Consider the following 67017-nt stretch of genomic DNA (forward strand, 5'->3'; position numbering starts at 1 on the left):
TGCCAGCCTCTGCCCCTGGGGTTCGGGCAAGACACTAAACAGAAAGTGTAGAGGTGGCTGGTAAGGGATCTGAGGGTGAATGAATCAGCTCCTTCACATATTCTTCTCATGTCTCTCTATTCTTCAAAAGTCTCCCTGATCTCCTGAGGTTCCAGGTTATATAACCACACAGATACAATTAGCTATCTCTCGCAATATGCCAGACCACCAAGCATGCACTTTTCAGGGCACCTTTTGTCTTACGCTGTGTCTCAGAAGAGAGTGTGGCAAGAAGTACCTGGCACTTCTGAAAAGGTAAATAGAGGAAAGGTTATGTGGTGAAAAATCTCGAGCCTACCATTTCCAGCCTCTAGGCCAAGCTGTAGCTTTGTTCCCACTAATCCCTAGTGAAGAGTTTCTTTCTCTGGGGCCTTTTCGAGAATACAAATTACCCAGTATATATTCTATAAATCAAGATTATACACTAAATGAAACTCATCCTCCTGACTTCCACAGATATATATACCCAGTAGATCAGGAATGTAAATATGAGACCCCATACTGTACAGGCTAGAGAGAATGCAGTTAGCGCATTTAAAATTACAAGCAGAAGTAACAGATATTCTGGTGTCTATTTCTTGCAAACCTTGCAAGCCAAGTTTCTCTCCATCAAGTTAACTTAGATGGGTTGACACCTAGAATATTAGGATTTCTACTTCTATAATAAGCGATAAGGGCTCTCAGCAGCATATACTGCTATGCTTGGCTTTTTAAAGACAAGGAATTTGTTGTGTTCATGCTATTACCAATCCAAAACTGATGTCTTACCTAAAACCCTGGATGTTGAGGATTACAGGTTGACCGCATGCCAAGCTTCTTACCTATTTATATTTTTTTTTCTTTTACATTTATGTGTATTTATGTATTTTATGGGTGTGTCTGTGGGTGTTGGTATAGAGGTCAGAAGATAGTTTTGCAGGGAATTCGTGAACTATAGGTTCAGGGGTTGAATTCAGGCTGCCAGGTGTGGCAGTAAATGGACTTTCCTCGCTGAACCATATAGCTCAATAGTTCCTCGAGTAAAAGTTAATTTCCCAAAATTATCATAAAAGTTAATAAAAAATTTTTTTTTAGTAATTTCCTCGGGGTTGGGGATGTCAAGAACCAAGTCCGATAGCCATACCATATTCAGACTTAGACATTCATCTTCAAACTTTCCTTAGTAGGCCAACCTTATCCTTTACAACTATTTTGACCAGGCCAGTATAACAAATTACATCTATATGTCCTTTGCTCAAATTTTTTTTTTCCTAAGACAGGGTTTCTTTTGTAGCCTGGAACACATTCACTAGACCAGGCTGGCCTTGAACTCCCAAAGCAGGGAGTGCTGGAACTAAAGGCATGTGCCCCTACCACCTGGCTTTTGTTTGTTTTGTTTTCTAGTTCGAGTTGTTATTCTGTAGTTGAGGTTGGCTTGGAACTCACTATAAAGCCCAGGCTGGCCTCAGACTTGGGAGTCATCCTCCTGCTTCCTCATATCTGCATCTCAGCTGCTGGGATTACAGTTGTAAAAGCCACCATGCATACTCGTTTTAAAGGGTTTTCCCCTTCCCCCACTCCCCTGGAAAAGCGGAGGCAAGAGGATTGTAAATTCAAGGCCTTCCTGGGCTACATAGTGAGACTTGTGTCTCCAATCCTTGTCTCAAAAAAGACAGAAGACATTTTTGCTGTGGAGGAGACTTGCTTTCTTTTCCTTTGCAATTCTGGGGTTGAATTCAGGGTCCTGTGCAAACTAGGCTAGCATTGTTCCTTTTTACTCAATTTTATGACATACACTTGAAATTGTGTTGACTTCCCTAGAGAACTATAGCAGTGAAAAATATATTGAAGGTTAGGGCAACCAGTCTTGTGAGAAATGACCTGGACTATGAAAGTGATAGTGGGGATGGATTTGAAACAGATTTTATAGGTGTGTTGGGGCTCAATGATGGTTAAAGCAGGCGAGTATAGGAAGAATTAAGAATGATGGGTTTTAGGGGTGGTTTGTGGTGCTGCATGCTCTTAGAGGTTTTCTAAAAGGAGGCAGAGGCAAGGGATAGCAAGTTCCAAGGCCAGTCTGGTCAGTGAGTGGTACTCCCCTTTTAATCCCAGCATTTGGGAGGTAGAGGCAGTCATTTCTCTGTAATTATAAGGTCAGCCCTGGTCTATAATTTGAGTTCCAGAACATGCAGGTCTGTGAAGGGAGACCTTATGGGGAAAAAAAAAAAGTTAAAGGGGAAAGTAAGTTTTTCATAAAAATGAGGTCTATGGATCAGGTTTACAGAAATGCTTGAAAATGCCCCATATTTGCTCTATGGTCTATTTTAGTGGGTGGACTCTAGTATGGGATTTGGTGAAATTGGGCATTATTTGGGGGGGGATTAGACTTTACTAAATTCCATGCTCAAATGTTTGTTTACCAACCTAAATACCACAAACTATAAATATTCAATTACTTTAGAAGTCAAGGTCATAAAGGTATCGGAGTGGTACATACTTGTAGCCTCGCTGGGAAGTTTGTACAGCCTGTTCTACACGAGAGTCCACCTCAAAAAAAAAAAAAGGGAGAATGTTGACCTGGGCACTGGTGGTACAGCACTCCAGGAGACAGAGGCAGGTGATCTCTGTGAGTTCAAGGCCAGCCTGGTCTACAGAGCTAGTTCAGGACAAGCAGCAAAGCAATACAGAGAAACCCTGTCTTGAAAAATAGTCTTAAAACTACATAAGATGTGAGACTTTGATATATTAAGAGTCATTGTAAACAAAACTGGAAGGAAATGTTTGCAGTTATCATGAGTGAGTTAGTACCTTTTTTTCCCTCTTAATGTTTTTAGTTAATTTGAAAAATTATTAGTTTCATTATGGAATTTGATTGACTTAATACATTTTATATGTAGGATGATGGCTTTTCTAAGATGTCTATGTCTTGTTTTGAGACAGGGTCTCACTATATAGCTTTAGCTGGCCTGGGTCTCATAGGTCTGTTTGCCACTACCTTTGGATTGCTTAGAGTAAATTTGTATGCCACACCATCATACCTGGCAAGGTGTCTACATCCCTTAATCTATGTAACCTGTGGATGTGTTATTGTACATACAAAGGAGAATTAAGGATGAAAAGAGGAGTAAAGTCATCATTCATCATCAGATTTTTTTTTTTATTGTTTGTTTTCAAGACAGGGTTTCTCTGTGTAGCCCTGGCTGCCTGGGATTTATAAAGATCTGTCTGCCCTGTCTCCCTGCATGCTGGGGTTAGGTGTGTGCCACCATGCCTGGCTCCTTCATTTGAATTTTAAGACAAATGCGAAGCCTGGGCCTATAACTTAAGAGTGCTAAAGCCCTGGATTTGGTAAACCAGGCAATGTCTAGGATTGTTCAGACGGGTTCACATAGTTACAAGGATCCTTAAAAAGTGGGAAAAGATGGGCTAGGGATATAGCTAGGTGGTAAAGCATTTTCCTTGAATGTTCAAGACCCTGCCTGGGTTCAATCCCCGGTTCCCCCTCCCCCACAAAGGGAAGAAAACAAGAGGCTAGGAAGATACATAATGTGAGAGACCTGTCTTGCCTTTGATAGCTTTGAGTGTGAAAAGGAGTTAGCTAGGTTCATAACCATTCCCAGAAGCTAGAAAAGACAAGGCAGGAAAGAGTTGCATCTCTGTCAGTCCCTCAATTTTAGCTGTGAGATGTGTTGGACTTTGGGCAAATGTATTTTGTCTGAATTATTGTATCCATTCAGCTAGTGCCATACCACTAGGAGTGCTTCTGGAAAATGGGTAAAAGCTATAAATGGGCAATTACTAAGCGTGAAAATGGGTTGGGGATTTAGCCCAAGAGGTAGGGCACTTGCTGACACGCAAGGCCCTAGATTTAGTCTCTAGTAAAGAAAAAAACAAAAGACAAATCGGAAATCTCACATCTCCCAAATGTTTTGTGACCTTGGGGCAAATAAGCTAATTCAGGAAGGAGAAGAGCAGGGGTTGAGAGAGAGAAAAGAGCAGAGTTGAGTGTAAAGCTGAGAAGAAATGATTAGAAATACAGAAGCTAAACCTAGTGGCATACACCTGGAGTTCTTGAACTTGGGAGGTTGAGGGAGAGATAATAAATTGGAGACCAGTCCAGGCTATACAAGACCCTGTCTCAAAACAACAACAGAATCTATATGGAGTCAAGTAAATGAGAGAAGGACTATGTGAAATATAAACAACAGTTGTTTATATCATTGGTACTTAGGTGAATAGGTGCATTGGTGCTTAGGTGAATGGTATGAAGTGTTTGTCTCTCAGAAACAGCACCGGGATGTGTTCCTCTGACCCTGCAGCTTTATCATGATTTCCATAATTGCTACTGTGGGAATAATTTTCCGATAGTCTTAGGCAATGCGTGTCAAGGGCTGCTCAAACCCTCAGTTTGAGAACCCCTGCTCTAGAACCTAATCAATATGGGATATGGCTCTAGAAGAATAGGGAACTGGTATCTTTAGTAACCTATACATTAAAGAAGGCGTAAATAGGTTGTCTAATTGAACTACTTTATTACGGTTCTCTATTTGTCTTTATTTCTGTACCCACACCTGGTTTGGTTCAGGTTGTGAGATACTGGGTGCCAGTACTATCATACTTTTCTGACTGGTTTAGTTGGCAGGCGTCTACGGACACCTGAAATTTAGCTAACAACCTTTGAAAACCTCTGTTAGGGGGCCTGGGTGTGGAGGATGGGAGCTGCTTCTCCTTGGGGGCCCAAGCACAGTGCTTACAATAGTGAGGCTTCTGTGTATCACCAGCTACCCAGCCTGCCCTTTGTTGATCCTGGGGACCAACAGCATTTGAGAGAAACTGCTGAGCAAGAACAGCGTGTGGATAGCAGCTGAGCTCTATCCTGAGACTTTTAGGAAATCTGTGTATAGGGATCTCTGTTGGTCTACTTGCCTGGGGCGGGTTATTTTTCCCTGTGGCAGTGGATGATCCCAGCTCTTTTAGTCCTTCCTTCACATTTCTCTGCTTTGGATTTTCTAGGACTCCCTTTCTTTTGGGCTGGTAGTGCTAAAGTCTTGTCTCGACGTCTCTTGCTGAGACCCAGAGCCCCTGTATTTGAGGGCTTTCCCATTCCTAAGCAGTTTTTCATTAGCCTTTGCATGAACATTCCTGGGGATAGTGTCTGGACTACTACCCCTTTAATCCCCTTGTTTTTTTGAGACTTTTGTTCTGCTTTGCTAGAGGGTGAGGGTGGTGAGGGGTCTGGACAAACTGAGGTTCTGTCCTTTGAACTTTTGAGGGATCACCACTTGGAGAGCGGAGTGCATGCTGAGAAGATGAGTCTGATGTGGGAAACAGGAGTCCCAAGATTCTGCAGTTGGGGAGTTAAGGGCTGGGGGCTGCAAAGTGAGTGTTGTGGGCCCGGGGATTTGAGGTGGGGCTCTGCTTTAGTTTCTTTAGTCTGATCTTTAATTCTCTACTCCATTGCCAGGCATGGCTCACAGGGGTGGTCACACACCCCTGAGACGGTTCCCACCCTGGGAAGATGGAGCCTTTGCCTTGGCTTCTGAGAGCATCTCTTCCTTCTGTAGACCACACTGGTTGGGTTCAGACTCCAGGGCTTTAGCTAGATGGGAGGCCAGGATGGTAGTTGCAGAGGATTCATTACCAGAGGACCGGGGTCTGGGAGGCCTCTGTTTTTTGTACATTTCTACATATAAATTCAATGTCAGGGTGTGGCTCTTGTGATGGAGCAGAGAGAAAGCTGGAGGCTGGTAGCTTAGTGGCCCAGAGGTCCTTTCTCTGCCTCTGGCCCTGACTCCATAGGCTTACAGTTGCGCGGGTTTCCATTAGGCTCACTTATGTGAGACTTTGAAATAAGTTTGGAGGTGAGCTGGATTCCCAAACTGAGGATACCAAAAAACACAACGGTTTTCATTCTGCTTCATGTACCCTCCAGCTGGGTTGAGAGGACTCCCGAGGAGCTGGCTCCAAATAGATGTTAGGATAAGTTTTTTGCACGGGACGCTCAGAGGCCAAGAAGTTATTTTTTCTTTGAATGTTCTCACACCAAACTTTAGATGTAAATGGGTTCTCCCATGGGGCTAACTCTGAGGGGTGGCTGTACAAGAGCTGGGATGGGTTGAGGTTCAGAAATGGAGACTCAGAAGACAAACATTTTCTTGTATGCTCAGTATCCTTCCATGTAGCTTCTGATCTAGGGGAGTCATCCACAGTATTGATTCTGTGTGGTTCTAAAGGGGGCTATAGGTGGTACATGGTCAGGACATGGGGAATCACACCCTGCTTCTTTCTCTGCCCCTTGGTCTCCCATAAAGCTTTAGACTCTAAAAGACTCTTTGGGGGCCCAACATTGCAAAGTCTGGCAGACAGACAGAGGGAAGGCTAGGAGCTGAAACTAGGTCTGCATAGACACGAAGATTTTCTGTGCTAGGTTTACCTTTCAATGGAGTCTCAGATCCCAATGGGACACATGCAGGAATGGTTTCATTAGAACCCATGTTGAAGTCCAAGGTTGGAGTTTCAGAGCTCGTGTCCAGACAGGTCCTTTAGGGGTTCTCTCTCTGGTGTTCTGACAGGGTATCTAGAAGGGCAGGGGGCTGACACTGGAGACTTAGAAATAGGCGGTTTCTCTTTATGTCCCATGTTTCCCCAGAAGTCCTTCAGTGCAGAAAGTCCTCCTTTGGGGTTAACATTTCTTACTTCTGACAGAGAACCTGGTGGTTGACAGGAGGCTGGCATTGGGGGATCAAAAGCTTGGGGGTTATCTTTATGTTGTATGATTCTCCACTGAATTTCATATCAGGGGAGTTCCTGGAGGGTCAGTTTCTTGAGGTTCTATCATGGGAACTGTGAATTGGCAGAGGTTGATTGGAAGTGCATAGATCTGGGGTTCTCATTTTGCACTGTGGTTTCCCAGAGAGCTTTCAATCCAGACAGTTCTCTCATAGGTTGGCTTTTCTGGTATTCTGTCAGGGAAGCTGGGTGTGGGCTTGCAGTTGGCATTGCAGATTCAGAGGCTTTTGGGTGCTTGTGTTGTTTCATGGTTGTCCTGTAGGACCTCAGACCTAGTTAGGACTTCATGAGGATTGGAAGTATACAGTAGAGAGGCAGAAGGTGAGTCTGGATTGTGTTGCTGGAGGCTGGGGTCCCCTGGCGTCTCCCTCCAGGCCTCAGATGAATACAAGAATGTGGAAGGTCTGATTTTTTGGAGCTCAGGCTGTGAGTGTAGGGCTTGATTCTCAGAGACACAAGGGAACCCTTTCTGCTGTGTAAGCTTGCTGTGTGTGTGTGTCGGTGTCAGATATGATTCCCTTACAATCTATAAGCAAAGGCTTAGTTGGAGGGTCCTAATGGGATAAGAGGGAAGGTGGAGATTGAACTGTTGAGAACCAGGTACTATTCCTTCTAGATTTCTCATAGTATGGGCTTTAGGAGTAGGATAGTAGGTTGGAAAGTGATAATAGGGAAGCAACAAGTTGTACACAGGCAGGAAGGGAACCTTGTTGAAAGCAGAAGGACCAATAGACAACTTTAGTGGAGAAGGGCCTTCTGAGCTCAGAAAAATAGTCTCCAGGGACTCACTGTGTAGCGATGGAAGACCCCAGAAGAGGCTGGCTTTTCTCTGCTGGGAACTCCCTGAAGTTATCTTGTTCCTCACAGGTAGGTTGGTCAGGATCTGGAAGGTAGGAAGGATCTGGAAGGGCTTGAGGTTGTGTGAATACTTGTTCTTGTATCCCTGTGGCCTTGGGGAGGCCCCAGAACTACAGGATGGCTGGTGTGGGTCTGCAGTGAATTGATTTCCAGTGGAAGCATCTTTGGAAGGAGAATATGGTTTTAGTGGGCTCAGAGATAATATTCCCTCTTCCTTCTCTTCCCCATATTCTTCTTCCCTCCTCTGACTCTTGCTTGCACAGAGAATCAAGGAGGCAAAATGGTGCAGAATTGTAGTCCCTAGGGAATAAGCATAATACTATTAGGGTATGATGGCTTCTTAGAGATGTGTGATGTGTCATACATTCATTAGTTTCTGTTCTACATTGCAGGTTCACCTGCCCCACAGCTCTGATGAGTGGTCACTAACCTGCTCTTCATGCATTGTTTATGTCAAAACCCAGTTCTTATTTAGAGATCACCATTTCCGAATGTACCCTAGGGTCTAGTGATTAGTCACTTGCTTTCAAATCATGTCACTGAGCACTCACCCAGTCAGTAATCTGTGCCTTAAAAATCACTTATCAGGGACCACATCCATAAATAACAATGGCCCTTCATTTGACCTACATGTCATTTCAATAGTTGTCTGGATCCACATCCAAGTCATTGGTCACCTACCTTGCCTTGTCTCATCATGTCTCCAGAGCACCAGAGCTGAAGCTGTTGCCATTTCCCAATTTGCCACCATCTTTGGATCTGCCAAACCATGAACAAGAATAATATCACCAGATTCCCTGGACTTTGGAGGCAGATGCTGCTGCTACGTGTCTGCAGGCCAGAACATGTGTTAGCTGACCTTGGAGAAGCCCAATATCTCCTTAGCTCTAAGCAGGTCTTCTAGCAGCCATTCCATTTCTTCAGCTTAGTGGCAGTTTCTTGAGGTCATCACTACATCATAGAACACAGAACCCCCAACCCCCCATGGATCCTAGAGGCCTTCTCCTGGAGCTTAGGGCCAAAATGTTACCTCTATTAGACAAGCGCATCTTATGCAGTGAAATCTCAGTGCTCCCTCATCTCGATTGTCAGAGTCAGGCTATGCTGCTTTTGGGCATACATTTTCGTTAAACTATACCATCAAACCTAATTCTGTTTCCTGTCTATGAAATCTCAGTCAAACAACTTAATACCTCAGGGGTTTTATTTGTTCTCTTTTGCTTATTTATTTGTTTGTTTATTTTTGTTTTGAGACAGGGTCTCTCTTCATAGCCCAACACTGAATTCACTAGGTAGACCAGGCTGGCCTCAAACTCAGAGATCCACCTACTTCTTCCCACCAAGTGCTGAGAGACAGAGTCTCTTTTAATAGTCCCTGACTGTCCTGGAACTCACTTTGTAAACCAAACTGGCTTTAAACTCATCGAGATCTGCCTACCTCTGCTTTCTGAATGCTGGGATTAAAGGTGTGTTTCACTACACCAGAACCCTATTACCTCCAGGTTTAGGTTAAATAAATATATGTATTTAGAACAATAACTGGTATATAGTTTGCTCATATATATTTATGTGTGTGTATATATATATGTTGTATGTATGTATGTAAATATATATATGTATATATTGTATTTTGAGACATGGTGACCCTGGAACTTATTTTGTAACGATCAGGCTGGTCTCAAACTCACAGTGATCTGCCTGCCTCTGCCTCCCGAGTGCTGGGATCAAAGGTGTGCACTACCACTTCTGTGTGTTTTTACTCCTAGTACACAATTGGTTTTCTTATGGCATTTTCATAATACTTAGTTTTGGTTGTTTTTTTCACCCCAACCCCTTCCTCTTTGCCGTCTCCTTGTACTCCTGCACTTTTGTTCCATATATCCTTTTCCACTTTCATATTACATGTTCTGTTACCTTTCTACTGTTCTTTGTTGGGGTCTCTCTTTCCTCTCATTGGCCCCTTTCTAGTTTCCTGATCTTCTACACTCACCCATACACCCTTACATAAATATACATCTAAGAAAGTTAAAGCTAGGATCTGCATAGCAAGAGAACATGTGATATTTACCATTCTAAGCCCGAGTCTTAGTTATGATTTTTTTTTTTTTTTTTTTTGGTTTGGTTGGTTTCTGAGGCAGGGTTTCTCTCTGTATCCTGGCTGACCTGAAATTCACTCTGTAGACCAGGCTGGCCTCAAACTCACAGAGACCACCTGCCTCTGCCTCCCAAGTGCTGAGACTAAAGATATGCCCACTACTGCCCAGCTCAACAATTACTTCTTTATTCAAGGCAAGCTAAAGCATTTCTGATGCCATTTTTCAGGATCTGTGCTATTAAACTTATCAACAAACATGCCGAAAAATCAATGGGGCTATAGTTTCATTAATTACAGTACAGTATCCAGGTATTTACCAACTGAGTTTTTCTCCAGTGAGGCCAGAATATCATGTGAATCTTCTCTGTCTTGGAACCATCTGTTTTGGTTATGTTGAAGGCCATTTTGAATTCTGTTCACATATGGCATACATATTGGGTATTGCCCTCTGAAAGGCTTCTTGGTGATCTTGGTCTTGGCCTTTTGATCGATATAGTAGAGTCACTATACCTTGGTTAAACACTTGCTGTTATGATCTCTGTCATTACTAGTCCTTCAGCATTAGTGCAAAGGAAAGAACACACACTAAATAGGCATTTATCACTAACAGTCTATTTGTTCTGCTCAGAGCTCTCAAGAGTTAACCAAATTCCAAGTCTTTTTTGTTGCTAGAGCTCATTTCTGTCAGCCAGACACTTCACAATGAGGAAACTAAAGGAAGAAAGAAGCATCTGGAATACCAGTTTTCTGGTTCCTCTTAGCTCTAAAAATGGAAAAACTGTATTGCTGACATATGCCCACCAGGTGGCAGTGTGACACAGTAGACCAAAATGTCTCAGACCAGTTTTCTGAGTCTTGATTTTGAACAAATTATTTAGCTTCCCTGAGGCTTGTATTCCTCCTTGAGATGCTCTTGGCCTGTGTCTCTCACAGCATGCTGATAATGGACAAGAAAGCACTTTACAATAAAGTGTTATTGTGTGATCGAGCTCATTAGTTGTCATTGGCCACTCAAGTACCCACCCCAGAGCCTCCAAGAAAGACTGTTATAGTCAGCTTCTATAATTAATTTTGGTATATGTGACCAAGACTTAGAGAGCTTACCAGAAAATAGCTCATGAGGACTCAGGACTTGCTTGTTCTTGGGGTGACTGGGGCTGGAGATGGAGGGGTAGGATTCACTAATCTCTTCTGTGCCTTTTTTCCTAGTGTGACCCCTGCCAGTCTAGAGCCCTAGTGCGGTTGGATTGAGAAATCAGGCGTGGAAGGCAAGTAACCAGAGAATTTCTGAAAGAAATTTCTGGCACAAAGAATAATAAGGTCGTACATTAGTGATACATACAATAAGATGTGATTGACTCCTCAGGCTTGGAAGGCCTTCCTGTCCCTATTTTGCCCCTGTCTGTAGCAGGCCTTCTGGTCTTTTTGGTCATATGGGAAGATTGCTGGTGAAGGCAGCTTGTAAGTTCTCTGCTTGGAGGCTCTGATGAAGCAAGGGTAGAAACTGACCCTCTGCTTGGGGAGGTTAGGTAAGATGCTACTCCTGCAGTGTCCCTGGCCCACAGTTCTGTGCTCCTGTAGTGTCCCTGGCCCACAGTTCCTCTGCCTGAATCTTCTGACTTTGGCCTCATCCTTCCACCAGACCCTCTTGAAAACCAATCGACAGTTTCCTTGGGTGATCCTGCTTAACAGTAGCCTATTTATGAACCTGTCAATTATGCACAGTGGAAACCACATAGATGCACTAGCTCTATAGAGATGGGGGGGATCCTCCAGAGACTCAGCTTCCCATGCCATACTCTACCTCAGCCTTGTAATTTTGCCCAACTTGTTGGCTTCCCTCCCCATTCACTGTAAAATGTGCTAACCTCTGCCTCTGTTACAAGGCTACTTTGCCTTTGGCCAGGTATTGTCACTAACTTTTCCTCATCTACCTTTGAAATTAATGATATCTAATTACATTTATTTATTTTTTTTGTATGTTGTGGGTACAAATGGCATGGCACATGTGTAGAGGTAAGAGGACAATTTGCAGGAGGTTGATCCTCTCTTTCCACCACAAGGACCCCAGGTATTGAATTCAGGTTGTTAGTTTTGGCAGCCAGCACCCACTGAGCCTTCTGGCTTGTCCCTTCCTTTTAGAGCTCTTCTAGAGACCTAGTGGGCCTGTCTTGTTCTGCAGTTAACCTTTGATTTCACTTCAGCTGCTCCAACAGGGTCTCTGTTACTAGGCATTTTTTCCCCCAAACTTGTATTAGTTTTCTTTAGTGCTGATTCTGCTTTCCATTTGATAAGTAGTCTAGCCACACTATGCCATAGCTGTAGTGCTCTGGGTGCCTTGGAATTGAACTCAGAAAAACACATCTTTAAGCAGTTATTTTCCAGCAAAGAACCTCTTCAGTGGCATTCTTAGTTCAGGGTCTCTCCTTCCAAATAAAAAAAATTTTTCAAAAATAGGCTCCTCGATGGGCTGGGATGCTGCCCTGTGAGTACCTTTCTCATTATCTCCATGCAGAGCACAAGGTTCTATCATCTTTTACATTTATTCATCTCAATTTTTATTATTCCATTTTCATGTGTGCATGTCTGTTTTTGCATGTGTGGATCCATGTGTGTGTGTGTGCACAAACACATGCCCTATTGAACATATTATTTTTGTAATGTAAATACTGACTTATGCAGAATCTTTATTCGATTTTTTTTTTACATTTAATTTTATGTGTATGGAGTGTTTTTAACTTCATGTATGTTTTGCACCGTGTATGTAGTGTCCAAGAGAGTGAAGAGAGTGTTGGTTCTCCTGGGACTGGGGTTGCAGATGTTGTGAGCTGTCATATGTGGTAAAATAAAAATACAAATATTTGTATATACTTTTACTTTTATCTGTGTAATTACTTTTTACTAGTTCTCTATTTCATGTAGATCTGAGTTACCCCTTAGTTTTCTTTATATCAACTGAAGGAACCTTAAGAAATTTTGGGAACATATTTTCTGGTGATACATTTTCTCAGTCTTTACCTAGGGATGTCTTGAGGTCTCCTTCAGGGTTTTGTTTGAGACAGAGTCTCACCATGTAGCCCTCACTGTCCCAGAACTCACTAAGTAGACCAGACTGGCTTTGAACATCCAAATATTCACCTGCCCTTTTCTCCTCAGTGCTGGAATTAAAGGTGTGTGCCATCTTTATTAGTGTCTGGCTTTAGATGTACCTTCCTCAGGTTTCCCCCAAACTTGCTATCTAGTCCAAATTTATGGTCTACTTGCCTTAGTCTCATCATTGTGGGGATTACAGCAATGCACCTTATCTCCTCGTTTTAATAGGCAGTTTTTCTGGGTCTAAATTTCTCTCCCAACACTTGGATTATATCATGAGTGCTTTCTGATTGTTGGCTTCTGATTACAATAGCTGCAAGCCTACTACTGAAGTTAGAAGTGATCTGCCCAGGTCTTTTCATTGTTCCTCACCCTCCCACCTGAGGATACTCTTCTAGTGCTGGGATTGAACAAGGCCTTTCACATTCCAGGCAAGCACTCACCATTGATCTCCATCCCTCAACTTTTGGGTATACATATTAATGTTCTCTCGTTAAATTTGGAGTTTCCAGTCATTCATCTTCCTTTTTTTCCATCTTCTTCTCCTTTCTTGTAGTGCTAGGTATCCAACCCAGGACTTTACACATTTCTTACCTTTTCTCTCCTGTTTCTATAACTTCTATTATTTATGTTTTGCTTGGTGGTGTTTCCTTAGGTCTTAAAGGCTTTCTTACTCTTTCTTTATTCTTCCTTTCTCTCTGTTCTTCAAATTGAATAATTTCATTGGCCTATTTTTAAGCATACTGATTTTTTTGTCTTTCTAATCTGTTAACATTCCAATCAAAATTTTCATTACAGATACTGTATTTTTCAACTCCCAAGATTTGATTTGTTGACTTAAAAACTTTTCTCAGTAGCTGATCAGTATTTATCCCTAGTATATGAATGGACTTTGGGAGCCCATTCCACATAAAGGGATACTCTGTCAGCCTAGACACAAGGGGAGGTCCTAGGCCCTGCTCCAAGTGATATGACAGACTTTGAAGATCCCCCATGGAAGGCCTCACCCTCCCAGGGGAGCAGAAAGGGGATGGGATGGGGGGTTGGCGGGGGCAGGGGAGGAGGAGAAGGAGGGAGAGAGAACTGGGATTGACATGTAAAACAAACTTGATTCCTAATTTAAATAAGGAATAAGGAAAAAGAAAAAAATACTAAATTTAAAAGAAAACCCTTTTCTCTTTCGTATTTTACTTTTCTATTCTCCTTATTCTTCTCTCTCTCTCTCTCTCTCTCTCTCTCTCTCTCTCTCTCTCTCTCTCTGTGTGTGTGTGTGTGTGTGTGTACTTTACTTTCTTATTTGCATGAGTGTTTTGCTTGAATGTATGATTGCACACCACATTCATGCTGTGCCCGAGAGGTCTGAAGAGGGCCCATGATCACCCCATCACAGGCTACAGTTGTGAGAGAGGGCACTGTATAGCAGACTGCCGCTGTGCAGGGCAGTGCTCAGAGGCAGAAGACTAGAGGGTTGAGAGAAGCATCACAGAGAGGAGCAACTTTTCAGTTTCCTCTTTAGAGGATATTGGAGATTTGGAAATCCCACTCATAGTCCAAAGAGGCCAAGAAAAGTGAGGTCTAAGGAGATCTGGGAGGTCCAAGTCCCCATCAGATGTCCTGACAGCCAGTGAGCTGAGAGGTATCCAGAAACTAAATGGTTGAGTGTTGAGTGACTCCAGTGACTAAGATGGTTCAAGATTCAGGCAAGCCAAGTCTAAAAACATAGTATTTTCTTTTTAAAAGTTTTCAAAGATTTATTTATTATGTAAATGATGTTCTGCCTGCATGCCTGCACACCAAAGAAGGCACCCAGATCTCATTATAGGTGGTTGTGAGCTACCATGTGGTTGCTGGGAATTGAACTCAGGTCCTCTGGAAGAAGAGCTGGTGCTCTTAATCTGTGAGCCATCTCCAGTCCTTAAAAACATTATTGTCATAAAAAATAGACAAATGATTGCCATAGTTATCATTCCGGAATTTCCCCCTCTCTCTCTCTCTCTCTCTCTCTCACATACACACACATACACACATTAAAAACTTGGCCAAGTGAGAAAATCCAATAGCCATCCAGCAAACACTCCTAGTTTCTTTACTTTCATAAATTTCTGCCCTATATTCCTCTCTCTTTTCCTTTTTCCTCTCTCTCTTTTTTCGTGTGTGTGTTGTATGTATGTATGTATGTATGTATGTATGTACATTCAGTGGAGGCTTATCTTGCCTCAGCATGGTTTCTAGGATTCCAGGGTCCCATAAGAGTGTGTTCAGTGGACTGGGTGATGGCTCAGTGATGAAGCCTCCAGTTAAGAGCATTGGCTGCTCTTCCAGAGGGCCCTGAGTTCAATTCCCCAGCAACCCATGGTGGCTCACAACCATCTGCAATGAGCTTTGGTGCCCTCTTCTGGCCTGGAAGAGGCTACAGACAGAATACTATAAAAAAATTAAAAAAAAAAAAAAAAAAAAAAAAAAAAGAGTTCAGTCAAAACATGAAGACAGGACAAATTTCTAGGTCCTTGTGTTCACATAGGGACCAGAAGGAGAATTCTGGTCCAGGATGTCCAGATCCTGAAATTTTAGGTGTCAAGGAAACACAAGTAATATTTAGCCTCAAATGTGTGAGACCACTCTAGAATTCCCTAGTGCAGGAGAGATGGAGTAGGATTATGCAGAGTAGGATTCACCCTACCCATAATAGACATCTGTGGTCCAGATACCCGTAGGAGGAAGAGCCTCCCACAGGAGCCTCCAAGATGAATAGTGAGTCGAAAGGTCCAGAGAAGCCCAGTGTCCACCTGTGGGGGACCAGACCCCGAAGACAGCCATCTTTGTGGTACTTGGGACAGTGGTCTTGTTAGATTTGGGCCTGTCTCCGGCAGTGTGGCTTAGCTACAGAGGTGGCGATTCCTGTAACCACAGGGTTCCTTCCTACCCAGACCCAAGTAGAAAAGACAGTGGCCTTTATGCAGTGTTAACTAGGCCCTGAGAGAGTTGTTTAACAGGGACAGGCACACAGGTACCAGGACAGATAACCTTAGAAAATGATGTGAATCAAGGAGCAACTATGTTTAGTGCCCTTCTGGAAACCAGATCCCCAGCCAGGCCCTTCCAGCATTCTCTAGCTACATTTTTTTTTTTTTGGTGGACAAACTTAAAAAAATAGTTTTATTATTTTTAATTAATTGTGTGTGCATGTGTGTATGCATGTGTACACACGTGCATGAGTGTAGGTTCCAGAGGAGGCCAGGGTTGTAAGGTTCCCCTGAACAGCTGTAAGCTGCCTGATGTGTGTCCTGGGGACTGAACTTGGCTCCTCTGTAAGAACAGGAAGTGCTCTTAGATGCTGAGCCATTCCTCCAGCATACTTACTGGCTAACTGTGTCTTTGGGAGTGTGACTATTCTCATCAGTCAGAAAGTTCTCCATCCCTTCAAGGAATAAAATGTCTCTGATTCAAGAGGATGTTTAGGCAAGTCTGTTAGAGCTCATGTTGACACAGCTTCTGAGAACAGGCTCTGTTTCTCACAGCAAGGGTATCTTCTTCTCCCTTTATAGCTTGGATATGGCTTCTAGCTTTGTTGTTTGGGGTATATGTTCTGGAATTCCAAAAGTCAGCACTTATAGGAAGGGGGGCTGGCTTTAGCTTATACTGAGGTTGCTTGGCTTTTCTGGGGGTTATCGGGGCTCTGGAAGGAGGCTAGCAGTGACACTATGTTCCTGCTTGCACCCCAGGGCCCCTGCTCCTGCTCAGAGGCCATATTTTTAAAATACTTTATTTTTTTCATAATACTGTCATTACAAAAAATACAAAAAACTACTATAAAAACATTCAGGGGCTTGTCAAAGTGAAAACCTAAAGACCCCACCCAGGACCAGCTGAGTAGTCTTCTCCCAGCTCCTTCACTAGTTGACTTCTATACAGCTGTGGGAGAGGGTGGGGGTCACCCCCACAGGCTGAGAGGGGCTGACAACTTCTGGCACAGCCTCCAAGAAAGGTAGGAAATAAGTAGCTTCACATATCACAAAGTGGGGTTTGGAAGTTTGGGGTGGCTAGGCCCTGGGTTCAGAGATGTGGGGAGAAACCTATGACCCTGAATCTCTTGGGGGGATGCTGCCACCTGACCCCAAAGCCCCTTGTCCTTCCTGTGATGCCTGGGCGAAGGGTCCTGCCCCACCTCTTAACTATAATGCTTCAGCCCCTTTTTTCTCACCCTTGAACACTCATAGAGCAGCTGCGGCGGGAGGCAGCCCCCTACAACTCTGCAGGGTATAGGCAGGGCAGCTGTTGGGGAGGCTCCTGAGTGTTAGTTCACCTCCCTGCCCCCAAGTGAAAAGTGTCTCGTGCTCAATGAATGGCCTTGTTCACAGGTAACGGACCTTCCCTTCCCTATGTCCTCTCCTCTCGTCTCCCTAGAGAACACACAGACCCTTTAGCAGAGTGCATCATGTGCATGAATACTTGTGGGTAGCCCTGGACACTAAAGACCTGGGGGAGGGTGTCCTTTCTGTCCTCTTTTTCCAGAAACAGGAGGAAGCCAGGGAAGGAAGGTGTTAGCAAGGCTGAGAGGAAGGAGACATGCTATTTCAGAGCGTGGACAAGGAATCTATATCTTCAAGTAGCACTCAAGTCACTCTCCAGCCACTGGAGTAGGGACTGGATTCAAGCTAGTGACAGAAAATTGACCCCTGGCCTGGGCTAGCTCTCCCCACCTCCCTCCCATTCCCCCAAAGCGGCCCAGCTCTGAAAGGGGTTGGGGACAGGGAACATTTTCCTGACAATCAGTGGCTTTTTTGCATTTTAGAAAAGTGCCAGTGTCCCATGGACACCCAGCCAGGTCCACATGAGATGGGGTGTGTGTGGGGGGTATTGCTGTGGTAGGCTCCAGACTCGCCAGGGCAGTCTAGGAGCAGGGTAGGTCTGCTTAAGATCTGCCGTGTCTGTGGTGTTAATCTGTCTGGGAATCGGACTTTGGACTCAGCAATGAGGTCTCCCCGCTGAGTGGGCACCTTGGGGAAGGGGAGACCCTCCCCATGGGTCTCTTCACGGTGCCCTGGCTTGATTACATCATTTGCAGGGCAAAGAGGATCACTCGGCCATCAATGGTGGGAATGTTCACCCAGTGCAGCCACACAGCGCCTGGGGAAAATAAGGCAGAGAGTGAGGAAAGGGAGGCAGAGAGAGTGGAGAGAAAGGAAAATAGATGTGCACAGTCATTGGGTGGAGGTGGGGTGGTGGTGGATGGGTCAAAAGGGAAGAAGATGCTTCCTATCAGACAGACAGACAATCACACATGCCTACGCTCCTTGAGGCTGATCAGTGCACTGTAGAGCACATTGGTGCCATCTCGGCGGAAGTGTGCATGAGGCTTGTCTTTGAGCACGAAGACAATGTCGGCTGGGATGTTGTCCAGGTGTGGCATCGCCCTCTTTGGGAAGGTGATCTTGGTACCTTCCTTCCAGCCACGCTAATGACGATGTGCAGAATTTTGTCCTCAGTGCGCAGTTCGCCCATCAGGGTTGAGGCGCCGTCTTGTGATCTTCATGCGCTTAGTAGAGCCGTGGTAGATCTCCTCCAGGGACACCCGAAGCTCGTGCACCACAGGGGGGGTCCTGCACCTTGCGTGGGGGGTATAGTGGTTCTGGGGCTCGCCTCGGACCCCTACTCAGCCCTTGAAGCCAAAGCGGCCAAAGGCACCAAATGGGTCCTCATCTTCATCCACATCCATGTCATCTGGGTCAAAGCCACTGAAGGGGCCGAGTGGGCGGCTGCTGGCAAGAAGATATCGAAGGGGTTGGAGCCACCAAAGAAGGAAGCAAAGGTGGCATGAGGGTCCCCATGAAAGGTGTAGTGAAAGGAGCCACTGGAACCACCTGCCGTGCCACCGCCGGTCTTGAGGCCTAAGGGGAGGGAGAAGTTAGGGGCAGTGTGGCCCATCATGGCCCCCCTCCCAGTCTCTTTCCCCTGCCCACTAAGTTGTCAGTTTCATGGACCTAGATAAAGAAGCAATCTTTAATTCCCACAGAGAGGGCTAGACTAATAGAGTAGAAAAGTTTTGAACAGATTAATATCCACTGCAATTAACTACATATTAGGGATGTGTTCTGGGCATGGTGGTGCATGTCTGTAATCTCAATACTCAAAAGACTGGGAGGTGACTGAGAGTTCCAGGCTAGTCTGGGCTATGTAGTGAGACCTTGTTTCAAAACACAAACCCAAAGAACCTGCATCTTCAGATTCCATCAACTAGTTAACCAATGGTGGAAAAGCTAGGACTAGGGGACCTTAGTAGATGGCTTCTGTTATATAATTATTCCACTTAATCAGTCCAAACATGCCTCATAAAAGCTAGGGCAGCTGGCCTCGTATCACATGACAGGCTATGCAGCCCCAAATCTCTGTTTACTTCCCAAGATACACGGGGCTAGAGACAAACAGATAGGGTTTGGCCTAGAGGGGCTAGTAAGTGACCTGTCCTAAATAAAGTGCAAACACAATCTAGGAGAAAACAGCTTTCATTCTGCTTCATCTTCCCAAACTTCTGCTCCAACAGGAAATCAAGGGCCTCAAAAAACAAGAAAGCTCACTGACATGGAAATGAGGAACTGTTTTCCTAGAAAAAAATTAAATTACTTTATTTCCATACCCTGACCCTGTGTTACACAGCTTCAGGGACTGTCATTCACACAGCGTACAGACGCAGACTACAATGGACCAGCCCTGCAGCATTCCCCATTCAATGTGGAGCAACTATTACACATCACTGGGCTGGCACCATGTAAGGGATGACTCCAGAGATTCTCTCTCTGGAGTTGGATCTTGTCTAAGGGACTCCAGGTTTCTGGATGGTGCTTTCATGGTAGGTGTGTGATGGAATATTGGGAAATATGGGGAGGGATTTAACACAGACTTTGATACAAAATATATAGATTCACAGATGGGAATCAGGCCGGGGGAAGAGCCCCTCTCATTGAAACTTACTTATTTGTTTATTTAATGCTTTTGGTAACCTAAGGCTTTGTACACTTTGGGCAAGCGCTCTAGCATTAGGCTGTATTCTTGTTCCTCTTTGAGGCCTTTTATCTACAATTTCCAATTGGCCTGGGAACCTGGGCCTAAATTATCCTCATATTTCATGGGACCCATGGACGGGTTTTGGTTTCATTAGAAGGGCAAGTAAGTAGTAGGCATTCAGTGTCTTGTGGCAGCTGCTGCTTAATGCTTAACCTCTCCCCTAAGGGGTCTGTTCTTTCTTCCTGTTGAAGGGCTAGCTATGAAGCAAATTTAAGTTGGGCAGGGCTGGCAATGGTGGCAAACATTTTTAATCCCAGCACTTGGGAGGCAGAGGCAGACAGATCTTTGTGAGTTTGAGATCAGCCTGGTCTACAGGGGAGTGCCAGACGGGCTCCAAAGCTACACAGAGAAACCCTGTCAGCCTGTCTCAAAACAAACAAACAAACAAACAAGCAAAAACCCAGATGTGTGTGTGTGTGTGTGTGTGTGTGTGTGTGAGAGAGAGAGAGAGAGAGAGAGAGAGAGAGAGAGAGAGAGAGAGAGAGGCAGGCAAAGCTTGGTGAGAAAGCAGGAGAATGAACTGATGACAAGAGGGGATAATTCTCACTGTGGGGCTCCTGTTCTGCCACCCCCACCCCCTCCCCACTTCAAGCAGAGAACAACTTGTGCCAAGCCCGAGCTTCATACAGATTCTGTGCACAATTGTTCTGCCTGGCTGTTGAAGAAGAAGCAGGGTAGACAGAAATAGAACTGACTTTCCGGGGCTATTACTCCCTCCTCCAACCCAGAGGTCTTCCCAGGGGCTACTGTGCATGTGATCTACACAGGACCCAGGAGCTGCCTAGGGTCTGGGTCTAGGTGTTGCCTTCACTTGGGTTTGGTCATGTATGAGGTGGGGAGGAAGTTTCTTCTTCAACTCCTTTCCTAAACAAGGTTAGGCTAAGTTCAGCATTGAATGCAATTCTGAGAAAGACCACACGGCGGCATGGTGCCTGCACTGCCTCCCTTCTTTCCCTACTCCCATCACTTCCCATCCTCCCTCCTTAGCTGCGAGAATGCCTGGGATTAGAGCAGGTGCCTGGGCTCTGAGAACTGGCAAGTCTAAGAATGATCAGGGAAAAATGGAATGAGCTCCACATGGAGACTGAAAAGAGGGGGCTGGGAAGGCGGGGTACAGGTAAGAGAATGGCAGAGATGAACAACAAAATGAAGAGGGGCTGGGAGGGAAATGCTCTGAGCACCTGCTTTTAATCAGGCACAGTACATGCCATTAGCCCATTTCATTCTGAGCACAGGCTGGGAAGGTGAGAGGGGACAGTGTGAAAGAATGGTGGATGTCGTTAGGAGGAAGGGCAGGTCTTCCCAGAAAGGAGGGGCCCTCAGCTGTGACAATGTCTCTTAATATAGCCTGACGGGTGCCTGTGGCTGGCGGGTGGCAGGCAGGCCCCGGGGGCAGGCCCAGGAATTAGCAGCTACATCATGCCTGTAGGATGTGCTGGGAGGAGCCAGGCTCTTAGAGGCTTTATTTGGGCCTTTCCTGCTGCCTGCCCTGTGCATGTCCACCAACTGCCCTGGGAAGGGATATGATGCCAACAACATCTCCTTTCCACTCCTGGATCCCTGCCACTTCCTCTGGGGGGCAATCTCTGTTCTGCTGGCCTGAAGTGGCTAGGGATTGGGGGGCGGTGGCAACAGCCATCTCCACTCAGAACTCTAGTGGTTAATTCCCTGGCTGTTCAAGGGCCAAACTTTTATGCTGATGACTGTAAATGCCATCCTCACAGAGTCACAGACTCACTCTCCCCAACCTTTCAGATCAGCCAATGAAGCAGCAGAGACTTCCAGGCAGGACTAATAAGGCTGGGAAGGAGAGGGGAGGGGGCACTCTAGCTCAGACTCCAAACTCTAGGGCCAGAGGGGGACTAGGGAGGGAAGGGATAGGGAGGAGAGTGAGCTGAGACCAGGTAGTGGTGGTAGCTACTCTAAAGGCAACCTTCCTCCTTCAACCCCGCTATGAACCCAGGGCTCCAGAGAAACTCCGGGGTCAGGTTTGGGTCCATACCACCGTCTTACCTTCACTCCCCATACTGGTCATACAGGCTCCGTTTCTTAGGGTCCTCAACCGTCATAGGCCTCAGCAATCTCCTTAAACTTCTCCTCAGCGTTGGGTTCTTTGTTCTTGTCTGGGTGGTATTTCAAGGCCATTTTCCGATAGGCTTCTTGATCTCATCCTCATTGGCCCCTGATGGGATTCCGAGAATCTTGTAATAATCTTTCCCATCACAGCCACTGGACCGGTGCTGGGCTCCTTGTTTCTGCAAGAACCCAGGGCCAATCTTAGGTCCCTGTACTCCCTACCCAGCCCCCTCCTGCTGATCCTGTAGCCCTTAAATGACTCCTGTGTGACCTTCAATAGGTCATGCCTGTTCTCTGGGTCTCTGTGTCCCATCTGTAAGTGAAAGTTTTGGACTAGATGATGTCTTCCAGTTCTGACATGCTAGGATTCGGGTGATTCCTTTCTTCGCTTCTGGATGAAGATTGTGGCCCACTTCTTGGGACTAGCTGAGTCCCGAGCCCTTGAGCCAACCTGAGGCCCCTAGGGAGACCTTTCTGAATGAGATGGCACTGTGAACTGACAGACTCTCACAGAAGCTGTCGAAGGTCAGTGCACTGAGTGAGGTCACCTGAGCTTTGTAGTCTCTCCTACCCACACCTCCAGGCATGGTGCCCAGGCTGAGGACCGCTGGGGCAGTAGCCCAGGAACCCAACTGAATCCAGGGTATAGGGGTGGGGTCTTTTCTGCCACTGGGGACCCCAGATCCCTCTGCCCCCCCCAACTATGCTAAGCTTCACATGTGACTCAGATCACAGGTGACTCACAGCTTTAGAGGAACTTCTGTTTCTCACACCCTCATTAGCAAGGGGGGGACACTGTCTATCCCCCAACCAGGGTAACAGTTGCCTTTGCTTGTTTCCCAGTATCTACACACTGAAGTGTGGATACATGTCTATGCTGCCTACAAGTGCCGATGGTAGTGAACAAAAGCACCGGAGATAAGGCTTTCTTAAGCCCTAGGTGTAGGGAGACAGGCGGACACTAACCACCATGTCCTAAATACCTTTGCTGCAAGCCCCTCCCTATCTGCCCCTACGGTTTAGGATCTGAATCCGTGCTAGGCTTATACTCCCTCCAATTACTCCCTTCTAAGTGGGGTTCAAAGGACATCAGCGAGAGCGCTCTGATTCTTCCACTCTAACCTGCATTCATCAGTGGATCTTGGATGATATGAAGAGAGGGGACTTGAGGGAATAGCTAGATGCGGCCTCTGGCCTGTTTGAGGTGCAGCCAGCCCTTGTCCAAACAGAGAGAACCAGAGTTTTCTAGCAATGTTCTCGCAGCCACAGCTGAGGCCTTTTTCTGCTCGAGTACTTCACAGTAGTGAGATGGACAAGATGTCCTAGCAGAAGAGCTGTGACATTTAGGAAAAGCTCTGGTGTCCCCAGGTAGGCAAAGAGAATGACCTTAGCCCTGCCCCTACAGGGAGCCTGCTGCAGGTGGCTAGGTTGACTCATGGTACTGGGAGTCACCTCCTTCTGACAAGAGAAGGCACCACCATAAAGGCGGGTACTCCCCCATTTCCCCACACCAGCATGTCGCGTCTGTGGGGCCGCGTTGGGGGAGGCAGAGAAGAAAGAGCATCTGGGGGGGGCAGCCATTTTCGGAAGCGGCATTAAAGGCAGTTTTGAGAGGGAGATGGGGTGGTCTGCCATCTTTGCCTCAGCCCACACTTTCTTTACCCCAGGATTGGAGGAAACCTAGGACAGCAACAGGGCGACAGGGAACTCCAGCAGAGGACAGAGGGCAAGTGGCATGGCTTACCAGCCCACCCACCTTGTTGTGGTCCCTTCATTAACTCTTTTACCGCCTGCCACCTTCCTCTCGGCACCCACCCTGCTAGCTATTCTCCACCCACCCCAATTCTCTTGCCTCCATAGACACAGGGCGAACTCTCAGGACCTGCCTCCTTTCCCACCTCTCTACCCTCCTTCCCTCTCCCTCCCCAAGCCCGTGGCAAGTGACGGGGGCCCCATGGCATGGCTCTGCCTTTGATGAGGAATGAGGAATGTGTTAGGGAGAGCTAAAATTAAATAAAAAAAAGGAGAAGAAATGAGGATAAATAGCAAAAGGGACTGTGGAGGACAGGGAGGAGAGAGGGTACTGACAGTGGGGTGTAAGAAATGACAAAGCAAGCGGCTGAGTGGAAAACAGGTGACTGATGGCTTGAGAGGGAGAACCGAAGGACTGGAATACTGGAGATGTTTGTGGAAACAGAGTTTGTAGGAGATGAATGGTATGGGGTACAATTCATTCAAACATACAGGTGAAGTGAACTGGATGAGATGAGGGTGCCAGGGAGGAGGGGGACAGTGCAGGGAATGGCTGATGTGGAGGATTTGACTCGGCATGGCTCTGAGTGCCCTGCTCCGGAGGACTTACAGAAACTTTACAAACCCATTCGGCGTCCCACGCTCGAGTTTTAAGGGTTCAGCTGAATTTTAAACATCAAGCTGGCCCTAAGAAGTCTTCTCCCCAGAGTGTGGGAAGCTCCGGAGAGCTCCTCGGAGCCTGTAGTGGGGGTGCTGCTGGGGGGTGGGCAGGGAGAGCACTGTGCGCTTAGCCGTGCCCAGCAAGCCCCTCACCTCTGATCCCTCCACCGGAGCCTGCTTGGGACGGCTGTAGCTCTGAAGCCACCTCCTCAGATTCTCAGAGGCCTTGCCCAGCAGGCCGTCTGTGCCGCAGGGGCTGGACCTGATCCCCCGCGGTGCGGGTGAAGGGAGAGGTCCAGCGGCCTACCTGCTCTCCAGGTACAGCAGTGTCTGGCTGAATGCGAGTGGCTGTATGTCTGTGTGACAGTGAGGATGGAAGTGACAGTATGTGCTTGCTGAGTGGCAGCATTGTGTACCTGTGACAGGTATGATAGTGAGGCCTGAAAACTGTGAGCTCCTCCCACTTCCTCTCGCTGGGGAGGACCCAATCCCAATCCCCAAGAAGCTACTCAGTGAAGTCACTGACGGGGAGCCTCCCCTCCTCCGCAGATGGGCGGGGAGGGGGCGGGGGCAGGCCGAGCCTGGCCGGGACAAAAGGCGCAGCAGGGGAGGAAAGAGGGGGGTTCGCGCGGGGGGGGGTCGGTGATGTCACCCCAGCTGGCTGGCTGGCCTGCTCAGAAACGCCTCCGCCCCGCCAACCAATCGGCCCGACCGACCCGACCCTGGTCGCAGACACCCAGCACCTGGCAGACCCCGGGCTTTCGGCCCCACCCCCTATGACAGCGGAGGCTATGGACCCTCGGTGTCCCAACCCCCCACACCAGGACCTGTCTTCTCTGACGCCCCCACTCCCGGGACCCCCGAGTCCTCGCTCAGCGCCCTCCACCGGTGAGGAGCTGCGGACGCCGCCGCGGTCCTTCAATAGCCCGCTGCCCCCTCCCCGGCTCCCGGTTCCGCCGCCTCCACTCCCGGGACGAGAGTCGCCTGCCCCCCGGCCGCAGACAGCGGGACAGGAGCCCCCCCCACGGCTCCGCCTCCGCGCTTCCCATTGTGCCTGTCTGCCCGTCACTCAGCTCAGACTCTGCTGTGATTGGACACCTCTCAACGAGCGTCCGGGTGATAGCCACCCCTTCTCCGCCCCTGTCACCGGCCACACGCGCACACATTCGGGGCAGTGATTGGTGTGGGTGTGATTGGTGCCCTCCAGGATCAATCAACCCACACCTCTTCTCCATCTCCGTCGTGTCATTGGTGAAAAGGACAGAGGGAGCAACTCGAAACGCCCTTTGATTTTATTGGCTCGTCCCTGTGACTTCGACCCAAGCCTTTGGGCAACTACATTAGCCCAATCTCAGAATGGAGATGAGACATGCTAGCCGCCGCTTGAGTCCGGGAAGAACCTTCTGGAACGAAAGGAACCTCAAAACAACCTAATAGGAAAACTGCGCTCACCAGTTGGCGGTGACACCAGAATTCTTTCTTTTCTTCTTTGGGAGAGTCAAGTAGGTAGAAAATAGTGCACCGGGGAGGTGTAGCCTCAGGACCATTGCCAAAATGTCCCCTCTTCTTACCTGTCTTTATCAAAGTGTGAGCCAACCTGACCTGACCTGGTTTAGCTTTACCGTATCTTGATCTAGGGTTGACCTGTCATGGCTTAACTGTTACACAAAACAGACCGGGATAGACCTGAGACGTGTCCTTGCCATCTCCACTCTTCACTAGTAACTGGTAACTACGGGGTGACACCTTTCGATTCGTCCAACTCCCTCTCCATTTTTTGCGTAGTCCTTTCACGATGGCTGCTGGCTGGCTTGGGAGCGACCGTTTCTCAACCACTTGGGGGTTCCCCACAGAGCCCAGTTGAGACCCCTTACTACCAACCTTTCATCTTTTTTTGTAAATCCTTTTCCTCCTTGGCTATGAAATCCAGCCTTTCCTCACCCCAGGATTCAGTCTTGTTCTGTATTTTCTTTTCTCTTTCTTTTTTTTCTATTGTCTTACTCGTAATTCTCCCCTATTTACGTGGTCTGCAATATCACAGCTCATAGCTCTCCCTTCAACCCCCTACCTCAGCTTCTTCCCGGTCCTCTTTCTTCACCCTCATACACTGTCATCTCTGCCCCCCAACCCCCAGTAAATCCATTAAATCTCCAGCCCCAGTGTCCCTGATATTCAGAGCAGGAGGGGCTGCGGAGGCCGGTCGCCAGCGGAACCGCCGCTCCAGCAGACACCGAGCTTGGCGCCCCCGTTACTGTCTCCCAGGCCCATCTGTGCTGGAGGGGCGGGGGGGGTGGGAGGGTAATCTAGGGGGTGAAGAGGGGGAGGGGGTTCTTGGGAGATTTGATGACAAAAGAAAAGGCCTTAGAAAATGCTCTCGCCCCATTCTTTGCCAGTTTCAAGAGACAGATTTAGATACCTACGAGGCCGTGCAAGCTGGATAGAACTGTGAACTGAGGGCTTGGAGTACCTAGGTCCCAGATTGGGGCAGGAGAGGGCCTGGAATTTGGAGAAAAGAGTCTACATATTCTAAACTCCCTGCCCCTTCCTGATGTGCCACATGTAAAGGAATTTGAGCTTAGACATGAAGAGGAATTAGGGTGAAGAGAGGAAGTGGGGTAGAGGAGTGATGAAGGGGGGGGCATGGCGTGATCAGTATGGGAACTAACAGGTATCTGGCTGAAGGAGGTGGGTTGGGAACAGGAAAGGGCCCAGAAGGTGGGTGGGAGGCAAAGAGGAAGTGGGAGGTGAGATGGGCTAGGGTGGAGATTGTAGGAGCAACAAAATGGGACAGAGAGACCAGAGGAGGAAGGACGGGGAGGAAGGGATGAGGGAATGGAGCAGGGTGGCATGGATATGGGTAGTGTGGGAAGAGGGGGCCTGGGAGTGGTACTGGCTCCTGTGATTTGCGGGCTCTCACTATCCTTTCTCCTGATTTGAGGGGCCCCAGTTGTCAGTGGCTAGCCAAGCTTTTTTTCTAATTCCCAAATCTGCTCTTGCTGCTCCCGGCCTTGTCCATGCTATCACAGAGGTGAGTTTAGTCACAGGCCTTTACCTGGTTCTCCAATGCTAAACTGTGGGCATGGGCTTCAGGGACTCCTAGGCTTGTGTCCTTAGAAGTGGGGCCCAAACTCCATTGTCTTCCTGGATCACTGCTGCTGCCTTCTGTCCTACTATCCAGGGCAGAGCACAGTATAGACTGTAAGAATGTGAGGGCTGGGGTCAGGCAGCCTGTTGACCTTGAGGGAGCCACTGCCACATCTGTGCCTCACTTGTTCACGGCAAACGGGCCAAGCAACAGCGGCAGCTCACAGGGCTGTTTTGAGGGTTAACTAAGGTGACACATGTAATGGTCTTCATTCTGTGACTATCAGTCAATCAAATGAACTCTTACTTGTGTATTCAGGGCTAGCTGGGTGTGTAGGTGAAACTACACATGCATGTGTCTGATTGGGAGTTATTTACTGTTGTAATCAGGATTCCGTTTGTAAGGGTGTATCTGCACAATTATTTTTGTGTGTAGTATGCCTGATTCTGTACTTGCTATAGATATGTGATTTTGTATCAGCACACATGTATGATTAAATAAATGGCTGTATAGGCATGTGACTACATCACGAATAGTGAGGGATGTGGCTATTGACAACATTTCTACCAGTGTATGTATGCATCTGTGATCATGTTGGCTCCAAACACCCCCGCTTGTCCTCCTCCTCATGGAGACGTCATGAGCCCTAGGTGCCCCTCATTTCCTCACCCCAAGGGAACCGGAACCTGTAGGCAGGGGGTGGGGGTAGGTACCAGTGAGGAGGTGTTTAAGCAGGAGCTCATGTTCCCTCCCAGACTGTATATGGGAGGGGGGAGGCCCGATCTTGTACATCACAAATCCTCCAGAGGAAGTGCTTCCCCCTCTGCCTGTTCCTAGTTCCTGTCTTGTCACCATGGCAGCAGTTGCCAGGGGGCTCCCATGGTTGCTAAGATCTGGGTGTGGGAGGATGCCAGGCCCTGTTGCTAGTAGAAACAGAATCCTGGAGGCAGAAGACTACCCCCATGGCTGCCGGCTCTATGCAGAGACAGCTCTGGCTCTTGGGCTCCCCCTTTGCCCAAACTGGAGCCTATGATTTGTATTGGCAGTGTGATGTGAGGAGGGTTTAATATGGGCTGGGACTTCAATACCTTCTGAGGGGAAAGGGGTCCTTAGTCTGCCCCCCATGACCACTTTTAAGAGAGTTTCTGAGAAACTAGGGGCCATCTTATTCTCTTTCTTATCTCCCCTACTGGTCCCCTGAGTGGAATCCATGGTTGGGTTCTCCAGTCAGTGACTGGCTACTCATCATGTGATGTTTCACTGGGACCTGGAATGCTGCTTTGAATGCAGACTGTGGCCAAATTGTTAACTTCTCATTTGGTACATGCTTTGTGCTGACATATGAGCATAGGGCTAGTCCCCACACAGATTTCCAGCTTTGGCATCTGCTTGAGACACTGACTCTGGTTATAATTTTGGCCAAAGGAATCCCTTGAATCCAGCCTCAGCCTCAGCTTCAGCTTTTATTTCCTAGATATAGTTAAGCCCTAATTTTAATGCTAGACATGTGAACTCATTGTTTCTTTTCACTGACTGAGCACTGACCAGTGATTTAACTTCCCTGGTACTTCCTGGCACCTTGAACTAAGCAGAAAAGTGATCATCATATGTAGTTTCTCACTTTGGACGAAATGGCAGTTCTAGTGATGGCCAGCAGAGGGTGCGTAGCATAAGATTCTCAAGGCAAACTTTCAAGAGCCAACCAGTGAACTAAAGCTAAAGTTTAGTTTTGCTACCTAAACTTTAAAGTCATGTGACTGCAGAGCATACAGAACTATCTTCAGACCAGCTGGGATAAGGGCTGGGAAGGTGCAAAAAGGTGCTTAATGTGTACTGACACCCTTTCCCCCCAATGTGGACTGGTATTGTCAAGAGGACTCAGGACCTTACCAGTTTTCACACTTTCAGACTCAAAACTTTTGTGATATGTTTTCACCTTTCATCTATGTTGTATTTGAGATCCCTCCAGCTGTATATGCTCCACTGCAAAATCAGAAATCTGCACCACTCACATCTGTCCTCTCCATCTGCATCGCTCACCTCTGTCCTCTCAATCTGCACCACTCACCTCTGTCCTCTCCATCTGCACTGCTCACATCTGTCTTCTCCATCTGCATCGCTCACCTCTGTCCTCTCCATCTGCACCACTCACCTCTGTCCTCTCCATCTGCACCACTCACATCTGTCCTCTCCATCTGTACCACTCACATCTGTCCTCTCCATCTGCATCGCTCACCTCTGTCATCTCCATCTGCACCACTCACCTCTGTCCTCTCCATCTGCACTGCTCACCTCTGTCTTCTCCATCTGCACTGCTCACATCTGTCCTCTCCATCTGCACCACTCACATCTGTCTTCTCCATCTGCATCACTCACATCTGTCCTCTCCATCTGCATGGCTCACCTCTGTCTTCTCCATCTGCACCACTCACATCTGCCCTTTCCATCTGCACCACTCACATCTGTCCTCTCAATCTGCATCACTCACCTCTGTCTTCTCCATCTGCACCACTCACATCTGCCCTTTCCATCTGCACCCTCACCTCTGTCCTCTCCATCTGCACCACTCACATCTGTCCTCTCCATCTGCACCACTCACATCTGTCTTCTCCATCTGCACCACTCACCTCTGTCCTCTCCATCTGCATCACTAACATCTGTCTTCTCCATCTGCATCACTCACCTCTGTCTTCTCCATCTGCATCACTCACCTCTGTCTTCTCCATCTGCACTGCTCACATCTGTCCTCTCCATCTGCATCACTCACATCTGCCCTCTCCATCTGCACCACTCACATCTGTCCTCTCCATCTGCACTGCTCACCTCTGTCCTCTCCATCTGCACTCACATCTGTCCTCTCCATCTGCACTGCTCACATCTGTCCTCTCCATCTGCATCACTCACATCTGTCCTCTCCATCTGCACCGCTCACCTCTGTCCTCTCCATCTGCACAGCTCACCTCTGTCTTCTCCATCTGCACTGCTCACATCTGCATTGCTCACGTCCACTCTCTCCATCTCTACCACTCACATCTGCCCTCTACAGGATTCAGGCCTTCAGGGTTTTTGTTGTTTGTTTTTGTTTTTTGAGACAGGGTTTCTCTGAGTAGCTTTGGAGCATGTGCTGGAATTCACTCTGTAGACCAGGCTGGGCTTGAACACACGGAGATCTGCCTGCTTCTGCTTCCTGTGTGCTGGGATTAAAGGCGTGCACCACCACTGCCCCTTTCATTTTTTTTTTTTTTCCATCTCATCTGCCTTGTTTCATTCCAGCCATTCAAGGCTTTCAGTCTGTGCTTGTGCCAGGAGTGCTGGACATACCAAGGCTTGAACAACATGGCCTGCCTCCCTCACTTGCCTAGACTTCTTTCCATATAACCTTAGGTTACATTAATTTATTTAATTTTTTTTTTCTTTTTTGGTAGCTAACTCATATAGATCACTCATACCAAGTTAAAACCACAAGCTCTTTGCCCAGGCTGCTGATTCATCTCTGGTCTATTATGGTTTTGAGAAAAAAAAAACTTGAAATAAGTTGAATAAAACCATTTTGATGGTACTTTTCTGAATTTGAGGACAGTCTTTGAGCCTGGAAATTTCTACATTTGATGTTTACTTAAAGTGGAAACAAAGGGCCGACAGTCTGTATCTGGCTGACTTCAGCACTGTGGACAGAGACCACTGGCGGTAACTCCTGCTATGCCTGGGACCGCAGGGAGTGGGGGGGCGGGGCGGGGTGATGACACAGCTTCAGGGGAACCAGAATCTAGCTGCTCACTCAGCGCCTTTCCTCTTGCCAGCCTCATTCTGCTTCTTCTATCAGCCCAGAGGGCAGACATGACAGGGACTGTTCTCTAGATTTTACAGACGAGGAAATAGGTTCATAAAGTCAGATCCACCGAACTCAGGGGAAAAGTGGGGTTGGGGAGAATACTGGGTTTAACTTGATGTTTAGAGAATTGAGTAGCACTGTTTCTTTGGGGGGGGGGATGACTTTCTTGGGAGACAGAGGGAACATAAGAGCAGGAAAGGTGAAAGTTTGTTTGGAGGTGGAGTCCCAGCAAGCCCTGGGAGGCAAGTGGCAGCTGGTGAAAGTCAGGGTCCTAGCAAGGATTAAACTTCCAGCTAGGACTGCTGAATGGAGGAAGGGAAGCCTTCCTTGTTCACAGAGATACAAGGTTTTAATTTTTTATTTCATATTTGTTTATTTTGTGCATGAATAGCTGGTGAAAGTCAGGGTTCTAACAAAAGTTAAACTTCCAGCTAAGACTGCTGAATGGAGGGAAGGGAAGCTTCCTTGTTCACAGAGATACAAAGGTTTTAATTTTTTTTTTTATTACGTATTTGTTTATTTTGTGTGCATGCATTCCATGACACGAGGAGGCCAGAAGGCAATCTGAAGTTAGTTCTCTCCATCTGCCATGGGGATCAAATTCAGGTCATTAAGCTAGGCAGCAAGTGCCTTTGCTCTTTGAAACAATCTTACAGCCAAAAATCTAGTTTTTATACCTTTTGCTACCGTGATGCTCAGCTTCCCTGAGTCTGGAGATTAGAAGGAACTCCTGTGATGTCACCAAACCTCCCAAGTCAGGCAGACACTCCCTGCCCTATGGGAAAGCCTAGAGGGCAGAGGTATGGAAGCAGGGTAAGCAAAGAGTTGTGCGGGTGGTGAAACTTCTGTAGTGAAGCTACAAGCCTGGTTTCCTGTCTGGGTCTATTTTGAGGAGTGGAGACAGGAGGTGCTAGACTATATTGCAATAGGTCCCTTGAAGTGCTTTGACAAGCAGCACACACACACACACACACACACACACACACACACACACACACACAGACTAAAGGCTACAGTGTCTTGTTTTATACTCAGGCCTGGAATTGGTCAATGATAGGAAATAACAGAGAAATGGGATGATTCCAAACAACAGGAAACATGCAGCAGAAACAATATCACAATGTCTTTATTATGGTTTCTGCGGTGCCCAGCCTCTGGGAGCTCCTGCTTGGAGTACTGTGAAGGCTGAGTCACAGGGAGGAGCATGCAGCTGTAGACAGGAAGACAGGGCTTGGGGTCGGTCCCTTCTGATTACTGTCAAGTTACCTTCAGCAGAAAAGTACATAAGAAGGACATGAGGAACCAGAGGGCCTTGGGTCCTCAGTTACGGAAGGGCTCTCGGGTCCCTCCCCTCCCAGCCTGTTTGGCTGGAAACAGATCACAATATCCCTTAATGGTTGGAGGCTAAATTTGATGGCCTTTGCTGATTACAGATATGGAGAGGCCAGCCCTTTTCATTCCAAACTGTACTGGAATTGGGCTTCTTATTCAGTGGTCCAGATAAGACCTGACCCTCTTCTCTGTGCTCCGGGTTATTAGTGCATGCAGCCCAGAGGGAACAGCTTTTCTTTAGTGTTGGACTAGTGAGGGTTTTGTAATCTCTTGTTTTCTTTTTCAAGGTTGCCAAAAATAGTGGCAAAAGCAAGCAACACCAGGAGGAACACTCAGCTCCACTGTATTCCAGGGCTGATCTGTGGGAACAGGCCATATACTGATCATGTTCACTTAAGATCTCCATTGTCTGGGCCATAGCAAGGACCAGGGGAGATACTGTGAGCAAATTAAACCTAAATGCAAGGAGAATGTGGTGATTTGATGCCACTGTAAATGGCAGCTTAAAAGGGGGCCGTGGTTACAGATGCTGCCAGGGTGTTCTGAAATTCTGGCATCAAGGTTGTTTTGCCTTTTAGTGCCAAGTACAGAATAGTCATGTGCCACATAGTGACATTTCAACCAACAACAAATGGCATGTCCAGTGGTGGTCCCTTAGGTTATGTTGCCTGGTGATGTGGTAGCTGTCTTGGTTTGTGTAAGAGCACTCAATGACTCAGCTCTCAGAATGGGCTTCCAGAATGGAATTGGGTTTCTTAGTGACTGGTCCAGACAAGACCTGGCCTTATTCTCCATGCTCTGAGCCACGAGTGACTCTACATGCATGTGTCTCTCTATATGCATATGTAGTGCATGACTGCATGTGTACCTTTACTCTGCTGGTTGGAAAGAGACGTGGAATACCAATACCAGAGCCTATTGCCAGTTCAAGTTTTGTGCCTCTTGGGTAGTCATGGCTGGATGGGCAGAGCCTTCTCATAGCTAGAGTGTTCTCTGCACTGTCAGAAGCTGTGATGCCCTACAGTAATTGTTGTGCTTTGGACTAAGGCATGGGGCGGCCTTGGTATTCATTTCCCTGTGAAGTGCCCTCTTCCCAGGCAGTTGAATTCTGTGCTTTCTGTTTTGGTGATAGGAATGGGGTACTCCAAGACTTGGCCACTTAAGCAAGGTCCAGGTGACCTCCCATAGGGAGCACTAGGGCCAGAAGGCAAGTGTCTACCCTGCCAGCCCATTGCCTGGGCTGGGGGTAGGAAGAGGCAATGTATTCATGGCTTCTGCTGCAGCTATCCTCGAAGGAAGAGCACTTGAGTTGGATCAGTACCTAGGAATGAGGACAGTGCTCCATCCCTGGGATAGCCTGGGGTCACTGCCTCAGGGGAGGAGGGTAGGGACAGCCGTGGAGAGGTTGTGCAGAGCTCAACCACTCTCAGGGACTCTGGTCCTGCAGTTCTGCTGTGTCGCCCCAGGCCCCTTCGTTTAATTCTGAGTACGTAGATGAGAAGTGCTGGAGAAAAACCAGGCTTGGTGCAAGCAGTCTTCAGAGAGGCATATGTGTAACCCAAGTCTCCCATTTGGGAAGAACATTGATCTTAATTGTTGGCAGCCAAGACAGAAGAGACTGAAACATTTTCTCATACCCTCATCAGAGCCAGACATTAATTTTTGCACTTGGCAGGATTTCAGACAGTCACAGTGATAGGAAGGCTTGAAAAGGGCTGAGTCCTACTAGGTGATGGACGTACACCTCTGTTTACCTGCATGGGGCTCCAGGAAGCCACCTCAAAGAGAGACTGTAGACACTGGGGTTGGGGTGCCTTCTGTAACAACAGACTAGTGAGCAATGGACCCTCCCTTTGGTACAACACTAGGTGCATATGGGAAAGAGGCCAGCTGTTGTGTGGGCTGTTTTGTTTCTCAGGATTGTTATGGATTGGGACTGCCATCCTTTGCTTGGGGTAGAGTCCCTTGGGCCCTTTGCATCAGGCCCCTACCAAGGGAAACTACTGAACTGGATAGGGAGGTAATCCCAAATAGGTCCTATTGTGGATGAGCTGTGGGGCTGGCTTTGCAAGTTTTGGGACCCAACCATCTTGATGTGGCCTGTGGTCTTTTGCCATTCACCTGTAGGTCAAGAAACTCAAAACAAACAAACAACCCCCCCCCCCCCACACACACTGCAGCTCCAAGGTAGCAAGCATCTTCTTGATCTGTAAAGGACCATGGAGCATGATGGACTCCCAGTACCCATGACTGGGGAGTGGTAGGAAAGCGCTGTTCAATTTCCAAAGCCCAGAGATGATCTCTGTTCAAAATGTCTTGTGAGGTTTAGCAGCTCACAGCCTCAGGGACAGATGGTGACTCACCGGGAGAGTGAGCAAGAGACCTTGTATTTAACATGCTTTAATCTTCTCAATGGAAAACCTCAGGGCTGGCTGCTACAAACACAGTCCTCAAGCCTAGGAGCTTTGTGCTTTGTTTTTTGTTGTTGTTTTCCTTTTGACTAGATCACATAATGGGCCCTCTTCCTGGTCAGTCCTGTGAATGTTACTGAGTAGTTTTCATTGTAGTTACCAAGTCTCACTTGTGTAACTTACTATTTAGAACAAGCTGGCTTCAACTCATAGAGACCCACATGTCTCTCGGGTGCTGGGATTAAAGGTATATACCATCATGCCCAGCTTCAAGTAATAGTTTTTAAAAAGCTGTGGGTTTCCAAAAATGAACCCACATGTATCTCCTGTCTGTGGCATCTCAGCCCTAAATAATCTGTCTCCAGCAGTGTACCACCCTGCTTCTAGGTCAGGCAGTTCCTGCAGAAAGAGACCATCTAGGGCTCTAGGCAAGGCTTTGGTTGCAGATCCTGCTCCACCTGAGCATCTCAACACCGAGGGATATGCTTGCCCCCTTCTTTTGTATCATCTACTCCAGAACAAGTGCTTTGAGCAGTGGAGATAATGTAAGCTTCTGCATGGCTTGAAGAACCCCTCCTTGTCAGAACTGGCCATACCCTAAGTCATCAGGTTGAAAATAGAAATCCAGAACCTAGACCCTAGGTCTAGAGGGCTGAGCCACATCACGTACTGACTTGAGAGCTTCAGAACAGGGTGGTGGGGTTGGGCAAAGCTTGCAGGCCGAGCTTGGTGCACCTATGACCACATGCCTCTCAGCCTAGCTCCAGCTCCTATTGTGGAGGGGAAGACATGAATGAACAGCAGGAGAAGCAGCAGCTGAGTCTACATCCCCATGATGGGGAGAAGGACAGACTTCCTTCTTAGGACGCTGACTAGGACATCTTGATGGTTGAGATACAAATCTTCCCAAGCCTTGGTTGTGTCCTCTTTTCTGTTTCGGCATGACTGCTTAGGGATTCTGTAGAGCTCCTCCAGTCTGAGGCTGGCCTGCTCTCCGTATAACACCACATTTCTATGTCAGTGGTGGTGTTGGGCTGGGAAGCAGGAGAAGCCTACTCTGTTCTTCTCTGCCATGAGACTGTATCCTCACTGACCTCCGTGGCAGCCAGGTTGAAGCATCTCCCACAGAGGGGGTGTGATTCCTGCCAGTGTATTTGTTCCACTCAGGTCCCTAGAGCTTTGGATCACACTATACCATTCAACAAATGGGGGCCAAGAGTCTCACCTTGGTTTTCCTGGTCTGCTAGGGGCTTGTGAAGCTGGATGACCTGGTTGAAAAGTTCCTAGAATTCTGGGTCTCTGGGAGAGGCTGTCTCCACTTTTTCAGTCAGAAATCCACAAGCTAGTTTCCTTTTCTGTCACGAGGAATTGAGAGTTTAAACACAACCTTGAGGGATGATTTCTAACTGTTCTCCCACCACAACATACCTGAGAGACACACAGACACTTACGAGCAACAGGGAGCTCATCACGGAGGGGATTTCAATGTGGGCAGGGGCCTCTTGGCATCTCCTGGAGGGGAGTGAGGCTGACCTGCCCCTTTCTTTTCTACTGGAAGTCAGAGCTGGCCAATAGAAAGAGAGCGAGAGGGACCATCTCATCTACACCAGGGTTTCACAAAGCGATTCTGGTCCTTTTTTCATCAAAAAGAAAAAGAAACAAAACAACAAACAAACAAACAAACAAACAAAAAAAGAACCAGGAGTTTGAAGGCATGGATGTCTAGGCATGTATGTGGCTGTATGTGCTTGTGCACATATGTATGCATGTGGTGGCAGGTAGTTTTACAATGTGAGGGCAGGAGGTGGTCCAGTAGCAGGTGATGCCACAGCTCTCGGGGCTTCTCAGTATGGCAAGACACATACTCTATTTTGAGGGGAACGGTGGCTTCAGTGCCATAAAACTTAATGACAAATTAAGGTGCTGGCAATGCCCCATTCCTGTGTCTCAGTGCCAGAGATTGGTTAAGGACAGACAAGGGAGAGGAGGGAGGGGATGCCACGCCCCAGCACTGAGCTTCTCTGCCCCACACTATCCTGGGGGTTTCAGGTGAATCGCCCCCACTGTTAGGACCAGCGGCCAAGATGTAGATGACGTTCTCTCTTAGGAAGGTGGGCCAGTCCACATATCTGCAGAGGAGAGAACAGGTTTGCTAGGCTGAGTGCAGAGCCTGGAAGGTCCACAAGCCCCAATCCCAGAGGCAGGCTGCCCTGAGCTAGATGAAACTCAGGGACGCTTGCCTCGTGACTAGCATGGTTAGGGTGCGGCTATGAAACAAAGCTAGGAGATCAGCTGTCTGGGGTCATATGTATCTAGGGTCAAATCTTCTATTTTGGGGGTGGAAGTGGTAATGCCTTCTTTTATTTATAAGGGGTGTTGTGGCAGTGGAGGCTATATACAGCCAAAGAGGGTCACCTTACCTGGACTCCTGCTCTGTGGACAGTGGGACCTTGTCTTCACTCCTGCTACTGCTGCCGGCTGGGCTGCTGTCTGCTATGGGACCCACATGGCTGATGCTGCCAGTCACCAGAACATACAACCGTATGTTAGGAGCAGAACAACAAGAGGCCCTGACCCATCCCTCCCAAACTCCGGGGGAAACTATGGACCCAGACATGGGGGCACAGTCTAGGACAAGGGCTGCCCTACACAGTCAGTAGGGTCGCGGTCCTCGACCTAGTTCACAGAGGGGATCTGCTGCCCACAGGAGGGAGAAAGAAGTACACACTATATACACCAGGACCTCCGGACGGACTGGCAAAAGGAAGAGGAAGAGGGCTAAGAGGGGGCGGGGCTGGTAAGGGGGCCGGACCTGACGCTGCAAGAAGGCGCCTCTGCAAGGCGTTTACTGAACCAAGAGTGCCGGGCCTGATGGCACTCTGCCTCACTGATGGTGTTCCCGCTGCCCCAGTGCCAGGAAGGGTGGCTCGGGCTCGTTCCCCTCTCCTTGACGGTGAGAAGCCTCAGTGAGAGTTCTGGGGAAGAAGAGATAAGGTCTTGGAGGTGAAAATGTCTTGAAAACTACAGAGAATTGCGGTTCCATGACCTAAACTTTGCTGCCCCCCCCCCTTGAACGTTCCCAGAGCTTTTCGACTGCCTGACATTTTTAGGGGAGTCCAGTGAAAACAAACCTTCTTCGGTAGTCTCATCGGCTCTGGACACTGGTCACGCATCACTGGACGGCCTGGAACCCTTTCCTGATGCATGCCTTCGTTTAGACCATTCCCAGTGCTCCCCTAATGTGCCCCGCATGCACCTGAGGCCTCTGTCACTACCCGCGATTACCGCTGCTCCTCACCTGGGGACGCAGCTGCTGCAGCAGTAGGAGAGATTCATGGGACAAGAAGTCCGACCATTCTACGTGGCCTCGACGTTCAGGGTCCAAGGCTGCAAACTGGCGGGCTGCCTGCTCCTCTTGCTCATCACTCAGGGCCCTGTTGCTATCCCCTCGCTTTGCTGCTTGGTGGCGGTAGCGCACGAAGTCCTCCAGTGTCAGGGAGCAATCTGTGGGAGGCATCCTTACTGGCTATGCCCACCTTCCCTCAGCCTTGGACAAGTTCACTCACCTCCAAGGCACCCTCAGTGTCCCCCCACAGTCCCGGTTCTTGGGGAGTCATGCCTCAATAGGCAGGAGGGCTCAGGGGAGTGGTGGAAGCGGCGGCCTCTGAAGGCCACAACGGAGGAACAAGGACTCATTCATACCTACTCCCCAAATCCTGAACACTCTTTTCACCCTCTGTTTATCCCAGAAAGGGTGAAAGGGAATGTAACTGCCCCTCCTTCTCAGCGCCCTGCGGTTCTTGCCAGGGATGACTTTTACACCGTTGAAAGGTCTCCATGAGGCTGTACATCTCCTCCTCTGTAAGCAGCAGGTTAAGGTTGTCCTGAGAGAAAGTAAAAGAGGAGTTAGTGGCCACATAGGCAGTGACAAATGAGAAGCCTGGGGTGAAGAGGGATGGAATCAGCTGGTCCCAGCCCCCTCTCACACAGTCAAGGAGACTAAGACCCCAGAGAGGGGGAAGGTTTGTTCTGGGGTTGTCCAGTTGTCTGAACTTGGGAACCCAGATACTGATTCTGGCTGACTCCTTTAGTAAAATACTGTGTTTTTGTTTTTGTTTTTTTTTTTTTTTTTTTTTTTTGAGTCAGGGTTTCTCTGTGTAGCTTTATAGACCAGGCTGGCCTCAAACTCACAGAGATCTGCCTGCCTCTGCCTCCTGAGTGCTGGGATTAAAGGTGTGTGCCATCACCACCTGGCAAAATACCAGCTTTCTAGTTACCCCGTGAGCAAACCCAGGGATGTTACAGAAATATCTCACAAAGCTGTTCCTAGGTGTAAAGAGACCCTGAGTACTGGTGCTGTCAATCCTGGCCTCATCCATCAGGCACTCAGTATGTGTATTTACTTTATAAGCATTGGCTGTGCTTAGAGCACATTTTAGTCATAAAAAAAAAAACCCTGCTTCTAGTGGGCTGCACAGCTTTAAGTGGTTCTCAGATGGTTTTGAAATGTTCCTAAACAAAATGAATGAATTTTTATGGTGTCACAGAAGTTTTAACCACCAGGAAGCAGTGAGCCCTTATTCTGGTAGCATTATTATGCAGTCTTTAAACTGTTGAGTTTAAGTCCTTTGTAGGGTGGTGGTGGTGTAGCTTTCAATCCCAGCATTCAGGAGGCAGAGGCAGGCAGATCTCTGTGAATGTGAGGCCATCCTGGTCTACAGAGCAAGTTTCAGGACAGCTATGCAAAGGAACCCTGTCTTGAAAAAACAAACAAATAAATAATCAGTAAATAAAACTTAAAAAGATTTAGAGGAAAAAATTCTTTGTAATAGTTGGTTAACCTTTCTCCTAAAATATCAGCTGAGAGCAGATGCAGACATCTCACAAGTACTCATCTATGAGTTCTGCAAAGAATTCCATGACTCTTTCAGTAAACACCTATTGAGCATCCGGTATGTGCTGGGCACAGTGGTATGTCATAACACTGTAGTATTTGGTATTTGGTGTGGCTGCTGCATGTAAGTGTGAAGGCAGCACAAGGCCCTTACCTTAGGCCTTTATTCCAAGGGCAGTGGGTAGACACAGAAGGATGGCTGTCACCGTCAGATCTCTGACTGCCGTGAGGAAATGGATTAAGGGGCCAAATCTGCTGGTTGGAGAGCAGTTAGGTGGCTATCGCCATGGTACAGGCAAGAAAACCAGTGCTTAAACCCAGACATGGAAACAGGGAGGGGGAAGGAGGTGACAGATGTCAGCAGCCAGTCAACAGAACCTGGTGACCTACGGGCTGAGGGATGAGGGCCAGGGAAGAGCATGGACGGGAACTGGAAAATGACTTTACTCTTCAGGGATAAGGAATGGAGAAAGAGCAGGTTGAGGCAGAAAGATGAGTTCACTTGGGGCATTCTGAGCATTCTGGTGAAACATCAAGATGGAGACCCCCCCCCCCACAGGAGATTTAAGTCTGGACACAGATATGGGAATCATTAATGTTTAGATAGTGGGTTATAGGATGGAGTCACTCCAAAGACAGCAAATGCCGTGAGAAAGACAATAGAATCCTGGGGAATACAGCACCTAGAACGGAAACAAACCAAGGAAGTTGAGAAAGAACCATCAAAGAAGACGGGAAAGAGGCCATGAGTACTGGTTGCCCAAGCAAATAGTGTGGCATTAACAGTGGTAATGTCGTGTGGTGGGATTTTATTATTTGTGAGCATTTTCCTTAGTTTTCATATATTTATAAAATATAGAAAATAAATGCCAAAGAAAGATAAAAGGGAAATAAGGAAGGGCTAAACACTTTATTCAGAAAAGCTGACTAGAAGACACCCCAGAAGAGGTCACTGGACTTGACAATTAGGAAATTATTGATGACCTCAGTACAAGCCAATTCAGCAAGGTGCTGACTGCAGAGGTCAGGCTTGAGGGGCGGGAAGTCAGGAGATAGTGAGCTGTTGTTCTAAGAAGTACCATTGTGGATGGAGGGAAAAGAAAGGGATGAACTTGGAGGAAGTCTTTGTAAAAAGACATTGAGATGGTATTGGTGATGGCAGGACCTCGCAGAGCTGGGAGAAAGCAGAGCATTCCCAAGAGAGAGCAAAGAGATGTACTAACCCAGGCCCATGCTAGCAGCACCCCTGGCAATCCAGGGTTGCCATAAGTGAAAAGGCTGGATGGAGCTGGTGGCAGTGTGTACGTGTGTGTGTGTGGGGCAAAGGACGGCGTGGACAGTAGAGCAGGGTTTCTGTGGTGTATTCTGGAGGGGAGGTATTCGGTAGCTGGAAGTAACTTCCAAACTTGACTTCCAGCTGCAGGGGGAGAGTCAGAAAGTAGCCCATGCCTGGGGGCTGCTCTTTATACTCAATCACAGGGTAGTGTATACTAATCTGCTCTTATACTCAATCATAGGGTAGTGTAGATATCTGCAGGACAGCACAGCAGGAGGCAAAGGCTGGGATTCTACTCAGGCATGGTGATAGTGGCTATGAATCTGGCTTTCAGTGGAAACCTCAGATTCTTTCTGCCATTAAGAGCTGGGAGGCATTTATATATAGTTGCAGAGTTCTGAATCAATACAGCTTTGCTATTTAATTCACATAATGATCACTTCAGCGATGAGAACAAAAGCTCCTACCAGGCAGCAGGTCAAGTGAGGACATCAAGACAAAGCATTTTCCTGTGACAGAATCTACCTCTGCTGGGAGCACTGTTCAGGACACCCGGTTGGCTCTTCAGGTGAGTACAAGGAGTGGCAACTATAGACTTTCAGAGAATCCAGCACTGCCCTCTGCAGAATTACTTTTCATTGGTTAGGTCTTTTCTTTCCATGACTCTTAGCTGAGGCTGGTTTTGCTCCCTCTGGAACACACCTGGCAAGGTCTGGTGGGTTACAACTGGGCCTATTGCTACTGGCATATTGTTTTTAAGTGCCATATAATGCATTTCGCAGCAAAGAACTGATTATCCAGTTCTAGGACCCTTGCTTGCACTATTAGGAAACTCCACAAGTCTTCTTCAGAAATAGTAATTTTTAAGACTGGGCCTCTGGAAAGAACGCCAGGTTTTCCTGCTGTCTCCACAGTCCCAGACTCACACAGTAGTAGCAGCTCCAGCCCGTTTCTGTATGGGCCATCTCTGTCACCTCCACTGCACTGTCTCCTTGGAGGTAACCCATGCGCCGCAGGCAACCGTCGTGGAAAACCCTGGTGCAGACTCTGCATGGGGAAGAGGCTCTCAGCGGTCCAGACTTAGATATCCACATCTCATCATTGACAACCTGGCAGGAATGAATAGGATTTGAATGTACAGATAGTGAGGAGATCTTTTGTTTCCACAGAAAATGAAGAGCTTTGGATTCTTTCAAGACTATCATGGTTTGATCAAGCAAGACCCCCTGAAATAGTGTCCCAGGTGATCCAACAGCTGGGACAAGGCAGCAGAAGACCACTACAGCCAGGATTTCTCTGTCTTCTTAGGATCCTCAAAACAGCGCCCCCTACCAGCAGGAAGCAGTTTAGAAAGAATGACGCCCAAATTCCCAAATATTGTTTGTAAATGTTTGTTTTCACTTGTATGGGGTTGGTTATAAATGGTTAATAATCACAACCAAACTCTTTAAAGGTAAAAGGGGTATTATGGTATAGATATGATTATTTTGTTTTAAAATGGATTTTCATTTATTGATACAATTTAAGGTCAATTTTTGTGATATGTATATTTCTCCTCTTGTTTAGGTATTGTGTTTATATAGCTCATTTATAAATGTAATGTATAATTTAACACAGATTATAGATATTTACCTATGATATTCAAAATTTAGAGATGTATTTGAGATGAATAGGCTTTCTTCAAACCTTTCAAAGACCTATAGAATATGGCATTTAAAATGGTTTAGGGTTTTTCTTGACAGTGAGTCATAACTGCTCCTGGCAACACCACCTGTGTCAGAAAGGAAGATGGACACTGAAGAAACTCCTTATGGAGTTTACTTCCAATATGGCAAGACTAGCCATTTGGGCAAGATACTGCTCATGTCTGGACTTTTAAACTTTATGCAATATAAACTGGACATGCAGGACTCACAGAAAAGTGACTACTGAAACAAGATGTACATTGCTACAGAGTTCCTACTTCATGGAAGAGTCTGCCAGACAGTCTGCAGGACACAGAGAAAAGTGACTGACAAACTGCCAATACAGAGGGATAGTTTAAAGTTTCTTGCTTTGCTGAGGAGTCTGCCAGACACACTATGGCCAATGGGCTGAAGATGGAACATTACAAGGACTTTGGATGGCTGATCAGGGTAGTTTTCTCTGTCATTTCTAGAGTTTATATATTATCCTTCTATGGTCTTTGAAGGAGTTGAAGACAGATAGTTATGGTTATAGTTTTCCTTAGTTAGGATTAAAGATAAGTTACATATAAGACTTTAGATTCACAAAGATAGGATAATGAAATAATTTCTTTAAATCTTGCTAAATGTTAATGGACTGAACATTGTTAACTGTGGTTCTTATTTGATAACTGTTTTGTTATATATTTTGCGATGTTAAGGTTTAAACCCTTCTTTTTATTTTAGACAGAAAAGAGGAGATGATGGGTGTTACAAGTAAGGTTTTCCTGCCGGTCTGGTCCCACCACCACACCAGCCCCAATTAACACCGAGACTCTGTATTTGTTATAATGCTGTTGGCCAGTTACTTGTTTTCTTATTGGCTACCCTCTCTCTAAATAACCCATTTCTGTTAATCTAAGTGTTTCCACATGGTCTCATCTTACTGTGGTGTACCAGCGTGATGTATTTACTGGGTGTACCAACGTTGCTGTGAGACCTTGGGTGACTGTCCAGGTAGCCTGCTGTTTCTCTCCTGCTGCACCTTTTGGAAGTTGCCCATCCACACTTCCTGTCTACCCTAGTATCGTTATTTTCCTTCTAAGGTCTTGATGAGGTTGAAGATTAAACTATCACAACTATTATTCTCTCTTCCTAGTTAGCTATATTAGGTACTAGACTTAAGTTTTCCAGCTTAGGTCAACTCTATTGTATACTCCGCTATGCTTCCCCCTAGGACTAGATATGTAGGTTGTTTTGTTCTTGGATTTTCCCTTTTCTTAGAGCACACTTGTTATTTACTGTTTTGTATATAGTTTTGTATCAAGCCTAAATCTTTTCTTTAGACTAAAAGGGTCAGTGTAGTAGGATATTGACTTTGTCTCCTTCTGTGGCACTGACCACGCCCATTGGGGGTGGAGCCAGGGGCGGAAGTGACCTGTGGAATTATGTCTGAGGAGGAGTGAGGGAATGCTGTCTTACTTGCAGCACAGGGACAGGAGGACTTCGGAGGCATCCTTGGGACCAGGAACCTGCTGGTGTTCACCTGTCTATGTTGTGATTATTTCTCCCTGGATAAACATCTTTTCAGCCTAATTGTTCATCCAGATCCTTATTAAACATCAATAGATGGGAGATGTCATTCTGTAAATATGTTTCTCTTATTGGTTAATGAATAAAGCCCTGTTGGTCAATAGGAAAGCAAGATAGGTGGGACTAAGAGACAGGAGAATTCAGGGAGAGGTGGTGAGATTCAACACGTAGGACCAAGAGAGCAGAACTCCCGGACCCTCTCTCGGTAGATAAGACCACATGGAAATACTTAGATTAATAGAAATGAGTTAATATTTAAGACAGAGCTAGCCAATAAGTAATGTAGTAATAGGCCAATAGCATTATATCTACTACAGCGTCTCTGTGTGTTATTTGGGGCTGGTGCGGCTCTGGGACCAGGCTGGCAGGAAAACCTCATAACAAAATGGGCCCTACGTGGGGTCCGGTGCAGAGGGAATGGGCAGGGAGATGAGTAGTGGTGAGTGCAGTCTCAGGGCCGCTACGGAGATAAAAGAGTTGTAGGGCAGACAAAACTCAGCTTGTGAGGGTGTGCCTGCCTGGTTAGGCAAGGGACCTTGCCTGTTCGGGGATGCTGGGGGGAAGGGAGGGAGATGTGTTGCTCTGGGTGAAACCCAGGTCCTGTGAAAAATCCAGGTCCCAGTTCTGACACCAGATATTGAGGTTTAATAAGGATTAGGAGAAACAAATAGGCAAATAGATGTTTATTTAGAGAGAAATAACTTACAAGATAGATGAACACCAGCAGGTTCCTGGACCCCAAGGATGCCTCTGGGATGCTCTCCTGTCCCTGTGCTGCAAGCAAGAGAGTGCTCCTCGGGCCCCTCCTCAGACCTAGATTCCCCCAGGTAACATCTGCCTCTGTCTCCATCCCCTGGGGCATGGTCAGTATCCACAGGTGCGGGACAAGGGAATATCTCACTACAGAGATTCTATACCTGCTACATGGGACTGGGTCTGTCAGGAGCCACCACCAAGGTGTGGAGTGTTCTTGTGGACAAGAACCAGGAAGCTCTTCTAGCTGCTTAGGGCTCTGTTACTGTTTCTGAACAGAGATAAAATTAGCATTTCATGGGGGAATATATTGTGTGATTGTCCCAAGCATTACTTGATATTTAACATCTCCAACTGTCTTGATACTATATACCAGAAGAAATCCCCAGCTATTGTATCTTACCCACATTTCTCCCTTCTCAGTTTCCCAAATGTCCCTGCAAGGGTTAGTTCCCTCTGTGGCTGAGAATCCATAGATGATGGGTTAGTGCAAGATCTGTCATGCTGCCATTCCTTCCCACACAAGAGTCCAAGTCTTTCACTATGACTAATTCCAAGCTATACCTAGTATTTTATTCATATGACATATTGTTTCCTTTGTGGTACTGGGGGTTAGAACACAGGGACTTGAGCATGCAAGGCAAGCACTCTACATTGAGACACATTTAAGCCTGTCATGTGGGGAAAGGACTGTTCTGAACCCAACTTCATCTTCTGGCTCTGAGTCTCATCTCAACCACATCCAAATTTCTCTGTCCTGTTCCTTGATCCTTATAAAGTCTAAGACAGGGGAATCCTTCCTTAACAGAACACCCACAGGCTCCCGGGGATCCAAGCAGATATCTGGAGGTTTGTCATCATCCAGCTTTCCTGGTCGGACGGATGAAGGCAGGGGGTGTGAATCTGACTGGTCCTGTCAAACTCCTCAGGTTCAACTCCACGCCCATCTGGAGCCGGCTCCCAGGCTGCACGATTGATACTGCTCTCTTCCTGGACCACGGGGGCACTCGTCTCTGCTTCTTTTCTTCCTGTACTTCCTGAACCAGAGCCCTCCACAGTGCCGCGGCGGGACCCTAGTAGCTCACCCCCACGTCTAAGGGAAGGCCTGTCCCGTAGCCCATCCTTGAAGGCTGACACAGCCAAGCTCACCTTCTGCACCTGCTCTACTGTCTGCCGCTTGGACATCAACACCCCCATGGCTCTGTGGAGAAAACCAGTTTTATCTGTTTACAGAAAAGGCAGGAACTATTAAATAGTGTAGCAAGGCATATGGCAAAGAGCACATGCTAAGAAGTCAGAAGACCCTGCTTGGTTCTGCTCCTGACTGGCTGTGTGATTTCAGTTTCCCCATCTGAGGAATGAGGATTATCTGTTCAACACACTTCCCAGGGCTACCATAAGGATTACACATGAAAATGAACTTGGGTGGGGGATATAGTTCCACAGTAGAGAGCTTTGTACTGCATGCTTAAGGCCCTGGGTTTGACCTCAGCAAAATGTGTACGTCTCTGTGCGTGCATACACACACATAGTCTCTCTCTCTCTCTCTCTCTCATACACACACACACACACCACATACAAGAAAAAAAGCAGTGCTTAATTAAGTAGAGTACTATACACATGTGGTAACTGTCAGCCTTGTTACTGGAGAGCTGGTCTAGCACAGGGGCATCAGGGTGTCTGCTACTTTGAGGTGGTTGGGACTCCAGTTTTTCCTCTTCCCTAAAAGGAGACTTACACATTTCAGATTTTCTAATTGAAAGAAAGCACCTCCAGTAAGTGCCGTGCACAGTTCACCCAGGGTCTATCCTTCTCAAGTGCTGTCTAATTTTCAAGCTAGAGTGAATGAATTTCTAGTTTGGGAAGACTCCTGAATCAGGCAGCCAGGAAACTCTGTCAGCTCCATGTATGTGGTCAAGGTTACTTACACCCTTCGGCTCTCTCTTGTGGGACTCTCTCTTACAGGCAATGGGTCTACTCAAGCTCTATGGTAGGTGCCTTTTGCTCTTCTAAGATATTAATGACATGTTCACATTTTCACAATTGCTTTTATATCCTTCAATAAAGTCTATAACTTTTCAAAAGTTAAAAGGAATATTATCCTGCTGGGTGATGATGCTGCACACCTTAAATCCCAGCACTCAGGAGGCAGAGGCAGGTGGATCTCTGTGAGTTCCAGACCAGCCTGGTCTACAGGAGCTAGTTCAGGGCAGCCTCCAAAGATACACAGGGAAACCCTGTCTCGAAAAACAACAACAAAACAAACAAGCAAAAGGAATATTATCCCTGTCCTTCTCTGCAGGACCTAATACAGCACAGGAAAGTAAGGACACGGCACACTGCAAAGCTGGTCTACTCCTCTCTTACTCTGAAGAGCCTCATTGGAAGATGGCTGAGCAATGTTTTCTCAAAGCAGAGCAACAGTCCACTTGAACCTTGCCCCCGACACACTCTAATCAAGGCTTATTGAACAGTACCATGTTCAAGGCACTGAGCACTGACAGGAAATGGAGATGGATAGCATCACACCACTCAAGATATTAAGCATCAGACTCCAAAGAAGCAACCAGAACTCCAGGGTTACTTGAAGAAGGCTGAGACTGGAGGCAAAGATGTTACCTATCCACACAATGCAATATCCTTCTCGCCACAGAAGTGCTGACATACACTAAAATACAAATGAGCCTTGAAAGGAAATATTCACGTGATCCCATTTATGTGTAATGATCCAGTAAATCTAGAGGAAATAAAAAATAGATTGGTGCTTCCCTAAGTCTGTGGAGAGTTTGTGGGTGGATGTGGTTGCTAATGGGTATGGCCTTTATTTAGGGGACAATAAAAACAAAGATGTTGGAGCACGATGATGATTGCATAACTGTGCACATGCTAAAAATAATTTAGTGCTACACTTTAATTAAGTAAATTTTATGGTAAGTATTATATATGCAACCTGACTATTTTTAAGGATTAAAAAATGTGTGAGACCACACTATCAGCGGACCCTAGGGAATGTGTGAGAAGTTACCTTCAGTTTATTTGGGGTAAAGGTAGAGTAGGTAAAAGGCAAGGAGAGACAATTAGGGAATACTACTATGCCAGCCTGGGCCAGAGGATTGAGGCCTAACTGGTGTAAGGGCAGGTGTGACTACTGAGTGCATTTGTCGCCATGGAAATAGATTTAGGGATTTTAGGAATAAACTGGTAACTAATTGGCTAAAGCGACAAAATGGTAGGATGGCAGCTTTAAATAGACTGAGGAACAGAAGTAGCAGCCAAGGAGTTGGAAATGAAAGAAGAGGAGGAGTCACTGGAGTCTGTGCATGAGGGGTTAAGGGACCCTGGGACGTGGGGACATTTATTTTGGCCTCCAGAGCTTTCAGGGGCTTCCCTACAGCTTTGAGGACTCGATTCCTCATGTCTATGCTTCTATCTGTGCTTTGGACTATCTGTTAAAACTCGTGTTTGGAGCATATATTCTTAGGCATTAAGAATATTCATGTTCTTTTATGTGCCAATGACCTCAGGAGTGTTGTCAGAGTTAAGGAGTGTAGAGGAGAGTGTATGTTAAAGTTAAACTATGGGGTTCTAGATGGGCCTATGACCCCAACACTGCCCAGATGCCTCAGGGGCAATAGCTGTGCTCTATGTTAGGTAGGAAGGCAAATCCCTGAGATACACCAAGAGGAGGAACGCTAAATTGACACACAGCACTTCCCTGCTATTTTTCTTCGTAAAAAGATTTCTTTCTTTTTATTTTATGTGTATGTGTTATGTCTGCAAGTATGTCTGTGTACTATATATGCATTGCCCAAAGAGACCAGGAGTGGGCGTCATATATCCTCTGGAACTGGAGTTACAATCAGTTGTCAGCCACCATAAGCTAGAAATGAAACCCTGTCCTCTGGAAGAGCAGGCAGTGTTGGTCTCCAGTTCCACTTATCTTCCTGTAAAGTATTTGACTCTGCCTGTTGGCTGAGTACAAATCCATTGTGTATAAATGAGCACATGTCATTCCCATTCATCTGTGGGTGGGCATCCAATAACTTGACTACTGTGAAGAGTGCCACAATAAACATGAGTGTGGCTGGGCATGGGGGGTGCACACTTTTAATCCTGGGGCTCAGGAGGCATGAGGCTGCCTAGCTCTGTGAGTTTGAGGACAGCCTGGTCTACACAGTAGCTCCAGACCAGTCAAGTCTAATAGTGAGACTCTGTCTGATATGAGAGAATGCTCTTCTTGTTCACTGGCAAGATTTGTTACTTGTATTGGTTTAATAAAATGCTGATTGGCCAGTAGCCAGGCAGGAAGTATAGTGGGGGCTACCAGGACTAGGGAGAATTCTGGGAAGAGGAAGGCAGAGATGAGTCACCTGCCAGACACAGAGAGGAAGCAAGATGAGAATGCCTTACTGAGAAAAGGTACCGTTACGGGTGGCTACACATAGATAAGAATTATGGGTTAATTTAAGTTGAAGAGCTAGTTAGTAATAAGACTGATCAATAGGCCAAACAGTTGGTAATTAATATAAGCCTCTGTGTGTGTTTATTTGGGACATGGCTGCAGGATGGGACAGAATAGAAACTTCCATCTACACCCTGTCAAGAAATAGATACCAAAAAATGTTGCACAGATATCTCATGTTTTGTTTGTTTGTTTAGAAATAGAGTCTCTGGGAGGCTCAGGCTGTATGAACCTCACTCTTCAGGGCTGGCCTGGATGTTGGGGTCCTCCTACTATAGCTTCCTGAGGGCTGGTATTACAGGCATATTTCCCTATGCTTGGCTTAGTTATCTTTGTATGTGTATTTTGATTTTAGGTCCTTTCAGGTACATAACCGCAAGAGGTGGACCCATATGGCAGCCTTTCCATACTTTCCTTTTTTTTTTTTTTTTGGAACCTCTGTGCTTATTTCTATAGAGACTGGACTAATAACTCAGTATTTGCCAGAATTGTTGTTGTTGTTTTTCATGGGGACAGCTATTCTGACTGTGGTGAGGTCAATCTCAATGCATTTTAGATTTGTATTTTCCTGGTAACAAAGCATGGTGAGCAGTTCTTTTATGTGTTTATTTTTCTATGATAAATGCTCTTCTTGAGACATTTCATTCAATTCATTCTTTATTTATGTATTTGATGCAGGGTTTCTCTGCATAACAACTTTGGCTATTATGGAAGTTGCTTTGTAGTCCAAAAGGCTGGCCTTAAACTCACAGAGATCCACTGGCCTCTGCCTCCCAAGTGCTGGGATTAAAGGCGTGCACCACCACTGCTAGGCACAATGTTTTTAACTGAAGAATTCTGCTTCTTTTTCTTTGGCAGTGCTGGGATTGAGCCCAGGGTTTGTGCATGTTACTTAGGCACTCTATCCCGCTCTTCCTTTAGTGATGGGAGATGTCAGTCTCTGTAAATATGTTTCTCTTATTGGTTAGTGAAAAAACCCTGTTGGCCAATAGGAAAGCAAGATAGGCAGGGGTTAGGGAGACAAGAGAGAGATCTTAGGGAGATATAGTAGAGAGGAGTTAAGATGTAGGACATGAGAGAAGAGGTCCAGACCTCCTTCTCCAGTAAGATAAGACAACGTGGAAACACTTAGATGAATAGAAATAAGTTAATATTTAAGACAGAGCTAGCCACCAAGAATGCTAGAACAGGCCAACAGCATTATATCTAGTGCGCGTCTATGTGGGTTAGTTGGGGTTGATGTGCCTATGGGACCAGGCTGGACGGGGAAGCTGCTCATAACACTTTTAATTTAAGATGGCCATGTATAAACACAAGGAATGTAAGGAAAACTCTGCTTTTGACAGGTGTGACTTCCTAACAGTGTGGGGATGGGAGGTCTACTAGTGACAGACTGGCCAAAGGACACCTACTCTGTAATGGACAAGGCAAGCGTGAAAGACTACAGTTGGCTTTAAAGAAAAAGAGGGGAGCCAGCGAGCCAAGTGGAATGTAGGTGGATTGGAAAAGCTGGAAAGGGTAGGAAAGCCAGTGTAACCCTTGGAGCCTCCAGAGATCTATACTCCCTTCTGGATAGATACCTTAATGTTAGTCTAATGAGACTGTGCTCAATTACTGGCTTCAAAAATTGTAAAGAGAATGGATTTGTATTTTTAAAGATTTATTTATTATGTAGCATAATATTCTGCCTGCATGTATGCCTGCATGACAGAAGAGGGGCACAAGATCTCATTGGCAGATGGTGTGAGCCACCATGTGGTTGCTGGGATTGAACTCAAGACCTCTGGAAGAGCAGCCAGTATTCTTAACCTCTGAGCCATCTCTCCAACCCCTGGATTGTATATTTGAAGGGGAAATGATGATGGAGAAATGGAGAAAGGAAGAAGAAAAGGAGGGAGTAAGAGAGAGAATGAAAGGAGAAAAAAACTGTATTCCACACAACAGACTGATTCTTAAAAACCACAGTTTTAAACAACATTTACTAATGTTCCCCTGCCCCTTTTGTTGAGCAAGGTCTTTATATGACCTGAGACTCCATGCTGACTCCTGAGTCAGACTAAAGGTGTATACTACCATGCCCTTCTAGCTATTAAAACATTTAAAAAACAATGATAAGAGGGGAGAAATAATTTCAATAAGAAACTACAAAATAATAGACAAACTATTAAAAAATTGATTTAATTATTTTAAACACAAAGATAAGACAATGGTTCCCAAATAGTGAATTAGCTAGATTCTGGGGGCAGAGAAAGTCTATGTCAAAAACTCCAGGAGATAATGCATAGCAAGTATAACATGCACTCATATATGTAGCAAATAGTAAAAGCCATCCCTCCCCCCAGTGTAACACATTGCAAAACACAGAGCTTGGTTGTATACATGTGGCCCCTGGGCTATAGGGAAAGCACCTGCTCTCCAACAGACTGGAGGAGCCTGTTTCTTAGAAGTCATGTCCGAGGATTAAAGAGCAGCAATGAGACGTCTATGTTTATTAGAGGGCATGGGCTGAAACACAGGTGGAAACATTTATTTGGGGATTCAGAACATACTAAACTCACTTGAGAGAAGCAGTATATACATCTGGCTTTTGGCTTTCTCTGATGATATAACAGAGGATACTGAACAAGCTCTGCCATTAGGAGCATCACTGTACATGTGAGTGACTCATCAACAGTGTATTAGTGTCTGGACCACAGAGACGTCCCAACACTGCAGCTCTGCTTTCGCTGACTGTTCCCTGTTGGGAAGCCACTTTCTCTCTGTGAAGCTACCAGGATGGCTCAGGTGTAATGAAGCCATGCAATAGTTGGGGAACTTATTTGTGGGGGGAACTTTTTATGAAGACAAAGCTTACACACTCTATGAAAATAGTCAAATATAAAAAGTAAATAACATAATACTCTTTGCCATAGTTTCTTTGAACACAACTATTCTCATTTGCTTCAGATGGTTCATTTAACAGGAAGCCATTAAGATCCAAACAGGACCTCAAGCCATTTTTTTTTTGTCATCATTTTGGAATGACATGGCTATGATTTGATTATAAACTGTGAGGACAGAACAGAATTAAGCCTTAAGATTACTGGCTAAATCTCTTAATGCTTAATGAAGAGGACTACAAAAGGCACCTTGGTTGAAAGCGACTGTGCTGAAAGAGCTGAGACTGCACCAGTGGTGTTTGGGGAATTAACATAATCAGCTCTAATTCCTGGAGAAACAAGTGGCACTGATTAGTGGTGGGTATAAGAACGCCCGGTGAGAAAGCCCTGATCTCTCCTGTGCGGGAAGAAAGTCCTAGGAAGAAGAGCAACTTAAAGGGAAGTAGAAAGAATTTCTGCAAATCATTCTTAATGACTGATTCTTTGGCTGGTGGGTGGGGTCTTCTTTTTCTTCTTCTTCTCTAATAAGAATGAAGAAGGGGATGAGAAGAGTTGTCTCAGGAATGATGTGACTTTCAAGGTTTTGTGGCATATAAGAAGGAGAAAACCCCTAGAGGTCGGAGCAGCTGGTGGGAGGTAACAGTGTGGTTAAGTACGGCTATCTGACTGTGTGAACAGGAGGAAGGGAAAATGGCAAAGATCAGAATCTTTTTCAGTGAGAGAAGGCTGTTTGCAGAACGAGTACGTGGGCAGCTTAGAATGTGTGTGCAAGACACACCCAGTGTTGCAGAGCACCTGCTTAGAATGCAATGGGATTATTTATAAGGGCAGAGCAGTGGGGAGTAGAGAGGGTTTGCACCACAGCAGGAGCTGGTAAAGAAATAGGGAAGGCGGAGGGCAGCAAGGGAACCTCTCTTCCCAGGCACTCTCTATAAAGATTTGTGGCTATGGAGAGGCTGAGGGGCAACCCTCCCGATTGGCAGGAGTTTCCCTTATTCAGTATGCTCTGTAAAGTACATTTACTCACTTGGCCCGATCCTTTGTACAGGAATGAATGCTGTTTGGAAGGCTCAAGAGCAATTAAAAGGAATTTTCTGGAGGTTATGAGGACTTTCCTAGGCAGGGACAGGCAAAAGCAGGCCCATGGAGGTTTGGAAATTGAGGAGGTGGCATATATCTGTAATCCCAGCATTTGAGAGGCTGAGACAGGAGGCCCATTGTGAGTTTGAGGATATCCTGGTCTACAGAGGGACAGAAAGAGTAGGAGATGGATGGATGGATGATAAATGGATGATAGCTATTTAGATAGATAGATGGATGATAGATGAATAAGAGAGGGGGGGGTTTGAGCTTGTGGAGAAAGAAATGAAAACAAAGGGTGAAAAATCTACATGGCTCCCACCGCCTTTCATAAAACATGAATGTTGCAGAGTTAACTGGGCAAAATGGTGTCATCTTCCTTCCTTCCTTCCTTCCTTCTTCCCTTCCTTCCTTCCTTCCTTCCTTTCTTCCTTCCTTCCTGGTTTTTCAAGACAGAGTTTGTGTAACAGCTCTGGCTATCTGGGAACTCCTTTTGCAGACCAGGTTAGCCTCAAACTCACAAGAGCCACCTGCCTCTGCCTCCCAGTGCAGGAATTAAAGTGTGCACCATCCCTGGTTCCAGAATCCTTTCTTTTTTACCACTGTTGGCCAGACACTTGGCTTGCTTATGCAGGCCTATAATCCCAGTTGCTCAGAATTCTGAGGCAGAGAAATCACAAGTTCAAAGTCAGCTTGGGCTGTGAAGTGAATTCAAGGCTAGCCTGGGCAACTTAGCAAAACTCAGTCTCAAAAACTGAAGAGGGCTGGGATGTGGCTCAGTGGTAGAGAACTTGTCCGACGCCTGGGTTCCTACATTTAATTCCCAGAACTAAGAACTGATAAACAAAGGCAAATCTGGCCCAAACTTTGATCAGAACACGTCTCTGGAACTCAGTCCTAGGAACTACAGTCAGAGCATCACATCATGTCAGTGCTGCCCCCTCAGAGGTGGATCTGGAATGGTGAGTCAGGGCTCTGTGGTAAGAACACCTACCACACAGCAACTACGAGTGATTTCCTGGCCACAAAGGGCAGTATCTGCTACTATCTGTCTACAAATGAGAGGGATGAAATTTTGGAATTTAGCCAGTGTTCACAACCACAATAATAAGACAAGAGAAACCACCATTTCCAAGTCTATGGTACTTATTCTGTGTCCTATTGACTATAGCTTGGCCCACAGGAGGTTTGCTAGGGCATAAGAGGCTTGAGAATGCCTCTCCTTGGTCCTGGGTTTGAGCCGGAGAACTTGAGCGGAAGCAGCACTGTGCGTGCCCCCATAAATTTTAACCAGTTGATTTGTTCCTGGAAGCATGTATCTGAAGGACTGGCCAAGAACCTCAGGAAGCTGCACACTTAACACAAAAGGGTAGAGTTACAAAAGTACAGAAAACCACCGTAGGGCAGTGGTTCTCAACTAACGCTGCAACCCTTTAATACAGCAGTGACCCCAGCCACACAACTGTTTCGTTGCTATTTCATAACTGTAATTTTGTGACTGTTAGGAATCATAGTGAAAATATCTGACATGCAGGATATCTGACCTGCAACCCCTGTGAAAGGGTGGCACAAACCCCTATGAGGACTTGGCCCACAGGTTGAGAACTGCAGACGGAGAGTACAGCAGATCCTGAGCTCACCACACGTATCAGCATCAACCCGAAGAACTTAAGCAAAAGCTATCACGAAAAATTCCCTTACCCTGTGTAGGTCTTTGGGGCAACCCAAGCCCCAAGCGGTCTAGTTGTTCTCTGCCTGTTGCTTTAGGAATCCAGTCTCTCAATTCAGTATCCTCGGAGTCCGTTTGTAGTTGTCCGTCGCCTTCCAGTAACCTACCGACTGGTTTCAGTTCTCATGTCTGTAGACCTTAAGGTCTCCCTCCCTTCCATCCACTTCTGCTTATTTGGGAAGACACAGTCACCCAAACTGTGGATTTCAGGACTTTCTAAGAAGCAGACAGGCTAAAGGCTGAGTAAAACTGTCTTCCTGGCCTCAGCTCAAGGCAACGAGGCAGGAGGGACATCCTGCTGCTGCTTAATATTTACTGAAAGCTCACAAAGCTTTAATATACTCTGGAACAAAATGATGGCATGATCTTTAGCCTCTGGGGGGATTGGGCTGTCTTCATTAAAAGCTACAGCTCTGACCTCCCACAGAGCAGAGCAACAGTTAAGGAACATCATCACATCGGCAGTGATTGGCTGCTGGGATTGCACTCAGCAAGTGAATTTTTCCAGCAAGATGGAGAGGCACTCCCTGTTTTCTGCTCTTAGAGCACAGATTCAGCTCTACTTATGCAGTTATTACACTTTAATCATTACCATTCACTTGCTTATTGAGTCTATAGAGCGCGCGCGCGCGCGCGCGCGTGTGTGTGTGTGTGTGTGTGTGCAGCCTACTATGTGTTAGGCACAAATCAAGTGCTAATAGCTGTTGGTAGGATGAGCAAATGGGATCTCAGCCTGTGAGGATGTAGAGAGTATGTGCATGTGTAGGGGGCATACGTGTAGGATTAAAAAAAAAAGGTGTTGCAGGAGCTAAATTTTGAAGATGAGTGAGTTAACCCAGTGGATGAAAAAAAAAAAAGCATTCCAGGAAGAGGTAAAAACACATGCCAAGCATGGAGCTATATGGGGACTCCATCATGACTTAGAGCTATGAAGCTAGCTTGGGTGCTGGATAGAAATGGGCAGGAGAATCTGTATTCACATATGAATTAGCATCAGCTCAAAGAAATGGTTTGATGTAGTATGCTTAAAATATTTGTTTAAAAGAGAATATTCATTTGAATTCAGGGAAGGGGAGAGTGAGGGGAGGGAGCTGGGCCAGGATGATGAGAGGCAGTCCTAATAAACCCCAGGGCTGAGCAGTGAGTGCACCATGTGACCTTTTCTTCCAAGCTTTGCAACATGAAGCACTTTCCCTCAACCTAAGATCTGGCAGGTAGCAATTGTAGTAATCACTGGGGCCTTGTCTTGGGAGACATAAGTTTAAAAGCAAACACAAACAAGAAAAAGAGGATGAGCCATTAATCCACTTAATGTTCCAGTGAGAAGACCATAGTTAACAGAAAATGTTTTCAAAATCAAACAGAAATCATAAAGGCCTTGGAACTTGTAATATGCTATCCAAATATATGATTAGCATAGGAAGACAAGAGCATGTGACCAGTTCCTCAAAACAAAAGGCATGGTGTGTGTGTGTGTGTGTGTGTGTGTGTGTGTGTGTGTGTGTGGGTTTGGAATGTGGCTGCTTGTAGAAACACATCTGAGCAGTTAGTGACACCTGGGAAAATGACATACTCTATACTGACTGCCATACAGAGCCCGTATTTTCCCTAATACTTTTCCTGCACTTTATATTATTAGTAAACAAGTGAAGGAATGCAGACTGATCCTATGCAAACTCCTCAAGGACAAGACGTTTCCTATTTATACAGCATAGGGATGGCAAGTCAGCAGCACTTAGGGGGTGTGCAGACCTCTGAGGGAAGGTGGCTGGAGGTGGGTGGGAGACTTGAGAGATGCTATAATGAAACCAACAATCATGTCTCCAGGTGGACTCTGAAGGCTCAAGCTTCTTGGTCCAAAGTTGATAGAGCAAGTCCAATCAGAACTTAGTCATTAAGATCGAAGGATTGAGTAGATAATGATGTTTCCATCAGATATGAATAAGTAAATTTAGGGAACGAAGATGCATTGCTAGAGAGGCACGTGGGACTGAAAGGTAATGGATACTATAGCTGAAGAGTTGGGAGACTATTAGCATACATATGAGCCACTTAGGAACAGGTGTACTGGGAGAAAACAAGGAGTATGGGAAATGGACGTGGGGAGGTTTTATTATCCATGTTCCAAGAAAGGAAGCACTTAGAAAATACATGGGTAATTCTGGGAAAAAAAAAAAAAGCAGTTAGAATGTGGTCAGAGAAGTCAAGGCTGAGAATCAACACCAATTTGTGTTTACTCCAGGCAGGAAAGGGGCATTCTCCTTTATTTTCCTTTGAGGCATTTTTGAGAAGATTAAGACTGCCTGGTGACACCCGTCATACACATTCTTGACTCAGGATGTGCTTAGCCACTATTCTGACAAGTTTTGAAATGTAATGTTTACTCAATACTAGACATCAGGAGATGGTACTGAGAATCCAAGAATTGGAGAGCACAAGGTTACCAGGAGTGTGATGCTCAAGCCCTTGAAAAGATCAGTTTAGTAAAACAACAATAATATAATAACAACACTTCAACAAGAAATATCTGAGAGCCTTTTGTGCCAGCACTCAGGAGGCAGAGGCAGGTGGATTTCTAAGTTTGAGGCCAGCCTGGTCTACAGAGCAAGTTCCAGGCCAGCCAGGGCTTCAGAGAGAAACCTTGTCTTGAAAAACAAAACAAAAACAAAACAAACAAAGCCTCATCTGAATGGTAGGACGAACTCACCATATTTGCAGGGCTTGGTCTCATTTTCTCTTAAAATATGTGTTTATTGTGGGAAGTTCAACTGGTCGAGAGGGGTTTAAGCTGGAAAGGAATTATAAATAACTTTATAACAGAGAGATGCCAACCAACATGAACCTCTACTGAAATTTGTTTGTTGAGCAATGCATGAGGTACCACAACCATAACTTCCTTAAAGGGGCCAAGTCCTTAAGGAAAAGAAAGTCCCAGATTAACCAACTGGTAAATTGATTATGTGGTTCCTCACTAGCTTGGTCTCTCTTCTCACTATCTGTGACTTCAGAAGCCCAGGAGAAGCCTTCTTTCTTTTCTTTTTCTTTTTATCATCGTTTGTTTTTAAGACGGGAATTCCAGAACTATGCTATGTAGCTCAGGCTGGCCTTGAACTTGAGATTCTCCTGCCTCTAACTCCCAAGTGTCAGGATAATAGGCGTATGTTCCACAACCAGTGCAGAAAAAAAAAAACATTTTTTTCTTGCTTGTTTATTTGGTTTTGGTTTTCCAAGACAGTTTTCCTTATAGCCCAGGCAGGCATTCATTTGTGTGGCAATCCCCCTGCCCCAGTCTCAAAGTAGGTATGTATGTTTTCAAGGAAACCAGGACCAAGGCTGATGGACCGTTGCTTTGATCTGGCATTTCTTGCTGGAGCCCAGCTCTGGGAGGCTAGCTTTATTAAAGGAGGATGCTACTTAGGTTTGGCTGTGCAGGATGACCAAGAGGAACTGGAACATTCCAGAATGGTTCTGAGGTAAATTCCGTTGCTTGGCCCTGGCACCACTCCACTTTTGGATAAGAAGCCAGAATCTATCTTTGGGCCCAAAGTTAAACCCTTAGGGCTCAGCCAGCATGTTTATGATATTGTTGAGGGGGAGACCTGCACCATTGCTACATCAGGTTCCAGCTTTCTCTCTCCCAGACTGCAGATTACCAACATGCCTTTCTTGGCTCTCTCTTCTTGCTCCTCTCCTGGTCTCTCATACACCACTGTTCGGCAAAGTGTCCTGAGTGGTATTTATGGATCAGTGTCCACTGGTGCACACAAAGGGCCACAAGGGAAGTGTGGATGATGCTTAGAAGTGACACGTCTCCCCTTCTTTGCCCCCAAGATTATAAGGGGAGGAGGGCCCTAGGAGACTCCTGACAATCTGGGGATTCACTGGGTAGCTGCTCCTTGGTCCCAAGTTCAGTTACACTGTCCTCATCTGTTTAAGCGTTGCATTTGCTGAGCGGATGGATGCAGCTGCAAAGCTCCATGCTTGGCACTTCAACACAACTTAGTGACAGACATCCACTCTTCTGCCCTTTTTTGATACTTTTCTCTGAGTTAAATTTGAAGAACAGACTCCTCACCATTCTAACATTTGTGATCTTGGCAATGTGCTAAGCCTGTATCACAAATATCTAATGTTTAAATGGGGTAATTTTATGAAGCTGTTGTTAAGTATTACATAAGATGTTTAAACACTTAGCACAGTGCCTGGCACAGGGGTGCTCAAAAATCCTCTCCTTTCCCTTATCCCTTCCTCCAGAAACTTGGTCTTACTGCTCCTGGATAGTCAAGCTCAAGAGCTTGAGTTTCCCTCTCTTTGATTTGGGAGGCCTCCCTGGTCCTGGTACCTCTTGGGCCCTGTGCTCTTAGAAGCAGTTTCCATCTCCCTAAAGTCCAGCTTGAAGCCAATCGGTCTATCGTACAGAAGAGAAATTCTAAGCCGGGGCAGGGTGGGAATTGGAATGAACAAAGACCACAGCCCCATGAGTGCCCACTCCTTTCCACTACATTGAGGGGTACAAGTGAGCCCCATAGGAGGTCAGTACCAAAGTCCTTGGAGCTATGATGCTTACAAATGGACCCAATTTTTCCAGGCAAGGGTTCCTTCTGGGCATCTCTGGGGCATGGGCTGAGATCACCTGGCATTCACCAAGACCACCGGGAAGGTCCTTGGGGTTCCCAGATGGTCTCCTTGGAGCCAAGTCCAGAGACTACCTTGATGCCACTCTAGTTACACAGAAGGCCTCCCTGGGGGCCTGGGGAGAATGCCCCTCCACACTAGGGCTGTGCAAGGCGGAAAGTGCCGGACGCCCTGGGCGGCTCCCTTCACGCAGCCCCACGGACTCCCTCAGGGGCAGGCGACGATCACTAGGGTGGACCCATTTGCACCCTGGGGGGCGGCTCCCACACCAGTATCCAAGTCCGGGAGGACTGTCTGGGACCTCAGACCCGCCCCTCCAGGGTGACGGCCGGGTCCCACCGCCCCCGCCCTCGCTTACCGGGACAGTCCGCGTGCGGGACGCGGGTCCGAGGCCGGCGGACTCTAATGCCGCGGGCCCGCGCTGCCCACGGCCGCTCCGGAGCCGACGTGCTGGGCCGAGCACCGGAAGCGGGCGGCGCGAAGGCGGCGCGACAGGCTGAGGCGGCGGCGCGCGCCACCGGAGCACGCCCACCCGCTGCGCGTGCACCCGCGCCAGGCGCCCTCGGCCGGCCCGTGGGCGCGCGCCGCCCCACCCTCCCGAGCCTCAGGCGCGGAACCTGCTCCGCTGGCCGCGGGCGTGGCGCGCGGTGGGAGCAGGGGCGGGCGGCGGCGGTCGCGGTGCCGGGGGCGCCCGCACGAGCAGCCGGCACTGCGGCGCGGGGACTGCGCCAGCCCGGCCACCCGCGCGACAAGGTCAGGCGCGCCCCGGAGCTGGCTCGGGTCTGCGCTGCAGGGGCTGTGGCGACGCTCCCACCGGCCGTCACCCAGGGCAAAGGGGGGTACGTGTGGATGCTGCCAACAGCACCTGCTCGGGCTGGGAAAAACTCACCCATCTGGCCATGTCAGCGCACCGCCCAGGTCTCCAGGCGCACCGTGGGGCACTTCCCCTCCCAGGTAGCCACTGGGATCAGTAGTAGCCAGAGGAACCTTCACAAAGACCTTGGCTGTTCCAACTCGCTCGGTGTGCTTGGTTGGAGGGCTAGTGGTCCTCCATCTCCTAGCAGCAGAGCTGTACCGTCATGTAACCCACTTTTTGTTGCAGCAACCTCAGCCCACAGACTAGCCAAACACTAAAGCTTGTCAGGCTGCCAGTGTTACTGAGAACTATAACACGCATTGCAACAAACTCCATGCTTTGAAGAGGGCAAGAAAAAGACCAAGTCACAAAGCATCTAGCAACTATAGGAAAATAACAGACGACATGTACATATCCCCAGACCTCTCTTATCTAAATTACATTTTAAAGACACTTTCATTTTCTTGTACATTCACTTTGTGTCTATCAAATAGAATTCACGTTATTTTGAGTATCTGGTAGTCTCCTACCCCCACCCCCACTTTTCAGGCTTTGTGGGGGATACTTTGTCCTTTACATAGGATTTATGAAAATATAGTTGTATATATTATTATCACCCTAACTGTTAAAAAAATGCCAGTGCAAAGATGCAATTTTTAAATACCTTAAATGTCACTCTCACTGTGTAGCTACAGCTGCACTGTAACTGACTATATAGCTTCAGTTGGCCTCAAACACCATGCAGCCAGACAGTCCTCCTGCCTTAGCCTCCCAGAGTGCTGGGGTTGCAGGCACTAGTACAGGCCACAGGGTTAAGACATCTTGCTGTGGAGGAATTGTACTGAGGCACAGAGCTTAACACCTTGCCTCAAGTGACAGTTACTGTGCCATGGAGGCGAGATTGAAATCCGGGTGTTCTGATAGCAGAACCCAAACTGCTGGGAACTGAGAGGCAGCTAGGCATCACTACCCAGAGCTACAAAATTAGAGCTAACATGAGCCACTGTCTTTTTCTCATTGAAACATAACATTGAAGAAACAAGACTGTGCTTTCAGATTGACAGTTTCCAGACAGGGCTAGGAACTGTCTTTATTATTCTCTTCCTCTAGGCGATTTGATGGGGCTTATATGGAAGGAGGGCTGTTATAATGTCCCATATAAGTGTTTGTTGGTTTTGGTTAATTTATTCTTTCATTCAAAAGTATGTATTGTGTATCTGTATATGCCATTCGTGCAGACAAACAAGAAACAAAAGGCGAGTACTCCTGCCAAGGAGCTGTAAGATCAACCATGAGGTTTACCCTAATACCCAGTGCAATCATAATCACTTCCCTAAACCTCTGTGGTAGTTTGAATACAATTGGCCCCCCCATAAACTCAGGAGTGGCACTATTAGGAGGTGTGGCTTTGTGGGAGTAGGTGTGGCCTTGTTGGAGGAAGTGTGTCACTGTAGGGACAGGCTTTGAGGTTTCCTATGCTGAAGATACTGCCCAGTGTCATAATCTACTTCCGGTTGTATCCAGCACCCAGCACCATGTCTGCCTGCATGCTGCCATGCTCCCCACCATGATGATAATGGTCTGAACCTCTGAACTGTGAGCCACCACCTAAATCAAATGTTTTCCTTTATAAGAGTTGCTGTAGTCATGGTGTCTCTTCACAGCGATAGAAACCCCATCTCCAAACACTGCAGAGAGCTTCAGGTTCTTTTAATATCTCAGCTTAGCAATTCAGTACCTGACACCTTGGGTTTCATCTGGGTGTGGTGGAGCGTGCTTATCATTCCTAAGTCATTCTAAAATACTGGTGAATTTGAGCCCAGCCTGAGCTACACAACACTGTTCAGCACCCACAAGTGGGTTTCATTCTGGCATTTTTACAGTATATATAATTTGCTTTGATTATTTCATCCCGTTGCTCTCTGCTCACACCCTCTCTTCCCAATACTCACTCTTCTACTTTCAGGGTTTTTTTTCAAAAGAATCTAGCTGATTCATGTATGAGAAAACATAATACTTGCTGTTTTTCTGAGTCTGGTTATTTCACTCAACACGATGATATCTAGTTCTACTCTCATCTACCTGAAAAATGACATGATTTAGTTTTTTATTACTAAATAGAACATATATATATATATATATATACACACACACAAACACACACGGACACACACACACATACATACATACATACATACATATATATATATATGAACCATATTTTCCTTTCCATTCCTCTGTTCTGTTGATGGACACTGCGCCTGCTAGTCTTATGTCAACTTGACACAAGCTGATTGTTTAAAGAAGGAACCTCATTGAAAATGCCTCTGTGAGATCTAGCTGTAAGGCATTTTCTTCATTAGTGATTGATGGGAGGCCCAGCCCATGATGGTGATGCCATCCCTGGGCTGGTGGTCCTGAGTTCTATTAGAAAGCAGCCCGAGCAAGCCAAGGGGAGCTAGTCAGTAACCAGTGCTGCTCCATGGCCTCTCCATCAGCTCCTGCCTCAGGTTCCTGCCCTGTTTGAGCTCTGTCGTGGCTTCCTTCAATGATGGACTGTCACCTGGAAGTGTAAGCCAAATAAACCCTTTCCTCCCCAACTTGGTTTTGGTCATGGCCAATTCACCCCAGCAATAGAAACCATAAGACAGGCACCAAAGCTGATTTCATATCTTGATTTCTGTAGACAGTACCACAATAAACATGTGTGCAGGAATAGGAGCCTATATCCTCAATACAACAATCCCTTTACACCCATTTGCCAAAGAAGCTTTGTTGCTATTAGGACTGCTATGTAGTTTGAATGTAATTGGACCCCATAATCTCATAAGGAGTGGCACTATTAGGAGGTGTGGCTTTGTTGAAGTAGGTGTGTAGCCTTGCTGGAGGAAGTGTGTCACTGTGGGGCTGGCTTTGATGCTCAAGATACTGCCCAGTGTCATAATCTACTTCCGGTTGCCTTCTGATCAAGATTTATCCAGCACCCAGCACCATGTCTGCCTGCATGCTGCCATGCTCCCCACCATGATGATAATGGGTTGAACCTCCGAACTGTTACTGAAGTCACAGTGTCTCTTCACAGCAATGGAAACCCTAAGACAACTGGCATTTGAAGAGCCTCATCTGAGACTGCTGTGGTAAAAATAAAGGACTCATAGTTTTCACAACACAGCTCATGGTTTTCAGTTTGGAAATCTTTATCCTAAAGCATTAACGGTAATAGAAATCATCCATGTATACCCATCCTCTTTTCCTTTGCCATAGTTTCAGAATGACAGAAGCTTCTCTCTGCAGACCATCAACTCATCCACACACCTGTGCTTGAACAGTCATTCCCCTTTGTTTTCTTTTGCTGTATCCATTGTCCTTCTGATCCCCAACTTTCTCCCTTATCGGCTCCCCACCTTCAGCCTATTAACAGGATCAGGTTTAAGAAGCTTTTCTATTGACATATTGCCTTATCCCAACTACTTTCTGTTCCAGTTGGGCTTTTAATGTATTGAAAGATTAATCCTCAATGCAACAGTGTTGGGAAGTGAGGCCTGAGTGTATTGCTCAGAAAGGTGCCGCCTTTGGGATGGGCTAATGACTAGAGTGGACTGATCACAGAAGCAAGTTCAGCCTCTCCCCCACTCTTGCCCTTCTGCCTTCCATCATGAGATGATACACTACAAAGACCACATCCTTGGACAACCCAGCCTCCAGTACCATGAGCCAAATAAAGCTTTGCTTGCAAATCGTCCATCCAGTCTGTGATATTGTTACACCAGCATGAAATGGACAAGATATTATCTAGTCTGTTTCTAAGCTCAGGTTCCACAAGTTAAGTGTATATTGTTCTTTTTAAAAATATTAAATAAAAATCATTTGCCCATTTTTGGATGGGCCTTTTAATGGAACATGTATATGAGAGTGCACATGTATGTGTGTGTGTGTATGTGTGTGCATTCACTAAGCATTGAACGTAGCAGACAAAGCACTCTACCACTGAGCTACCATCCCAGTTCTATATTTCTGTTTGGTTACTGGCTTATAATCCCTGTTCCAGATGTGGGCATTAGAAACTCTAATCTCCCCTTGCCTTTAGGAAGCTATATAGAGATGCCTACATGGTAAATCATGTGATCTCCCTTATTCTAGAAGGATCCTGCCCCATACACTGGGGAGGAATGCTGCATAGACAGGCCAAGAAGAATCTGAACAGACAGGCCGTTCTTGGGGTTCCCTGCCCAGTTTATTAGAACTCATGCCTATTCAATAAAGCCTACACAAACACCCCAAAGGACAGAATTTGGAAACTTTTTGAAGCTGAACATGCAGAGACTTACAGGAAGTGACCATAGACTGTTTTGCATGCTGAGAGGGTAGAGACTGTGTTTGAGATCCTTTCTATATTCTTTAAGAGCTCCTTTATGACTATATGTAAGGATTGTGTTTCTCTGAGTTTTGTGTGACCCTGGTGAACTAATCTGAAGAGGACATCATGAGAAGTCCAGTTTGTAGTGAGTTGGTCAGCAGTTCTGGAGTCCTAGACCCACAGCTAGGTATGAGTGTGACAGCCTTGGGTCTAGCCGCCAGTCTGTGACCTGATACTACTTCAAGGCTGTGTCAGCAACGTGGACAAATTTTCCTCCCTCCCTTCCCTTTTCCTTCCCTCTGTCTCTCCATTCCGCCCTCCATTTTCTTCCTTGGGTGCGGGGTTGAACCCAGGGCCTTGCAAGTGCACTGAGCTATGTCCTGGTGACAATATCAGAATGGGCAGGACTGGGGATGTGTGGCTGACCAGAGTCACTCGCATAGTGGGAGAATTCCCACACATCCGAGGTCACAGAGGACTTTGTTGGATGGTGTAAGGATAGAGAGACATTGGCTTTTAGACACATGGACTCGATCCCATCTTACTGCTTAGTGTTTGCGCTCACTCATTGTTACTGTCATCTTTATAGGATACTCTTTACTGTTTAAAGCTTAGGTAGTATGAACCCTCTTCATTCTTTTAAAAATGTCCTTGAGGATTCTAAGTCCTTTATCTTTCCATGCCAATTCTAGAAGAAGCTTACTATTGTGTAAAATATTCAGTTGGTATTTTAATTGGAATTATGTTAAATCTTTAACCTGGGGGATTTTCATTCCAAGATTGACCCTTTCAACCCTTAACATGGACATCTTTCTTCACTTATTTAGGCTTCCTCTGATTTCTCCATTATTTTAAAATCTTCACTATATAAGTCTTTCATATGTGTTGTATTTAAAGCTAAGTACTTCATATACTTTGTTTTTATTTTCTTGTTTCTTGTCTTTTTTTTGAGACAGGGTTCCTCTGTGTAGCCCTAGCTGTCCTGGAACTCACTCTGTAGACCAGGCTGACCTCGAACTCAGAAGATCCACCCACTTCTGCCTCTCAAGTGCCACCACATCTGGCAATATTTTATATCTCATGTAGTTTTTATGATTTCAATTCCCAGTTGCTCATTGCTAGAATGTAAATATGGCTGACATTTTTAGTGCTGAGATTGAACCCAAGGCCTTGTGCATGCCAAACATATGCTTTACTACTGAGTTCGTTTGCAGTCCATAAGATTGATTTTGCACTTATGTATTGTATGACTTTGTAAACTCCCATACAGTTTATAAGAGAGCTTATTAGAGATTCTTTGGGAAAGAAACCTAGCCAGCAGGAGAAAGCTTTCAATCAGTTCTAGCTTGATTTCTCTATATCTGACCTCTCATGAGTGCTATGGCATGTGTACATCTACACACACACACACACACACACACACACACACACATACCCACAAACACCCATACAGATGTTTACTACCTATATTGAAAGGAATGATCCCAAATCAATAACATAAGATTAAAGTTAAGAAATCAGGGCAACATTAGCAAATAATGCAAAGCAAGTGGAGAAAATAGCAAAGAACTGAACAGAAATTGCTAGTAAGTGTAATAACATATATAAAATACTGAAAGAATAAAATTTAACATGAAGTTTCACAATTTCTTTTGGAATGCCATTTATGACATAGAAGTCCATTAAATTGTATTGACTTTGGGTCTGATTAATTTTGTTGTGTGATATTTTAGTTATTTTACAAGTTTTTAATAATAAAATTTATAAAAAAGAAAA

The 67017-nt window shown here is 46.4% G+C and overlaps 3 pseudogenes; all 3 read right to left on the reverse strand.

Moving 5' to 3' along the window:
* Positions 1-5925: 5925 nt before the first annotated feature.
* LOC127225554 (uncharacterized protein C9orf131-like) lies at positions 5926-8581 on the reverse strand (annotated as a pseudogene).
* Positions 8582-16757: 8176 nt separating this feature from the next.
* LOC127225555 (dnaJ homolog subfamily B member 5-like) lies at positions 16758-25638 on the reverse strand (annotated as a pseudogene).
* Positions 25639-37032: 11394 nt separating this feature from the next.
* On the reverse strand, positions 37033-60508 carry LOC127225556 (PHD finger protein 24-like; annotated as a pseudogene).
* Positions 60509-67017: the final 6509 nt, after the last annotated feature.

Source organism: Phodopus roborovskii, unplaced genomic scaffold, assembly GCF_943737965.1.
Source record: "Phodopus roborovskii unplaced genomic scaffold, PHOROB, whole genome shotgun sequence".
NCBI lineage: Eukaryota > Metazoa > Chordata > Mammalia > Rodentia > Cricetidae > Phodopus > Phodopus roborovskii.